General features: G+C 39.8%; 1 protein-coding gene across 2 annotated transcripts; it reads right to left on the reverse strand.

Moving 5' to 3' along the window:
- Nucleotides 1-385: 385 nt before the first annotated feature.
- REST (RE1 silencing transcription factor) lies at nt 386-28676 on the reverse strand. 2 transcript variants are annotated; one of them, XM_036764848.1, is made up of 5 exons: nt 28153-28170; nt 25749-26053; nt 25134-25658; nt 17898-17981; nt 386-3075 (listed from the first exon to the last, which is right to left on the reverse strand). In XM_036764848.1, exons 2-5 carry the CDS (start codon nt 26041-26043, stop codon nt 1220-1222), a joined length of 2760 nt encoding a protein of 919 aa, XP_036620743.1. In that variant the 5' UTR covers nt 26044-26053; nt 28153-28170; the 3' UTR covers nt 386-1219. The 2 variants fall into 2 exon arrangements, with proteins under 2 accessions (XP_036620743.1, XP_036620742.1); XM_036764847.1 differs by having other exon boundaries at nt 25134-26053; nt 28153-28676.
- Nucleotides 28677-72089: the final 43413 nt, after the last annotated feature.

Here is a 72089-nt window from a genome sequence, read left to right on the forward strand (position 1 = left end):
TACTCACAATTCATCATACATATATGCAGTATATGGCCAAATTGCATAATGATTGTGAAATCAAAACCAGGGAGTGCCAATTTACTATAGCCACTTAAAAATAAATTAACATGAAACACAGATTCTAATATGCATCAGATGTGAAAATCAAAATATAATGGATTGAATCTGCATTTGCTTCATCTGCTCACAAACTACACATTAGCACATATACACACAAATAATTCTTAATTTTAGCAAACTCAAGTGACTCCCCATGAAAAAGACAACAAACTGCAGCAAAGGAAATGAACAGAAAAACACCTGCTCTGTGGTAAGCAACAAACCTGAAAGTTTTTAAAAATGAACCAAAACAAACATGCATATATATATACATATGTATATACACACATACACTCACATACATAAAGTGTTCCTGTACAGCAAAAAAAATGCTATTTCTAAAAGATTACACTGCATAGGTAAAAAAAAGGAAAAAAAATCAAAACCACAATGTGCAACATTTTAAGCCATTAAAGCACCACCAAAAATAAAAAATAACACTCCCCTTTACTTCCCACAAAAACCACTGTTATAATATTTATGAAGACTGACACATACAAATCAGAAATTCTAATCAAAAGTCAGAAAAAAAGACTAATAAATGTGGACAAAATTCACTGTCCATTATAGGGAGAAACAAAAAACATTTTAAAAAGTATGACTGTTCATTTCTTTAACCACACTGTGGCTTTTCTTTTTTTTGTTAAAAGTGCTAATTTTCTGAAAGAGACATCAGATTCCTCAAAGAAAACCATTGAGTAATTTGCTACCAATATGCTGATTTATGCCTATCTAAACAAGGAACCAAAAAATGTATTTTAGATAAAACTAGAGACTAGAAATGGGAAAAAACACTGACTACTGCTAACTGTATGATCAACAAAACATCTTGGTTTTCAAAATCTCATTTTAAAAATAATTTATCCAAAAACAATAGTCTTTTACTACTGCTAATTTAGTAGAAAAGAGAAATCCAATTCCTTGGATTCACTAGTGTATGCAAGAGATTAACAAACTATTCTATAACGGTGGTGAAGAAAAGATATCTACTTGAGCTCATCAGACACTACTCCAAACTTAAACAAAAGAATTAAAGGGAATTGTCTACTATAATAATAATTCATAAAATGTAAAAGATCTCATAAAAGAATTGTAGGCTTGTTCATATAGAGTTTAGTTATTCTAACTCCTTAGTTGCTTCCTCAAGGTAGTAGACATTTACTAAATGTCGATTAAGGTGTTTGCTATATTCTCCTTCCTTTCTAAAAGCTCTATCACAGAAAATGCAAACAAAGTTTGCTGCTTCAACTGCTGTTGCTACTTCTTCCTGGGAAGCTTTTCTACTGGTTTCTTCCTGCACAGATCGAGCACCATTCAACCCAGAGTCATCACTGCCCTCTGACATGTTGTCACTTAGATCGCTGCCATCGTGACTGTGGATGCCCTCATCTTCATCAATTTCCTGAGACTCATTTGCAGCAGTAGGAGCTGAGGAGGGCACTGGCACCGTTTGGGAAGCTGGCTCACACTGTTCTGCTGATGGCGGAGGAGCAGGCAACTCAGGTTCTGGCAACAGTGGGGATTCTGGCTGGGAAGGGGGCTCTTCAGCTGTCAAGTCTTTGTCAGCCAGATGCTCTGCTGGGGCTGGACTAGTTTCAGTTTCCATTTCACACACTATGTCAGTTTGATGCTCTTTATTGAGAAGATCCTCCTCTGGCTCACAAGTGGATGGAAGTGACTCCTGGGTACAACCAGACTGACTCCTATTTGGCTCTTCATCTATAGCTTTCTGAAGAGCAGTTTCTTTGTCTTCTTCCTTCTGTTCAAGGAGCATTTCTTGGTCTTTCATTTCTGCATCCTCTACATTTTCAGCCGGCGATGTAGGTGCAGGTGCAGGTACTGGTACAGGTACAGGCACTGGGTCTGGCGCTGGTGCTAATGCTGGCTCTGGCGAGGGCGCTGGCGTGGACAAGGAGTCCTGAATGTTTGACCTTTCTTCGGTTATTGGGCTATTAACAGGCACTAAGGCATCTTCCACAAGGACTTCCTCTTTCTGTGGTTCTTCCCTAGGGCTGTCAGACTTTTCCTTTGGATCCTCTTGAGGAAGAGGAAGAGAGACAGGAGGAGCAGGAGGAGGAGGAGGAGGAGGAGGAGGAGGAGGAGGAGGAGGAGACTTTTCAGGGACCAGCTCATTTTGAGTTGGCTTTACCTGAATGGACTTGGTGGGTTTTTTACCATGTTTACCTTTCAAAGCTTTCTTTTTTTTGTTTTTCTTCAGGCAAGCTTTCTGTCTTTTATGCTCTTCCACTCTGACTTCATCTTTTCCAGCTTCCTGGCTCTTCCTGGATCTGCTTTCAACTTTCTTTTTCTTTTTCACCACAGGTTCTGTATCATTCACTGGGTTACTATTTGAAGAAGCTGCTTCACTTTCCATTTTTCTTTTAACTTTCTTGTTTTTACCTGATTTTTCTGAACCTTTCCCTGCTTTAACATCTACCTCCTTTGACTCTGTTGCCAACTTACGATTTCGGGTGGTCACTTGGCCTAAGGAAACCGCAGTGCACGGCTTTTTCTCTTTCGAGGCATTTTCTTTTTCTTTTTTCTCAACTTTTACATTCTTTTCATTAATCTTGTCCACCGCATCTCCCTTTGTTTTTGTTTGTTCTTTTTCCGTTTTTTCACCAGCCATACTATCAGAACCACAATTGTCTGCCTCACTCTTTTTGGATTTTTTTAGTTTCACTTTGGAAACATCCATTGCAATATCGCAACAGTCGGAATGCCTGGACTTGATATGATACTGCAGATTACACTTCTTGGAAGCAGCATAGTCACACACAGGGCAAAGGAATTGTCGTGGGTTCACATGGAGTTCAACATGCTTTTTGAAGTTACTACGATCAGCTGTTTTGTAGTCACAGTGTGGGCAGGTCAGCGGCTTCGGCCCGTTGTGAACCTGCCTCGCATGTCGAGTTACTTCATGCTGATTAGAGGCCACGTAACTGCACTGATCACATTTAAATGGTTTCTCACCTGTAAATAAGAAAAGTGGGAAGAAAATAAATTTTAAATAAAATGAATTCAAAACTAATTTGAACAAATGTAGAGGGATGGATGCGAACAGTGTCCCCAAGTTTAAGCAAATATGCACAAAGTAAAAAATTGACCCATGCATCTTTTAGTTGCCATATTTACTAGTATATTTAGTAGTATTTACTAGCTTCTCCTCTTCCCCGCCAACATTTTGACTGTAAAAGGAGAAACTATTATCCATTTTTGCTACCACTCTTAGCAACTTTAATTTGAAAATTTCATCCACCTTTAAAATGAGCCCCTATAAAGTTGCACAGCAATGTATTATAGCAGGAGGTCTTTTCTGGTATCCCTAGCTTTGACTGCTTCGTCCTCTGACATTACCTTCCCTCCACTCTCTATCTTGTAAGTACCTAGTTATTTATGCTCATGTTTGTCTCCCCCATTAGCCATGTGAGTTCCTTGAGGTCAGAAACTATTTTTGCCTTTCCTGTGTCCCTATCAATTAGCATAAAAGCGCCAAGACTTGGAGGGTGATGGAGAGGGGGGAAAGCAGAAAGATGGAAAGGGTTAAGTAGCTAGCTTACCCTCTCCATTTCCCAGCCAATGGCAAACAACTTAGTTGTTCCTTTAAGTTAATCCACTGTCTACACTGGCACAAACTGTTACCACATTCATCACTGTGAGAGTTCAAGAACCTGTTGACCTCTCTCAGAATCATAAATTTGTCATATCAAAAAGGGACCCTAGAAACTGATTTCAGCTCTTTCACTTTAAGGAAGGAGAAATTGGGGGGCTCTGATTTAAGTTATTTATCTAAAATCTCAACCATATCCCCACCCAACCCTGAAAAAGTAGATGACACAACCTCTTATTTCCCTGAAATTAAGGCCATTCCACAGACAATTCCCTCAAATTTCTCCTTTCATGACTCAGAAGTTCTCTGTTCACTTGTTTTCATTTCCTCCTTTCTACTTACACAGCCACGAAGTTTAATCTCTCTGTTTTTAAACCCATTCCCAGGACATTCTTCCAGTTTGTCTCCCACTACTCTGATTACTTCCCTTCTGTTTCTTCCTTCTTTTCTCTCTCTACACTCTCTACCTCAGTAATCTTGCTCACTTCAGTGCCTTCAATCCTTGCACAGAGAGGCCCTGGCACAGGCTCTCATTACTGAATACTCAGCCTCCTGCAGTGGCCTCCTAAGTTTTTACCTCCAGTTTCCCCATTTCAATTAATTCTTCAAACTGAAGCCATTCTAATCTCCATGATTCTCTAGTCAAACCACTCCTGTTTAGTCATCAACAATGGCTCCCTAACATCTACTGAGCAAATCACACTTCTCTGCATGGCGATCAACAATCCTTTTAAAATGCTGAACCATCCTACCTCTCTATCCTAATTCCACATGCCTAGAATATCCTCTTCTCTATCAAACCTGCCAGGTGACCAAGGTGGCGCAGTGGATAGAACGGCAGGCTTGCAGCCAGGAGGACTCTTCTTCCTGAGTTCAAATCTGACCTGAGATATTTACTAGCTGTGTGACCCCAGTAGAGTCACTTAACCCTGTATGCTTCAGTTTCCTCATATATAAAATGACCTGGAGAAGGAAAACCAATCCAGCATCCTTACCAAGCCAACCTCAAATGGGGTCACGAAGGGTTGAATATGACTGAAAAATGACTGAACAACATCAAGCCTGCTAAATTTCTACCCATACTTTAAACTCAAATAAGCACCTTTCTGAAACTTTCCTTAAATTTTTTATCCCACTACTCGTAAGTATCATCCTATCCTTTTACTCTTTGAACCTTGCAAAATATTTTGCTTTGCTTTATATAATGAACTTAATGTGCAATACTGTATATTTTAACTGTGTTTTATTCCCCTGCTAGATAATCCCCACAAGGAGGCAATGTGGTAGAGAAAAACACTGGTTCTGCAGTCAAAAGTCAAACTGGCTTCAAATCCTTCCTCTGATGTTCATTACCTATGTGACTTCAGTTTGATACTTTGTAAGATGGGACAATCTCTGAAGTCCCATATAGCTCTAAATCTATAAAGCTATGGCAGGAATTATATCAAAATTTTCCAATCTCTCTCAACACTGTATTCACCATATACTATATATTTGTTCGATATTTATTGAACTGAACCAAATCCTACTTAAAAACCTTCTGGCAGGTTCATCAAAATTTTAAAGTAGAAGATGGGAGAGTACTTGAAAGTAAGGGAATATTTCAGGGGAAAACACAAGTAAATATGGCACATAAAAGAGTAAGCTAGGAAAAAAATACAATCACAAATACACTGAAAAACAGTACCAAAAAAAAATTAAAAGGAGCAATAGAGTAACACACATTCTATCAGAGTACATACCCATCTAGATCACTCTATAGTAATATTACCAAATGGTATCCATACCCAACTGGTCCTTTGGAATGCATTGTAGAAAAACGGAAATTAACAATTGATCAAACAGAATATTCATACAGTCTCAAAAAAAATCAGTTGTTCAAAACTCTAAAAGGATTTAAAACTGATAAAGCTAAAATGGAAACTCCAAAACTAAAACATCTTGCTTATATTAAGACAAAATTCCATAATGAGTAATGGGAAAAATACTTCATTATTAAAATACTCAAACTCTACCAAATTTAAGTAATAAAAATGAATAAATAAAGCACATACATAATGGTAAATATGCCTTTAAAATATTCCCAAAAGATATTATATGGTTCGATGTTGAATATACAAAACCCCCATGAAGGCATAAGAAGCAGTTCAAGCTATTTATTTCCATAGTTAAAGAATCTGAACATATCCTACGTAGTAAATGAAGAGGATTAACATAATACAAAAGTTTGAAATCTTGAGATGCACGTAGATATAATATAGAATATTAATAATTAATAATGCCCTTTCAAAAGCCAATGAACTATAAGTAAGCATATTTTGTTCAAAACCAATAAAAGATGCTGACTGAAAATACAGAAATGCTTTTAAATAGTTTCTCAGGCCATTCCCAAAGGTTCACATCTATGCTTAATCCTAATATGAAAGTATGAGTATCCAAAATACCAGTATCTACATGAAAGGATTTGAGGAAAAATACAGTAAAAAAAAAAAAAAAAAAAAAAAAACATACACACACACTTTTTTGGGTAAGCATTAGTTAAAATCTTTTCAAAATAATGAGATAGGACATAGTAACCACAAATTCAACGAGGCCAAAATCTAGGCCTATCTAAATCCTAGCCTAATCACTGATTTATTCCTTTATGAATCAAAATTATGTGAATATCACACTATACAAAATTGCTTTCAAACTATTTATATTTAAATAAATGAAATTCAAACCATAAAATGTCTTAATATGGCTTTCCATCTAAGTCTCTATAGGGATTTGTTTATTCCCATTCCTTTTCCTGTTTTTCCTTTTACATAAAGATCTTTCCATATTTCTTTATCACCCTCATATTTATTAATATTAACAGCATTATATATTCATCTACTTCCCCCTTGATTGGGCAATAAGATTTCTTTCCAGTTTTTTTTTGCAATTACAAATAATGTTATGAAAATCTCTGGACAGTTAGATGGCACAGTGAGATAGAGCACCAGGCCTGGAGTCAGGAAGACTCATCTGTGACCCTGGGCAAGTCACTCAACCCTATTTACCTCAGTTCCTCATCTATAAAATAAGCTAGAGAAGGAAATGGCAAACCAGTCTGGTATCTCTGCCAAGAAAACCCCAAATTGGGGCCATGAAGACACAACTGAACAAACGAAAATCTTTGAACAGATACCTTTTTTGTTGTTGTTTCTACTAACACTTTCAGGAAACATTCCCAACAACTGAATTACTGAATCAGGAAATAGATCTATTTTTGTAACTTTTACTGTATATTTAAGTGTATTCAAGTATATCTACAATTCTACTAGCAATGGGGATAGTAACCTGTTTCTCTAAATCCCCACAAGAAATGAGTTTTGCAACTTTTAAATTTATTCTGCCAATTTGACAGGTGTGATGATGTGATTATATCTTCTGCCCAAGAATTAATAACAAATTTTTGTTTCTTCTTTTGATGACTGTTCATCTTTTCATCCCTTGAATGAAGTCAATAGTTTAGGCAGGAAAATTTCCAACAAGGGAAAAAAACGTAGAGTCCAGAAGCTACAGACAAGTTTGACAGCTGGCAAAACTCAAAAAACAGATTATCAAATTATCTGTAAACATTTTAAAAAAGAAAACTAATGACCAACTCAAAATGGTTTCTCTCAGAGAAAATTTCATAGCAAACTAACCTCATTTCATTTTTTTTTTAATCAACAAGTTTACTAGCATAACCCAGGAAGGTAACATCCACTAAAGTCCTACCTCTGATGACTCATCATTAGGTATTCTTGAAGACTATATTTATAGAAAAACACAATATATCTGTTATGTGAGGTCTAGCTAAGCTAGGTACAGACTCATCACTACGCTGGTTACAAGTCCATGAATTTCTTTGTTGCAGCAACTCACAAAACCTATCTGCTTCTTAGAGAGGTTCTAACACTAGCCAGTGGCAGGAATAACCATATGGATTTATTTAATCATGGAACTCTGAAGGGCTGTGAAATGCTTAACTAGTGGAAATGAGACTGTTTTAGACGGACAAGATTATATAATTACAAAGATGTAGAACTGACTACCCAAGGATTACTGGCTGGAACAATGCCAAACTTGAGGAACTTCTAGATTTCTGTTCAACTATTTTCTTGGTGAAGACATGCTTATCAGATTTAAATAGACACAAAGTCAGTCAACAAAAACATTTATTAAGTACCTACTATGTGCCAGGCACTATACAAAACTACACTTACATGGGACAAGAGAATCTAGATTAAAAAAAATCAGTAGATTGGAATAAGGTCAATCTAACAAGATAAATTTTAGTCAGGATAAACATAAAGTCCAACATTGAACAAGTTTAACTCCTATGAAGATAGAGGGGTTTAATTGATTCCAACACTTCAGTATGTTTGAGGGTGCCATGCCTGTCAATTGCTTCATTTCCAGGAGGCAGGCTGGTATAGTGGAGACAGTCATCCTTGGAGTCAGAGAGATCCCCTGCCTCTGATACATGCTGGCTGTGACCCTGGCCAAGTCACTTCACTTCTCAGAGCTCTAGGAAACTCTTTAATTAAGACTCTAAACTGCAGAACACAGGCCCGGGTCCAAATGTCCAGGACAAGAGAATGAATTAAAAGTAATCACCAGGCATTAGTCATGTCATATCTGGTTATGATGTTCAATTCTGAAGAGTATATACTAAGACAAGCTTGAACAAATCCAGGAGAGCAAAGAGGATTGGAAGATGCTTAAGCCTGAAAGGGGGAAAGAGAAGGGAATGGAAGAGAGGAGGATAGGTGAAGATGAACAGGGGCCATGGATAAGCATGGTCTTCAAATTCTTTGAAGATTAACATTCAACTTAATCCTAATAGTGTGGCTCCAGAGAATAACTAGGACTGATAAATGGAAGTTAGAGGCGTACAGATTTTGTCTGAAAATAAAATAAAGCCAAATCTATTATAAATGGATTATGACATTAAAAAATTAGAAGAAAAACAAATTATATACCTTTCTCAGATATGGAAGAAGAGGAATTCTTCACCAAACAAGGAATAGAGGCAATTACAAAAGATAAGACAGATAACTTTCATTACATGAAACTGAAAAACTTCTGCTAATAATATTAATGCACCTAGGATGAGGAAAGCAGTTGAGTGAGGGGAAAAAAGGGTTTGGTATCCAAGATATATAATCTATCAATCAATCAAGAGAGTCATATACAGTTATCCCTTCCACATATTTCAAGATATCACAGGTTGGCAAAAGCAATTAAATGGGAATTCTGGGATAGTTTTGCAGAAGCCATAGACAACATGTGAAGGCCAGCAAATATCAAAAAATTTATAAACTCAGAAATGCATAAAATATATGCATAGTATTGTATGATATCAACACAGTTTCTTTTAGTACCATAATAATTCAGACCTCTTCTCTGGCACAAAGGGAAGGCCAAAAAATTTTACACAGATATTCCAGATCAACGGGGTGCTGCACACCTAGCCCCTAACACCTCCCCCACCTGCAATATGAAAGGGATAACCATATGCCTATATGACTAACAAGCCATTCTCATACCACAAATGGTACCGAATACAATACAATAAGTAGTCAAAAGACTTGCCAAGTATTTACAACCATATAAAAGAATGCTCCAAATCACTAATAATAAGAGAAACGCAAATCAAAACAACCCTGAGTTGGTCACCTCACACTGGCAAACTGGCAAAGACAACAAAAAGATGTCAACCATCAATGCTGGAGGGTTGTGGGAAGATAGGGTGCACTGCTGGTGGAGTTGTGAACTGGTACAAAAACAGTTTGGAATTATGCAAATCAAGTGAACAAATGTCCATACCCACTGACCCAAAACTCCATTACTGAGATTATACCCCAAGAAAGTCACTGAAAAGAAAATTTCCATATGCCTTAAAATATTTATAGCCACTTTTTGTGATAGCAAAGAATTAGAAATTTAGCAGACGCTCACTGATTGAGGAATGGCTAAACAAACTGGAAAATGAACATAATGAAATATTACTCTCTGTAAGAAATGATGAATAGAGAAGCATGAAAAGATCTACACAAACCAATGCAACATAAAATAAGCTGAGCCAAGAAAATAATTTACGCAATAACTACAATGATAAAAATTCAAAGAGCAACCATAAGTCAAAAGTGAATATTATAAAATTATCAAAAACAAAAAACATGGCTTGAAAAGAGATAACACTCCTAATATACCTCCTTCCGTGGAGGTAGGAGGTCCACACATGTGAAATACTGCACGTGTTTTGACTTTTTTGTCTTTCAAAAAAAATTATTTGTTACATGGGATAGCTCTCTGTGAAGAGGATAGGAAGCAATACTTGAGACAATTATGATGTAAAAAAGAACTAGGGACTTAACTGATGCAATGTTTATGATTCCATCCATGCCTTTTCATCTTTTGCAATTCTTGCTCATGTTTTCCCATAAATAATACAGAGGACATACCCAAAGTGCTAAAAGGCCTTTGGTCTGGGGTCTTTTTATGTTTTATTTATATTTGAACCTGTCCATCTGCTTCTGTTCTCTCATACTACATGATCAGCCCATTTAATTTTTCCAATCATAAGGTATCCTCATTAGTACTCCTTATGTATAGGTCACCACATAAAACATGTTTTGGCCATTTTTTGTAGCAGCAAAGCATTGGAAATAAAGCGGGTGCCCATAAATTGGGGTATAGCTTAACAAATTGTGGTACTTGAATATAACAGTATAGTATTTCCTTGACAAGGAGTTGAAGGATATGAGTAATCATATGAAAGAAATGGATTTTTCCACAAGGACTATATGGATACCTAGAAAAAATGAAATAAAAGAATGCTGTGATAGAACCAGATTTCTCTTATTTTCCCACAAGAGGGATTAGTTTTCCTAAAATTGAACCTGAGCTGGCATTAGCCCTGACCTTAACAAATGCTCCAAATAGAGGTGTCAAACCCTGGCACCACAAACCTGCATTAAAATGTAATTATGAAAAATTTAACAAAATAAACTACAATAAAACATAGATAATGTTAATATGTAATTTCCTAAGTCAATACATGACCATAGGAGGCTTACATTATTAGTGGCCTCACTCTATCCAAGTTTGAGACCACTGCTCTAAATCATTAATATTTAGAGAAATACCAATCAAAATTACTCTGACTCTACCTCACATCCAATAAACTCTCAAAAATGACAGAAGATGGGAAAAGACAATGTTGGACACAACATGGAAAAGAAAGGCATGTTAATGCACTCACTGTTGTTGAAGGTGTGAATTGGTACAACTATTACAGAAAACAATGTGGAATTATGAGAAAAAAGAATCATTCATAAACCTTCTAACCCACACATTCCACTGGCTAGGCAAATGACCCAAGAACGTTAAAGATAAAAAGAAAGGCCCAATCAAGATGATTGCTTAAACCGAAGTAGATACATTCTATGTGCCCAGCTCCCACAAACCCACTGCAAAAAAACTTTAGATGTGTACCCAAAGACAATTAATCAAGATATTCAATGAGAAATACATGAAATGACTTCTTCCACCCCAGGACTACACAAAAACTGACAAGACAGGTCAGAGACACATGTCTATCCTGCAGAGCTCTGTGTCTAGAAGAGGCAAGAATGGAGGGCTCCACTAAGAAAATCCCAGGATGGGGACCCTGGAAGCCCCAGGGAACGGCAGTAGCCAAAAGAGACCAACTCACTGTGAAAGCAAGGCTCAGACTAGGATACTCCAAGAAGGAACCATAAGATGATGCAGCACTAACATTTTAACAGAAGAGAAGAAACAAGTGTTCCTTCAGTATCTTATGTCCTCAAAGGGTACTAAGGAAATTAAATAAGAAAAAGAGGACCTTGAGCAAAAACAGGTTCTATTCTGGTGGTTTTAAAGAGGGAAAAGTGAAGACAAGGCCACAGCAGCCTTTTTCATGTTTTTTTCTTGGGCTGGTTTTGCTATACTATTTTTTCCCCCTGTTATTCTTTATTATAGGGGGACGGGAGTTGGGAAGATGCATTGGGAAATGTTGATATTAAACAAAAGATAACAAAAATGTACTTTAAAAATAATATTTATAATAATGTCCCTGAATCACTGACAAAAGGTACATTATGCTAAATATAAATACATTTGGGTTAAGCTAGGGATTTTAGACAGATTTGAAAATCATTTTAAATGGTTCTTAAAGACCCAATTACTGGAAAATTTACTTTAACCAATATAAATCATAACACATACATATCTTGCTAAGTCAGAATGCTAAAAACTTTAATGGTCCCTACAAGATAACACATTAGAAATTGTGAGGGTGGTACGAATGAATATTAATTCTTAATTGTTACCATGGGGGCAAAGTCATATTAAGTGAAATACACCTTTTATTATGTGTTCCTTTAAATTATAAAGGCAAAAAATTTTAAGTAGCCCATAGTTCATGGTTTTTTTCCTGCAACGTACTGACAGTTTGCCAGTATCAATATTGCTCACAAAGGGAGTAATACCAAAAGGCAGAATGTCTCATGCTGCTGCATTACACAGCAAACATCAAACCTTAAAACGGCTTTGCAACATCTTCTTTAAAAAGACACATACACGAATTCTATTTACAAAATAATTTATAAAATCTAGAGCCAGGATTCTTTCTAATTGAAAAATGAAGGAGTTGAACAAGTTTTAAACATTTTTATTATTTTCAAACGGTCCTAACCTTCTACTAATTCCTTAAAAATTTTTTTAAGAACTACAGGTCATCCCCCGCCCCCCAAGTAAGACACAGCCTAAAATTTAGGGATAAAGTTATTAGCATTTAGTCTCTAACCAAAACAAGAACATGTCATGTATGAGATTAGTTATAACTTTCTACTTTCATGTGGAAACAGCTTATGATAATGAAGTTCCTTTCCTATGTTAACAGAAAGTCACTATAAAATCCTACTAAAAATAGCATGGCACTTAAAAAATAGCAGGTCAGCAAGGAGAAGATGGTGTCATAAAGAATTAGCACAGTTGGTAATCTGCAAGGACCTGGGCTGCAAAAGCTTACTAGTATCAGTAGAACTGTCTAAGAATCCTGGTGCACAAATGATTCAGGCAGATCTATCCCAAAATACGTGCGTGAGAGGACATACATGGCAGGTTATATCCCTTTCAGCTCTACATCTACATTCCCATTCACATGGTGTAAATATCCGTTTACAGCAACACCCAAGTTCTTGTTTCTGATTCTTTGCTCATCAAACAACATTCTAATCTAAATTTGGTCTCCTAAATAGACTTATTCATCAAGAGGGAGCACACCTTACAGATAACTACTACTTACTATCATGTTACCTAGTGTTCCCATTATAAATTATCGACAGGCATTCTTAACTATTAAAGTTTCATGGCTTTAGTTATAAGAAATTGGTTTGCCAGAGTCTGATGACCCCTAGTCAACAAGCTTGAGAACCTGTAAAAAAGAAACCTTTCACTGAGGACTCACCACAGCTAAGCCTCACCCCAGAGGCCAGCACTTTACCTAACTATTTCAAAGACTGTCAGGCAAGACACAGACGCACACCCTTTAAACTTGGCTAAAGTGTTAACATGATTATCTAAGATTCAAGAGTTCACAAGGGAGAAGCAAGTGACTTCAGAATTAATAACTATTAACAACTGTGAAGCTTCAACTCACTAATAAAGAGGACTACAAATCAAAACAAGGCTTCATCTCACACACATCACCACGTCAAAGACGAAAAAAGGCAAAACATTAGCACTGGAAAGAGGAGGCTGGCACACTAATATAGTTAGTAGAGCCAAGAGTGACTAAAAACGTTTGGACCCTTTGACCCAGAGATCCAACAAAGCATGTACCCCCAAGGAGGTCAAGAATAGAAAGAAAGATTCCCAAAATCTAAAGAGCAGCACTTTTTGTGGCAACAGAGAACTAAAAACGAAGTGAATGCCCACTGGGTAGGGCTTAACAACTTGGGGCACATAAATCCAATGGAATATCACTGTGTCTTAAGAAAAAATAAAGAATTCACAAAAATATGGGAAGATTTATTTGAACTGATATAAAGCAGAACCACGAAAACCAATATAAACAATGACTACAAAAATATTAAGCAAAAAATAAACTGAATAATGACCAAGCTTGGAGCACTGTACATTCTTCCTTTTTTTTTTTAAAGTAGGAGACTATGGGTATAAAGTATACCTATGATATCAGACAGGTTAACTGGTTTTTTTTTTTCTTTCTCTGTTACAAGAGAAAGATCACTGAGAAGAGGTACAGAGAAAAATATGTTGGGAAATGATATGTTTAAAAAGGCATAAGAAAAACAAGCCATGATAAATTAAATTATAAATAAAGCTCTTCAGTCTAATAATTTAACTTGCATCCCCTTTGTCTTCTACAACTACAAGTATTAACCAGCACAAATAAGTCTCTATGTTTGTTTCGCTGCTATATGCTACTTTCCATGTTTTGTCAGAATATCAGTATTGGTTTATTCCTACAAGCCCAAAATTCTGCATGTACTGTAGTCAAAAGCAATCACAAAAAAATCTCCCAAGTAGAGCACATGACAGAAGCAACATTTCTTCTTACATTCTAAGGCAAAGAATTCCTTTTTATTAGAACTATGGTCTTTTCACAGGTCTTTATAGTACTGGTTAACATTTAAACTTATCTGTAACCCCTCTGACTCGATTTTTAAAAAAGATTTCCAAGGGTGGCTGCTGGAAAGCAGGGACTTGCTTAAGCTCTCCCCCAAATCCCTCCAAACACCTGTAAAAAATGGCTCTGAACAAATTCTAGGGCTGTTGAACCCACAAAACAGCAGAGGGAAGCAGGTCTCCGGCCCAGGACGGCCTGGATGGTTGCTGGGAAGGGTCTATCCCAGCATGGGCCACGCCAGGACAGACCAGACCGGGAGTTGGCCCAGAGCAGGCCTTAGGGCCATGAATCATTGAGCTGTGGCAGTTACCAGACTTCTCAACCCACCAACACCAAAGATAATGGAGCAGGTTAGTGTGAAAACTGCAGGACGGGGTTAGAAAGCCATCTGGCTCTAGCTGTGGGGGTGGCAGAGGTGGTGTGTGGTGGTTGCAGCAGCAGGAAGCTCCTGCAGCTGCTTCGGGAGTCCCTGGATCACACGGTGGGAGGAATCAAGCGGCAGACCAGAGTGGGAGTGCAGGGCTTGATCTGCCCTGCTTGGATCTAGGTCACAATCCTGGTTGGTGGTTCTTCGGGGAGGAGAATCACTGCTGTGGCAGAATTTGCAGTGACAGTGCAGTAGAAGTAGCTCTGAAAACAGCAGCGCAGCCCCTAAAGCTTGGGACAAAGCATTACCTACAAGCAGTCATACCTTGACAAAAAGCTCAAAGGTCAAGTAGTTGGCTGGAAACATGGCCAGGCAGCGGAAAACGATGCAGACTCAGACTCTAGAATCTTTTCTTTGTGACAAAGAGCAAAACATACAGCCAGAAGAAGTCAGCAAAGTCAAAGAGCCTACATCAAAAGTCTTCAAGAAAAATATGAATTGGTCTCAGGCCTTAGAAAAGCTCAAAAAGGATTTGGAAAAGCAAGTAAGAGTAGTAGAGGAAAAACTGGGAAGAGAAATGAGAGTGATGTGAGAAAACCATGAAAAACAAGTCAACAACTTGATAAAGGAGACTCAAAAAAATACTGAAGAAAATAACACCTTAAAAAATAGACTAACACAAATGTCAAAAGCTCCAAAAAGCCAATGAAGAGAAGAATGCCTTCAATTTTCAAGGCAGAATTAGCCAAATGGAAAAGGAGGTCCAAAAGACCACTGAAGAAAATACTACCTTAAAAATCAGATTGGAGCAAGTGGAAGCCAGTGACTTTTTGAGAAATCAAGATATTATAAAACAGAACCAAAGGAATGAAAAAATGGAAGACAATGTCAAATATCTCATTGGAAAAACCACTGACCTGGAAAATAGATTCAGGAGAGATAATTTAAAAATTATTGGACTCCCTGAAAGCCATGATCAAAAAAAGAGCCTAGACATCATCTTTCAAGAAATTATCAAGGAAAACTGTTCTGATATTCTAGAATCAGAAGATAAAATAGAAATTGAAAGAATCCACCAATCACCTCCTCAAATAGATCCCCAAAAGAAAACTCCTAGGAATATTGTCGCCAAATTTCAGAGTTCCCAGGTCAAGGAGAAAATACTGCAAGCAGCCAGAAATAAGCAATTTGAGTATTGTGAAAACACAATCAGGATAACACAAGATCTAGCAGCTTCCACATTAAGGGACTGAAGGGTTTGGGATATGATATTCCGGGGGTCAAAGGAGCTACGATTAAAACCAAGAATCACCTACCCAGCAAAACTGAATATAATGCTCCAAAGCAAAATATGGATTTTCAATAAAATAGAGGACTTTCAAGCTTTCTCAGCGAAAAGACCAGAGCTGAATAGAAAATCTGACTTTCAAACACAAGAATCAAGAGAAGCATGAAAAAATAAACAAGAAAGAGAAATCATAAGGGACTTACTAAGTCGAACTGTTTTGTTTACATTCCTACATGGAAAGATGATGTGTGTAATTCATGACACCTTTCTCAGTATTAGGGTAGTTGAAGGGAATATACATATATATAGACAGAGGGCACAAGGGATGATGTCTAAAAAAATAAAATTAAATTAAGGGATGAGAGAGGAATACATTGAGAGAGAGAGAAAGGGAGAGACAGAATGGGGCAAATTATCTCACATAAAAGTGGCAAAAAAAAAAAAAAAAAGCAGTTCTGTTGGAAGGGAAGAGGGGGCAGGTGAGGGGGAATGAATGAATCCTGCTCTCATTGGATTTGACTTGAGGAGGGAAAAACATACACACTCAATTGGGTATCTTACCCCACAGGAAAGTAGGGGGAAGGGGATAAAAAAGGGGGGATGATAGAAGGGAGGGCAGATAGGAGGTAATCAAAAGCAAACACCTTTGCAAAGGGACAGGATCAAGGGAGAAAATTGAATAAAGGGGGACAGGATAGGATGGATGGAAACAGTCTTTCACAACGTGAGTATTGTATAAGTATTTTGCATAATGATACATGTGTGGTCTATGTTGAATTGCTTGCCTTCCTAGGGAGGGTGGGTGGGAAGGGAAGAGGGGAGAGAATTTGGAACTCAAAGTCTCAAAATCAGATGCTCAAAAGAAAAAGTTGCTTTTGCATGAAACTGAAATATCAGATATGTAAGGAATGGGGCATAGGAATCTATCCTGCCCTACAAGAAAATAAGGGCAAAGGGGATGGGGGGGAGTGGGGTGACAGAAGGGAGGGCTGACTGGGGAACGGGGCAATCAGAATATATGCCATCTTGGAGTGGGGAGGGGGAAGGTAGAAATGGGGAGAAAATTTGTAACTCAAAATCTTGTGGAAATCAATGTTGAAAACTAAAATATAAAATAAATAAATAAAAAGATTTCCACAAGAATGCCACTCGGTGATCCAAGTGAACCAGTAATCCATTATTTACTTTCAATGATGTCCTTTACTTAAGTCCTGTTTTGATGCTTCATTATGGCAAGGAGGGGAACCTGGGCTCTGGATGTCTATATACCATTAGAGTGCAAGCTTTGGCAGGTCCAACTAACCTGGAAACGACTCAATTACGGGGAGATTAAGTTTGTTGCCCAGTTGAGTGTAGAGAGGCTCATAATTAGGTTGCAAATATGGTGACAGACACTCAACTCTAAAAGACTCTGCTAATCTGCTAAATTAGAAGGGCTGTAATCTTCAATGGTGGAAGAACCCATTTCATTGAAATTAAAGACACTTTAAGTACTAAATCTATTTTCCTACTCACAAAAGTCTAAATCACACATCCATTGAATTAAAGGAAAAACTTCCATGTGAATGTGTCCACTAGGTGGAGACACGGATTAGTTTAATACAATACAAAAACATTATTAACAAGCTGCTGCTTCAGTAATTTGCTAGTTTATCAACTGATCACTTATCTAAACATGTCTTTTATCAGATTAGTCATTATTTTAACTCTAATTAAAATTATAAAAATAAAAACATTTCAGAATGTTTTTGTAAAAGTTGAAGTAACAGTTCTGAAACAAATCTCCCTATAAAAGTTGTTTACCAACCATGACAGAAGCCCCACCCCCTTTCTTACCAACCTGAATGAGTACGCATATGTCTAGTTAAATGTGTCTTCTGCGAGCTGGAATAAGGACACATAGCACACTGATATGGGCGTTCACCTGCAAATAAATCAATCATGTATTAGAAATGTCAATATTGGCAAAATACATAGAAAATTCATCACTTACTGACAAAATACATAGAATATTCATCACCGTCTATGCCCAGGCAAAGCACAATTGATATAATGGTGTGACTAGTATGCTGTTAGAATTATGAGTATCTTCCTTGATTCAGTTTGGCACCTGGATAAATCAGCTTTGAAATCACAATAAATTTTAAAGTTGAGCAAAATAAAAATGACCATCCTTCAAAATGTTCTCCAGCCCTCCGCATACTTTAAATACCTAATAATAACTCATCAGATAGTAAATATGAAGCAACACAAATTAAGTATGTAACTTAATTTCTATTTTTAAATATCTGAATTTGACCAGGCCTATATCTATGATAATAGCTGTGAATAACAATTATTCAGGCAGTTTCTTTTTTTTTTTTTACTACCTACCTCAGACTTATTGTGATGAAGGGGCTTTTTACAAAAGCTTAAATTAGTAAATGCAGAATTTAAGAGTCAGAATACATAGGCTCAATTTCTACTTATGGTCTGCAACCTTAGGAGACTCACATAACCCTTATGCACTTAAGTTTCCTCATAATATTCCCATCAAATGGGGACACTCAAAGGGTAACTGTGAGGATCAAACAAGAGAAAGCACAGGTTGTGCCAAAAACTTATCTTCATTATTAAAGCTTAAAGCTGCACTAAGATTTTTGAGACATGCATTTGTGAAGTGCATTGCAAAGCTTCATGGGCCATACAAATATAATCTCTTGTACAAGTACTATTTTTCTTTGCTAGCAGTTTTTACAACTTTATGAGACAGATTAGTATTAATTTTATGGATAAGACTAGTAAAAATTTTAAGTTCATGTATACAGATTCTTTCAAGATGACTTGGAAGGCAACAATGGATGAAAAACCCCAATGCCAGTTCTGCCAGTGTATGTGTGACCTTAGAACATTTAAGATCCCTAGGCCTTAATTTTATCACCTATTAAGTCAGGGATGTTCTCTAAGATGCCTTCAAACTATACTTCTGCCATTGACTAAGGAGGCCAGGGCAGGTAAGAACACAGCAAAAAGAGTATTTTGGTTTTCTATGACTTCCATTGTTGAACCTGTCTTCCCATTTGCTATAACTCCACAAGCCTGTGAGTTTAAGGGGCTCCACTCCTACCTCCATTTAGGGAAAGTTTAAAGAGAACAGCATTTGTTCAACCCTAATCTTTCTACTACCACCTTTTGCTCACCAGCCACAGCACTTCCCATTGAAATAGCTTAATGTCAGGAAGACTTGGGTTCAAATCCCACTTACTAGTTATGTGACCCTGAGCAAATCACCTAACCTCTTTATGCCTCAGTTTCTTCATCTATAAAAATGAGTGATTTGGCTTCTAAGGTCTAAAATTCATGTTCCGATAATTCTAGGGTTAAAGGCCACACCTTTCCTTCTCTCTATTTTCACCAGGAATCACCTGTCTGACATCCCTAAAAGTACAACTGTTTAATCAACAATCAAAAAACATTTGTTACACACAACTGTGCCGAGGAATACAAATACAAAAAAACGAAACTCTGTTAAAATACATCAGTATGCTAGAGTTACAATTACAGCATTAATAGAGTTAAGATTAATTAAGGATAATTAGAGTCAACAATCTGGTCATGAAGTAATATACTTTAAATGGCTGAAGAGCTGGTCTTGGAGTTTGAAAGCCAAGAGTTCATGTTCTGCCTCTGAAAACACTAAGCTGTATGACCATGACAAGTCATTTAATTTCTCAATATTCCAGGCAACTCACTTAAGACAAGTTATTTAAGAGTTATGTTTCTGTGGAGGTAGTGTCACACCAGGGAGTTTCCCTTAACTAAGGTGAAAACAATCAGAAAGTCAATCTGATATAATGGAAAGATGTATTATTCCATTAGACTTGGCCATGTTTCAATTCCTACACTTAAAAGCTATGCAACCTTAAGCAAGTTAATTAACTTCTGTAGGCCTCAAAGTTCCTCATCTGTTTAAAAAAAAAGAGATTAAGAGTGAGTATCCTTTAAGGGAAAGTACCTTGTAAACCTCAAAATCTAAATTCAAGTAATTATTTTGTCCTGAAAAAGTGGTGGAGGAGAATAACAAGCATGGGAGAGCAGAAAAAGAGAGAAGGGAGATGAACAGGAAAAAAATAATACTTATATGCTAGGAATGGATAGTTCCATTAAAAATGGTTTTGTTTATTGATAACAAAACCATAGGAACCTTGGTCTGGAGACATTTTAAGATAATGAGAGATTTCATTAGGGAAAAACACTTATAGATTAACATGAATGACAAAAGAAGCGGTTTATAGACTGAGGATGTTGATGATGCAACTGTTAACTAGACATAAGGGGCAGCAATAAACTGATTTTCAATCAAAGACATTCTCCCATAGTGGAAAATGTCACCTTAGAGAGAATTTGTCTTGTACATGGGGGTGGGGGTGGGGGTGGTATGTCCTCCAATCAGTTTACTCTTTATCATCCATTAAACTTACGCATAAACAAAAAAGCAATAAAACTGAGAGAATGGACTAAACACTGGCAGTTTGAAGGGAGATGGACAAATTGCTGGAAAGAATACAGGGAAGTATTCTTCCATTTTCCAATTCCAAGAACTGATTAATTAAATTACAGAGACTTTCTACATCAAATAACAATTTAAAAATTATCTACTAGGAGCTTAGGGGTACTTAAAAAACGTGACTTCCCAAAATATTGGAAAGGTAGATGAGGGACAGGCATTACACCTTCTTTTAGAGATAAAAATAAAAAATAAAATAATCTAAAATAAAAATCTCCAAGGATCACCATAAATACGGCAGTAGTAAAACATGAACACGATCCATGATAGAGCAACGTTTAAACTCCACCGACCTTCAGAAGAGTTCATCAGTTGATCCTCAATACTAAAAACATAAATGAGGAACAACAGTATAATCAAAAACATATAAAATAAGATTATTAATCCCAGTCATAAAAAATTTAAATGGTTTTGATAGCTGTGCCTCTAACTGTATAGCAGTCCCATTCCAAAACTACCAGTTACAACAATCTCAAAAGATCCTGGGTAACAGTGAAAAAACAACGATCTTCTAATGAGATAAAATGGAATGAAACAGATTTAAAAACAAACCAGTTGACAAAATGCTATACAAATACTATCGAGTACTTCTAAACAAACTAGGCTACTCACCAGTTCTTACCCTACAAAATATTAATCTCTACCACCAAAATCTTAGCTTCTCATGCCCAGCTTTAAAACTCCAATTGAACGCTGCCTCTTCAATGAAGCCTTCCCCAAAAGGAGAATCATTTCTGTCCTGCTGTTGACATTCACAAGAAAGAAATATCACATCCTTTCTTTTGTTTCATAGCTGCGAACTTTGCAGACTGTAAGTTCCTTGAGGGCACAGACTCTGTCTGCCTTTAAAGAGGTACCACTAAACAGGGAAAAGCAGTAGCTCTGTGAGTCAGAGGACATGAGTGTAAATGCCACCTCTGATGCAAAACAACCTATGTGGCAAGTCCCTTCACCTCCACGGCCTCAGCGTCCTCATCTGTAAAATGGGAAGGGTGAAGACTGGGGGGGTGGGGGGTCAGACTAAATGACCCTTCCAGCTCTAAACTTATGATCCTCACTTATTTATCTCTCTCTCCCACCTCTTTGCCTAGCAGAAGGAATTTAATGTTTAACGAATGAAACAAATTAGAAGCAATACGAGCTATTTAGAGACATCTTCAATTATCCTTTAAACCAATCTATTGTTTAAAATCTTTCAGTGGAATTCATTTCTTAAAGATCTGAACACTGAAAAGTAGTGGAGCACATCATGAATAGGTAGGATCTACTTCTCTAGCTATTCATCTATCAAGATTCCAAAAGTATTTCAAGGTCCTTGGCAGGCCCTTCCAATCATTCTTCCCCCTCATTTTTCTTATGATGCCTTTTTAAAGTCACATCCTGATATATCCTCCCCCATCAAATTAAGGAAAACAGTTAAGCCTATACAACATTCCACACCCAGAATAAGGAAAGATGTTTTATCCTGTTCCTTCCAATACATTTTAAATTAAAATTCGCAATTACTTCTTATATACAAAAAAAAAATAGAAAAACTTGTTAGGATGCTTTTTCTTCTTTTCCCACATTTCCCCCCATGTTCTATTCTCAGTCCCTCTCCCCAGAAGACATTTTCTAGTCAAGTTTTTCTTCTAGATTCTAAAAAAAAAGTACTAAGCTGGAAAATACAAAGCCTGGGAGATCTTATTTTAACTAAGGCCAGTTTGTGTTCAAATAAGCAGTCCACAGGTCTAAGAAAGTCCACCAACTACTGAAATTGGCAGAGGGCTGCAAATCCTGAACTGGAAAGAAAATCATTTCTACTAAGTTTGGGCTATGACCAAGTGAAAGTTTAATGAAGAGTCAATTACAGATTCAGACAATAGATGTCACTGACATCAGGTGGTCTGGAAATTTTATGATGTGGTTAAAAAAAGCCATGGGCTGATCAATTCTCCCTGTTTCCAATTTACTAGCAGCCTGAATTGATGATGATATTAACACTCCGCTGCTCTATTCAGAATCCTTTCTTAGAGAATGTATTTCAATTGAAATTGTGGTCTAGACAGTATCAATTGGGCAAACTTGATTGTGGTGAAGTAGATAGAGCACTGTATCTGTAATCAGAAAAATCTGAGTCCAAATAAGACCCCAAACACTAATGAGCTGTGGGGACCCTGGGCAAGTCACCTAACCTCTCTTTGCCTCAGTTTCCTCATCTGTAAAATGGGGATAATTATAGCACCTACCTCCCAGTATCATTGAGGATCAAATGAAATAATTGTAAAGCACTAAGCGCAGCGTCTGGCACAGACAGAGTAAGCATTATATAAATGTTAGCTATTACTATTTCATGGATGAGTAAGTTTTTGATAAATTCTTTTAAAAATATATTGTACAGACTAAAAGACAATCCAAAAAATTTTGAAATGCACTGATTCCTATTTACAAGGCTAAATTTTTCTTAGGCTATTGTTAAAATTAATTTGCTTACTAGGAAGTACATATTGGCCAGGAGATGGGAAAAGGTTGAACAGGAGTATCCTGGCTGGTGCAACTGGCTCATGATTAAACTAGCCCATAAGCCACAAAATGGATAAAATACCCACAAATCATCCATCACAAATTACAGGGCACATTCCATTCATTAGATAACTCAAGAACCAATCCAAATGGATTTTTCTATATTGAAGAGTTAGCAAAGTATAGTAAAGGCTGAATTCAACACGTCTCTAAGTGTATCACATGCAAAAAACTGTAAAAGCATAGAGAGAACATAGGAGTTAGAATCCAGAAGACTTGGGATTCAGTTTCAGTTCTGACATTTGTGCAAGTGGACAAATCAAGTCACTTTACCACTGAAAGGCTCATACTCCCCCCACCCCTTCTATCTTCTTAGGGAGGGCATATCTGACCTTATCCCATTGTTATAACTGTTAGTAAGCTAATATCAAAAGCTTAATTCCTTGAATCCAGTCTTAATCCCATTTAGAGAAGACTGAAGGCTTAGTTTTAGTGTGTCTCCCTTAACTACTGGGAGCATTTTCTGCAGAAGGGTATCCTGGAGTCCTGCTCACTCCTGTTAAAGTCTTCTTCCTCAGGTCTGTAAGCCTCTGAGCTCTCTGCTCTTGTTTACTCGGGCTGGACAGTATTAACTGCACTACCTCACAAGGCTGTTGTGAGGAAAATATTTTCACAATTTATGAAGAGCCATGAAAACGAGCACTGAGGTAATATTAGTTATCAAATACTGCTTTAAATAGGTGGCTCATCTACTATGGCTTTTAAGTCCTATATTTTACTGTAACTGAAATGTTTTACCTGCATTAAGAGACTCCATTTTAATACATCATAACTAATATCATTGACCGGGATATCCGAATGGAAATCTCTGAAAAGGCCTGCCAACACACCTCAATATTTTTGATCACCCTGCTTAGCTCTAGCACTCCTCTGGGAAAATTGGCTATTCCACAGAGGTTACCTAATGTTGATAAACAGAGCTTTCCAGCTCTTTCCACTTGTAAACTAAATAACAATATATTAGAATATTTACTGTCTCCATAATGCCCTTAACTATTAATAATTAAACTGAAAAGTAGTATTTTTACCCCATGAATAAAAATATAGGACATGTGAAAACTTCATTACAATTAAAGTGACAATCATTTCTTTATAAAGTTAAATTAATTTTAATGATAAAAAGACCTTGTACATATATGGGAAGATACTGATCTAAACCTGAATAATAATAGCAAACAGTATTGTTTTAATCATATGATGTCTTCAAACCACTGAATATTAAAAAAAGATCTTATATTCCCAAACAAATTGGGCGGGGGGGGGGGGGGAGTTAACTGCTGATATTTATGAAAAGAGAAGTGTTGCCTTTTGAGATTTCATGAGTTGTACAAAATGAGAATGTGGTATTTATTTTTCCTGAAATTTACCAACTCACTAGGCAGATTCTGTCTTTCCTAAAGTGATGTAAAATAAGGAAGGGCTTCTCCTTTTGACAGTTATACTAACTAAAGCTGAAGGTTACCTTTGTACCATCTAAAAGGGGGAGGGGAGGCAGCATACACTAAGAAAATGAATGGTCTACAAAAAAATTCTAGAGGAATGCCAAATGTTAATGGGAAAAAAAAACATTAAGCATCACAGGTAGATTTTCATATAATTAAACCTACAGTGTGCAAAAAGATTGTTAGCATTCAGTTCACATTAATGCATGTACTGCAAAGTAAAATGGAATTAATTTTTTTCTAAGTCCTTTAATACAGCTTACTTCTTGCAATTAGTCTTGACTAATAAGGTTTTATTTTACATTCTAAAGTTTATTAGTGCAAATAGCACGAACTCTAAAAGATGTCATCTATCTAGACAAGCCTCTTCTCTTCACAGATGAGCACATAAAGAAAGGATCAAGACACTTGCCCAGGTTAAAGACTGTGAATTGAGGCAAAACCAGGACTAGACAAAAGGCTCCCTGGCTCCTACAAAGGAAAGACAACACATGGAATGGGGAAAAAATTCCCCAAACACTCTTACCAGTATGTGTTCGAATATGTTGAATATAATTGTTCTTCCTGTCTGAAAAGTAGGAGCACTGGGAGCAGGTATACACTTTCTTAGGAAAATGATTCCGCAAGTGTTTCTTCCAGTGATACTCGCTCACCGTGGTGTATGTGCATAACATGCACTTATAGACTCGCTCGTTCTCTCCTGCTTTGTTGTGGTGCTTCAGGTGAGCCAAATAGTGATCATATCTGTTAGTATTATAGCCACAACGGTCGCATCGGATAGGCCCCTTGGAAAAATCCGCTTCTTCAGCAACAGAAGACTCTGACTCCTTGGTCTGTGTTTGTTGTGCTTGTTTCTCTGCATTTTCCTCTGCAAAAAATTTATTGGCGCTGTGGACTCTGATGTGATGCACAAACTCTTCTTCAGACTCTGCTTCATACTGACAGGGTTTGCAGCGAAAGGGCTTGCTCTTCAAGCTCTTGCATTTGTCCTCAGGGGTCTCTGGCTGATACGGGGTCTCCGAGGGAGGGTCTTTTTCCGAATTAAAAGTCTCTGGAACAGATGATTCATACACAGTCTGAGGGTCAACAACAATGATTTCCAAAGACCCCAATTCCATGTTTTCAGGTCTATTTGACTCACTTTCTATTCCAGGAGCCCCTTCAAGTCCCTCTCCATCACTGTCTGAGAAGTTGCTGTCTCCCACCGTGGTCAACTCTGCCATTTGTCTTTCTTCTCCAACCATGTAGTCACAGCAACCGCCATTCACTTCCCCAGTCAAGGCCACATTTGCCAACATAATCAGCTGAGGTGCTGCCAGCTCCGCTTTGGAGAGGTCATGTAAGTCGTACATGTCGTTAGGCAATGCCATGACAATGTTGGCATTCCCAGCGAAAAGCCCGTTGCCTCCAGTCTGACCCAGCACTTGAGTGGCCATAACAGCAACTCTGTAAGCAAAGACCAAAATAACTAAAATCAAACATGTGAGAAGAAACATAATTTTAAGGTCTAAAACTGAAGTAACCTACTTCTGCTTTAAAGTCATCTTGCCTTTTCCAGAAATTTCAACGAAATTAACTTCGAATATATTAACACTTTTTATCTTAATTTATGAGCCTTAAGAGTGCTAATGTTCTCTGAAAATCTTAATCCAAGGCCATCATTGAACAGTGGACATGACCTTGAGTTTTCAAAGTCTATGCTAGCAAAATGCAGCTCCATAAAACTTACAACAAGCTGAAAACTTCCTAGAGCCAGAAGATGGGCCAACCTAGATAAAATGAGATGTGCATCCTTCAAAGGACTATCTACAACATGGCTTTTTGGCTATAGCAACTCATAATCTAGTCAGAGGGCATGCTGTCTGCACCAAACCAATACAATCACTTATCTTTTGAAGTACTGAAATCAAGAGAACTAGAAATAAATTTAGAAACTGCCTAAAAATATTTTAAATCACAATTCTCTTGCTTTACTACATCCCAAATGAAATTGCTTTTTGATCATTTCTTCAAAAAATGTCAATTTCAATAATGTTACCAAGTTTAGTCTACATCAATAACTGTTTATTTGATTTATATTCCTTTGTTGACTTCACTCCACCCCTTCTGAATTGCAGGTGGAAAAAAGTTTACAAGTTACAAGTGTTTAGTTTTGCTTAGAAGATCTTATTTGTCCCATTCTTGCCAGTTTTTTAGGTATGCAGTTCCACTTCATAGAATTATCAGAACATTTCAATAACCTTGTAGAGCGCTCTCCTCCCCTTCACACCCCTCTACGTTTCATTTGTCTCATGAATCAGAAAGCTTTGAGGCCGCTGAAAGCCATGCTGTGCATTCATTATATACACACAGACAAGTCTGGAAAGTGGAAGACTGCAGTAATTGGTCAACTTAATTGAATTTCATATGAACTCAATCACTAATTCCAGATGACTAACCTATTGTGAAAAGGACCATCTAGTTTGTTTTAATTTCTAAAGCCTCCCATTGGTCCAAAAAAAAAAGTTAATGGCCCCAATTCCTATGAAAGGAGTGTGATATTGATTGGCTAAAAAACCTCATGGATGAAAAAACAACTGTGAATTTCACTCCTGGGAGGGGCAGGAGCCAACAGGACCAGGAGTAACTTTTTTTTTTTTTGCATGCTGGATTTGGCCTAGTTGCCTGGAAGCCATTACAGCACAATCACCTTCAAGAAAGCAAGTTGGCCATAGAGGGTCTAGCTAGCCTCCTACCACAAACCTAAACATGCCTTGCCTTTCTTAACTTATCTATCACCTCGATTTCGGAGAAAACAAAGGTGGAGCTGGGAAACACCGTTCAGAACCCAGCAGCCCAAGCTGGGGGCACCCAAGTAACCAATTTCCTCCGAGTGTCCAAACAAAAGCCAGTTTCGTTAAGTACTCGAAAAGTCGGAAGAGTTTTTAATCAAAATACCAACACAGAGAAAGCCCACGTCGCCCGCATTCCCGGCCTCATCGGTATGGATTCCCCCGTGGCTCCCCTAAGAGGCTACATTTTCTACTTTTTCCTCCCAACCAAACTCTGAACTTTCGGGAATGGGGGAGGGGGGCAAGGCCAGAGAGGAGCGCTGCAAGCCCAGGAGGCTGCAGACATTCCTCTGGGCTGCTGCTGCTGCTGCTGCAGCCGCTGCCTCGGTGCCCCTGCCTCCGCCGCTGCTCCGCCGCTGCATTCCTGCCTGAAATAGGCATTCGGCCATTTTCTCAAAATACCCAACACAAAGCAGCTCTTTGCAAACTCCGGGGCTCGGGCCGCCTCTCCGCCCCCCCCCCTCCCCTACATGCCGACAAACTAGAGGGCGATTTCCCCAAAGCCCGGCCCTGGGGCTTTGGGTGGACCCCCAAATCCTGCCTCGGCTCGGGCCCCGGGTCCCAGGCCAACCCCCTTCCACCCAAGACCCTTTCCCCATACTTCCTTCTCCTTCACCCGGCGCCCCCTGGGATGGGGAAGTTGGGGGAAGAGAGGAAAGCGGAGAGTCAGTTTTACCAGGACTTTTTTGGACTTGGGCTTCTGGGGTCTCCCACCTTCAGCTTCCCCAAGAATCCTCCTCCTCCTTCCCTCGAGGATTGAGGCGAAGGCCGGCGGGATTGGGGGGCGGGCGAGAGGCCCAGCTCCTGCCTTGGCGCCTCCGGGAAAAGCGTTTAATAAAGTGGGAGAGGAAGCAACCCCTCGAGGGTCGAACAAGACTCCCCCACCCACGCCGGCCAGGCCCGCCCGCCCTCCAGCCTCTCCCTCCGGAAGTTTCTGAACTTCACTCCCCCGCCCCCCGCACGGCCGGGAGTCGGGAGAGATGGGCGGCCGGGCCGGGCCCAAGGCGGCCCTGGGCTGGCTACGTGCGCCCTGCCTTGGGCCGCGCCGCGCCAAGCGGAACCTCGCGGCCGGCCGAGATGGTGCTGCCGCGGACAGCCCGGGCGCGGCGGGGGAGGGCGGGAGGGAAGGAGCGGCGACCGCCCGAGCAGCAAAAATCGCTGTCCAGCCTCATTGGCGGAGGCGCCCGGGCCCCGCGGCTGACTCAACCCGTCCGGTCCCCGAGTCAACAGCGCCTTCCGGCCAGGGGGAGCGGCTCGGGCCGGGCCGAGCCGGGCAGAAGGGGCGGGGTGGGGAGCGGGGAGGCCGCGAGCTCGGGGGGGGGGGGGGGAGGGGGCGGCGGCGCCGGGCCTAGGAGTGTGTGGGTATGCGCGAGCCAGCCAGAGCCGGGCGAGTCCTCGCGCCCCGCGCCGCCAGGGTCCCCGAGGAGGAGCGAGCGAAGAGGGGAGGACGGGCGTGCACTGGGCCGGCGGCAGGAAGTTTGCTTCAGGACTAGAGGACGGAGCAGCTCCGCTCGCCCTCGAGGTGGCAAGGTGCGCCCCGATCGCCCCGGGTTTTGGACAGTGGAAGAGGGCAGAAACCGAGTCACCTGGACAAGGGGAGTCCGGGCTGAACACCCCTCTCCGCAGCCGTCCTCGAGGACCCCCAACACCACCCCACCCCCCCCCCCAACCTCCGCGACGCCGATCCTCCTCCTCCTCCCCCGCTCCTCGAGCCTGACTCCTTTCCTCCCTCCCTCCCAGCCGCGGGGGTGTAACCCGATCCCGCTCCTCGGCCTCACCCCGCCCGGGGCCGCTGCTGTCTGAGCCGCAATATCTGCAAATCAGCCCTGGACAGCGCCTCTCTCTCCTCCTCCTTCCTCTCCCCCACGCCGCCGCCGCCGCCGCCGCCGAGCAGCCAGCCTACCTGAACCCTCACCCCCTCCCCAGCCACAGCTCCTTCCGGCTGGGGCCCGGGGCGTGGGGGGCAGGGGGGACGGACTTACCGGGACTCTCAAGAGGAGGGGGAAGGGGCGCAGCACGTGCGCGTCCTCCTTTTCCTTTTCTTTGTTGAGTGGAGTTTCAGAAATTGTTTGCAGGAGAAAAAAAAAGGCACCAACGAGTAAAGTTGGGGCTAAGGCCACGGGGGCTGGAAGAGGCCCCGGGGAGCCCCGCTGCAGGTGGTTCTCACGCTGCGAAGGCTTCTCCGGCAGCTTCTGCCTCCTCTGGGACCTACTGCGGGACCCGGAGGAGCAGCGGGGACGCCTGAGCCGGAGTCTCAGGGCGCAATGCTCAAGGCTGGTGAGCCGCGCGGCCGCCCGATCCGCACATTCCAACACAGGAGGCAACGCGGCGCAGCCCGCCCGCGCCGCCGCCGCCGCCGCCGCCACCGCCTCCAGCGCGACACGCCCCCTCCACCTCCTCGCGCGCGGCCCCGGAGCGGCGCGCCCCCGCGCCGCGCGCCCCGCCTCTCGGCACGTCCTGTGGGCGCCTCGGTAGCCGCCTAGGTCCGGCCTGGGTTCCGAGCCCAGCCAGGATCCCTTTGGGCCCCTGACCCCGTCCGCCGAGGGAAGGAGCCCTTTGGCGGCCACCTTCACTTTCCCGAGGTCGGGGAGTGGCTCTTTGAGGCTGGAGATCGGGAGGACCGGGGGGGAAATTGATCAAGCACATGGTGGCACCTGGGGGGATCGTCTCGGGGGTCTGGACCCAACTGCCCGGCTTGCTCTTATTTTTCATTTCCTGTAGGTCCAAAGAGAAGAGATTAGAACATAAACTTAGCTGGCACCAAAGGGGAGTGCCCCTCTCCCTTTTTAGGAAGTAGTTCAGACTTGGGTTTGAGTTCAGCTAATGAACGTGTGAACAAGGGCAAGCCACTCCATCTTTGGGAGCTCGTTTCCTCATTTGTAAAATGAATATAACAGCTTTCTTCTGGGGAGTTGTTGGGGGGAAATGGAAAAGCGCTACAGCAACGGACATTGTTCAGGACAGCTCTCTTCGGTTACTCTGAACTGTTTCTTAACTCGTGGTCTATCCTTACCTGTAGGTAAGCACCTAGGACAGGAACTGTCTTGTTCAGCTTGGTAGCCAATCACCTGAACAGAGAGCGTTCTTACTCGATTTGTTTGCTCGATTTGATTTAAATGTTATTGGGAAGCAAACTAATAATATATGTGAAGCCACTGTGCTACCAACTCTAAGTGCAAAAAAAATGCAAACAAAATGTCATACTGGGATATTAATTTGCGTTGGGATGAAGAGAAAATGAATCAAAAATAGTACTGAGGTTTTCAGGTTGAGTTATTGGAAAAATCATACGGTCATAGACTTGAGACTGGAAGAGACCTTGGAGGTCATTCTCTTCTAACCCATTCATTTTACAAAAGAGGATACAATGAATGAATGAATAGCATTTCTTAAGCTCTTAACTGTACTTATGCCCAGCACTTTATTAATTGTGCATACAAATAGGCAATGCTATACAGCCCCTGCTACCGTGGAGCTTCTGTTCTAATAGAGATGACACTTTAGGGATTGGTGACCAGGGAAGGAAGTTATAGTCTGAACAGTCACAAAGATGGTGAATGGAAACGGTAGGGCAGTCTGTCGACCCAACACTCAGAGGTAATGGCAGTGATGGTTTGATTGCAGTTCTCCAAGGAAGAGGAGGTGGTGTAAGGTACTTACTGCAGACAAAAAAGGGTTAAGTGTCTAATCCAAGGTCACATGTGTACTACGAGCCAGAATTCTATTGCAGGGCCTCCAACTCCAAAAGCAAAACTCTTTGCACTTTACTAATTTGCCTATTAGCAGAAATAGACTGGGAGCAGGGATAGTTTTGATGAATTCCCCTTGAGTTTAGCATCCAAGTGGAAATTTAAGTCAGTCAATAAACATTGATTAAGTGCCTGCCTGCTACATGCGAGGCACTGTACTGAGTGCTGAGGATACAAAAAAGAGGCCAGAGGCCCTGTCCTCAAAGAGCTTACAATCTAATGGAGGAGACAACGTGCAAACAAATACATACAGAGCAACCCAAATTCAGGACAATAGGAAATAATTAACAGAGGGACGGGCAGTGTAATTAAGAGGGCTTGGGAAAGTCTTCCTCTAAAAAGTAGGATTTTAGTTGGGACCTAAAGGAAGCCAGGGAGGTCAGTCGTGGAGCAGAGGAGTGCTCAGACATGAGGGACAGCTAGAGAAAATGCTTTTGGGGAGTACAGAAATGGCGTGTCTTGCTCATAGAACTAGCAGGCCAATCACTGAATGGAACACTATGAGTTTGGGCGTAAGGTGTAGGAAGCACTGGAAAGCTAAGAGGTAGGTAGGTCATGAAGGCCTTTGAATGCCAAACAGCATTTTGTATTTGATCTTGGAGGTAATAGGAAGCCACTGGAGTTTATAGAGTTGGTGGGGTGACATGGTCAGACCTGTGCTTTAGGAAAGTCATTTTAGTGGCTGAATGGGGGATGGGTTGGAATGGAGAAGAGACCTGAGGCAGGCAGACGTAACAGCAGGCTATTGCAGTAATCCAGACATGAGATGATAAGGGGCCTGAACAAACAAGCTATATAAAAAATAGTGTGTGTACATACATAAGTACATAAACCCATACACTCAGATACATATACATACATACATATTCCCTGTTTCTTTCCTCTCTCACCCCAATATTGCTCAAAGCACCCCTTTCAACCTGTTACTATATTGCACCCAAACTGTTCTAAACTGCTAGTAGAACCAGCTGGCAGCCAATCTGACCCAATGTCTTCCTTTACCTCTCTACCACAACTGCCATCACTATCCTGGCCCCTCAGGTGAAATATGTACACAGCAGGATCCCCCTTTTTCCCATAATTCACTAATCTAGGAGGAGGCATTGTGAAGTTATGGAAATTAAACTGGACTTAGAATCAAGAGACTTGAATTTATATTTATTCAGTATTCTGTCCCCCTTTAAATGCAAGTTCCTTGAGACTGGAAATTGTTTCATTCTTCATAGTTGTATCCCCAATACCTGGCACATAATAGGTATTTATTAAATGCTTGTTAATTAATTAATAGCCATTTCAAATTCAAGATGTCCTAAACAGACCTAAAATCCTGCCTTAAACCTTTACTAGCTATGTGACCTCAGACAAATCACTTAATTTCTTGGTTTCTTCATCTGTAAAATATAATGAGTGGGCTGAGATGGCCTTGCAGCTCTAGACCTATGGTCCTAAAATTCCACTATCTTTTCCCACCAAATCCACCGTGTTCCCTATATCTCTTAAAGGAAATCATCCTGCTAGGCACCCAATTTTACAACCTCTGTCATCCTCCACTCTTCATTCTCCTTCATTCTTCAGCAATGCTAAGTCAATTGCCAAGTCTTTTCTTACCTATTACTTTCTATTTATTTATGTACATTTTTTATTTACTTGACCAGTTCAGGCCTTAATTACCTCAAATTTGTATTTTCACCATGGTCTCCTAATTGATCTCTCTGCCTCCAGCGTCTCCCTTATCCATTCATCCATCCATCCATCCATCCAACCATCCCTCCCTCCATCCATCCATCCATCCATCCGTATGTCTATCCGTCCATCTGTCCATCCTTTACACACAGCTGCTGAAGTGATATTCCTAAAGGTCTGATTCCTGCTCAAGGGGCTCACCATTCCTATCAAAACACAAAGTCCACAGCTTGTCACTTAATGCCGTTCTCAATGTGACTCCAGATTTACCATTCAAGACCAATTTTATGTTTCCTCTTCATTCCAACCAAACTCTTAGATTTGATCTCCCACTTTTGTGCCCCAGCACAGACTCCATCCATCCTCATCTCTGTTTCTTGGAACTGACTTTTAAGGGAATTAAAACAAGCCATAATAAAGGTCTAAGGCTCCACATGTTCCTGGTTTGTCCGTATTTGTAAAAATTCCCCTCATTATTCAAGAAAACCTGGGAAGATTCAGTTCTTTCAGAAAGAGAGAGGGTTTGTTGTTTTTTGACATGGCTAATGTGGAAATTTGTTTTACTTGACTATATATAGTTGTAAATAAAGGTTTTGGTTTTCCTTTCTCAACTGAGGGGCCAGAGACACCTTTGGAAAGGAGAGGAAGCAAATTTTTGCTTGTTGAAAAACAATATTTGATTTTAAAAATGTATCCCTGGGGTTGAATTTTACATGCTTCAATTTAGCCTAGTGCCTTAGCCTGGGAAGATCTTTTCAAATTTTGATGTCATCTGATGTGTTAGCACTGTCCCTTCTAGTTTTGTTCCATCTGCAAATGTGATAAATATGTCATCCATACCTTTTTCCAAGTCCTTGATACAAATATTTAACAGAAAAGTGACATCCACAGGTAGGAGCTTTATTTAATACTTTTCTAAGTCGTCTCTTTGACTACTCTTTGGGAATGGCCGTTAATCCAAATCTGAATCTACATAATTGTAACCTAATTGTAATTCATCTCATTCATGAGAATAACATGAAAACATTGTTCAATGCTTTGCTTAAAAAAAACCAAAACACCCAACTATGTAAACCCTGTCTAAAGCAGAGATTCTTAATCTTATCATGGTCCACCACCACCTATGAACCCTGATTCAGAATGATTGTTGCCTATGTTCATAATTGAAGAAAATGTTATATTTCACTTAAAGGTGGGTAAAAATAAAAATTTTCTTCTCCCATCCCCCATTTAGGGAGGGGGTAATTCCCAAGGTCTTAATCTCGGGTTAGACCTAGAGTATTTCCCTGATTTTATAGTCTAGTAAACCAGTCAAAAAAGAAACTATGTTAGTCCAACATGACCTGTTTTTTTACAAATCCATATTGCTTTTTTGTTGTCATAGACTACTTTTCTAAATTTTCACTGTTGTTCAGTTGGATCTGACTCTTCCTGACCTGTGGACCATATCACACCAGTACTGTCCATGGAGTTTTCTTGGCAAGGATACTGAAGTGGTTTATCATTTCCTTCTCCAGAGATAAAGAGGTTAACTGAGTTGTCCAGGGTCACAGAGCTAGTAAACGTCTGAGGCCAGATTTGAACTCAGGTTTTACTGACTCCGGGCCCAGCGTTCTACCCACTCTGCTACCCAGCTGCCTCTTTTCAAATTTTCTTCCCTTAAAGTAATATAGTCTAAAATCTTGCCAGGAATTCTTTCCAAGAAGTTAGGTCATTGATCCTTAGTTTGCAGATTCCATTATTTTCCCTCTTTAAAAAAAATTGGTTCAACACATAAACACTCCTTCGAACCTGGGGCACCTATCCCATTCTCTGTAACCTGGCACAGATCACTGCCAGTGGCTCAGCAAAGATACCCGCTAGTTCTTTCAGTACTCTAGATTGTAATTCATCTGGGCCAGGTGCCTTGATCAAGGTCAGTTAGTTACTGTCCTATTATCTCCTTTCTTATCTTGAGTATTCAATAAAAAGAAAATTTTTTAGTTAAAGATGTTCCCAATTCATTTCTAAATGAAATCCAGAACATTGTTCTTGGAATCACATAGGAGCTGGATTCAAGTCTTGATTCTAGTAAACATAAGCAAAGTCACTAAAACCACTCTCTGTCTCAGTTTCTACATCCATAAAATTTGGGCATTAGAGTAAATGCTAAGGTTCCTTCCACCTCTAAATTTAGGCTCTTATGATTTTATGATTTACACATTATGCTAAATGTCTAGAACAAAAATCATTGGGATTGTTACTTTTTCTCATTCCCTAATTCACCTATCCTAAGATTTAAGCATGTTGTTATCAGACCTGGCTCTAACTGATTTCTTTCTTGAAACAATGTAACTCTCTTTTACATAGCACCTTATGGCATACAAAGCACTTTGCTCATGTCAGCCCCTGAGGTAAAAATGCAAGGATGGTTTTCTCTACATTAGATGAGGAAACTGAGGCTCTGAGCAGCTAGCTGACTCACCCATTGTCACACAATTAGTAAGTGTGTGAGAAGAGATTGGAATCTATGTCCCCTGATGCCAGAGATCTGAGGAATGAGCAGTCCTGGTACGTGGCGGATAGAATACGTTGGGAGTTGGTTTGCTTCATACTCTCTTACACAGTATTCCCTTCTTCAGTGCTCCTGTTGCTTGGAATGAGTAAAGAAAGCATTTAAGTACTTAGTAAGTACGCAGCACTGTGCTAAGTCCTGACTATACAAACAGGAAAATGAGACAGTCTCAGTTCTCAAAGCGCTCACATTCTAATGGGGGACATTGCAATAGTGAAGTTTCAGCTACATGGGATCTAAAGGTCCCATGCACTTGAGGGTGCAGCAGAACAGGAGATAGTAATGCATTTTCTTTAATGTCAACTCCACTGACAGAGTCAGATGAATTTATTTTAAACATTTAACAACGCACCAAGGACCTTTACAAATATTAAATATGTGTAGTTTTGCATATAGTAAAGGAATTCTTTTTGAAAAGTCAGGCTACAAACTCATTAGGAACAAGTGGCCTATGGAATGCAGTTTTACATCTTCAGTGAAGTTGTTCACAATTTCTCTGATAATTCTATATTTTCTGAAAACTTTCCAACCCTAGTATGATCCTGCCCACTTCGTCTTAATGACCGCTTCTTCCTTGAGTGTGTTAATTCCCAAAATGCCACAACTACGGGGTGTTTGCTTATATCTACACTGATATCCTTTCATTATTGTCAAAATCTGTGTGGTGGGGGCAGGGGTTATTTTGCTTATAGCAATTTGAAAAACAATTAAATGCAAACCCTTCAAAAGTGATTTATCAGCTAATAATCACCTTGAGAAAAAAAATACAAAACCCTTGGAACAAATAAGCATAGTCAAGGAAAAACAAATTTTCGTATTGTCCACGGACAAAAATGTTTCCAATTCTGTTTTCTTAAAATGTCAAGTAATTGTTGAAGACTACATGTTTTACCTAAAGGAATAATTCTAATTCTAATTAGTTTCATGACTACAGTTCCTTTATGGAGATGCAGTTTTTGCCAAGAGATGTACTTTTTAGGTGAACTGTCAAGTTTTGCTTTATTTCTATTGTTACATACTGGCCATTCTCAAGTATTTAGTTAATTTATTTTTTCATGTAGAAGCAAAGAGTGTTTCCTTTGTTTTTTTAATCAAAAAATGAGCCCTATATTTCATTGGTACTTATGTTAAGCAGAAGAATAGACACAGAATAAACTATCTACTATGAAATAATTAAAATAGCTGCATGATGCCAATAGAAAAAATATTTTTAATCTTCCACTGCCTATGATTGGTGACATTTTGTTAACAGAGGTGAGGGGGGGACAGAGAGCAAAATAAGCAACCGCGCCCATCCAGGTACATGAGTGACCACCCTTCCAAAGTGGGACCCAAGAAATGATTCGAGTTGAGGACTTTTCACACTATATACATTGAGTAGGATCAAGGAAAGGATTTTTTGAAGATAGAAGGTATTGTGTATGTCGAAAAACCAATTCTAAGGAAAATGAAAATAAGCAGCAAAAGAAGAGGAAAAGACTGAAGACCCTAAGAAAAGGTAATCCAGGAACCAAAGTCCTTGCGTAGGACACAACCATATTTTATGAACTGAAATCAAGTCTGATAGAGGATAGATATCCTTTTTTAAAAAGCCTGATTAAAAGTACACTTTCTTTTCTCCAAATCTGCATGATAAAGCAGTGACACTTTTTTTTTGATGGGGGGGGGGCGGGAAGGCAGGGCAATTGGGGTTAAGTGACTGGCCCAAAGTCACACAGCTAGTACATGTGTCAAGTGTCTGAGGCCGGACTTGAACTCAAGTCCTCCTGACTCTAGGACCAGTGCTGTATTCACTGGGCCACATAGCTGCCCTGCAGTGACACTTTTGATGCTGTTTCAGAGTCTACAGGTGTGGTTTGTTACTGTACAAGGGAGAGAGATAAGTGTCTCGCTGGGCCCCACTCATGAATAATTGCTAGGCATGGTATCCTTGGGCTAAGGACAAACTGTCAGAGATAGTGTTTTGAGGTTAGGGAGAAATACGGTCTTGGAATTGGGGTCTGAGCACAGGTACCCAAGCATCCCATCACTTTCACCTTAAAACCCAGCTGCTCTGTTCTTGCACCTACAACATGCTACCTTTCAGGATAGGTCTTTTTAAAAGAGGGTATATAGAATTTATGACCCTTGTGACTTAATAACACTGTCATAAAAGTCATCTGAAATAAAAGCAATAGTGGTAGTACTTATAGTAGTGGTGGCAGTAATAATAATAAAGCCAACATTGATATAGCATCTAATATGTACAAGGCCCTGTGCTAACCACTTTACAAATATTATCTCATTTGATCCTCACAATAACTTTGGGAGGTGGGTGGCATTATGATCCTCACTTTACAGATGAGGCAACTGAGTCAGAGGCTAAGTGACTTGACAGGGGTTACACAGCTAGTATCTGAGGCCTGATTTGAATGGTCTTTTTGACTTCAGGCCTAGGAACTGTCCACGCTACACTACCTAGTGCCCCTGAAATTACTGCTATGCAGTAAACCTTTTATTTCTATAGAATGATCAATTACTTGTTGAATATCTACTATATGTTCAGTATTTGATGCTGTGGAATGGAGGGAATTAAAGTCTTCCTCAATCGATAAATGGTCAAAGGAGATAAACAATCATTTTTCTAAGGAAGAAATCCAAGCTATCAATAAGCATGTGAAAAAATTCTCCAAATCACTAACCGAGCAAAGCAAATTAAACCTCATACCCATCAAATTGGCAAAACTGACCAAAAGAAGAAAAGAAAATGACCACTGATGGAGGGCCTACAGGAACACAAGCACATTGATACACGGCTGGGGAGTTCAGAGCATTCTGGAGAGCAGTTTGAAACTGTGCCCTCAAAGTATACCCCGACCCAGGCCTGTCCTCCAAAGAGAAGCAAGAATGAAAAGGACTCATGCACAAAGTATTTATAGTAGTAGCTCTTTTTGTAGTGGCAAGGAACTTGAAACTAAAGGAATGCCAACAAGTTGGGGAATGGCTGAAAAAATGATGGGACATGAATGTAATAGAATGCTATTGTGCCATAAAAATGATGACAGGGATGGTTTTCAAAAAATCTAAGACATGTATTAGCTGAAAAAAAAGTGAAATGAGCAGAACCAGGAGAACAATTTATATATGCTGACAGTAACACTGTAAAATCAAACAAGTGTGAAAGCCGTTAAGGGCTCTGGTCAATGCTATGGCCATGATTCCAAAGGACCTGCCTCCTAACAGAAGTGATGGGATATGGTGTACAGTGAAACATGTATTTTCTTTTGACATGGTCAAAATGGGTTTATTTTCATTGACTATGCATATTTGTCCCAAGGGTTTTGTTTTTCTTCTTTCTCTGCACTGCCCCTTCCCCCCGCCCCCGCCCAGTGGTGGGAGGGGTAGTGTAAAAAGAAGAAAAATAGATGTTTGTTAATTAAGGAATTTCTTCTTTTCTTTTTAAAAAATTGTACTCATTTGTATATTTTAACGATCAATTTTTTTAAATTTTGAGCTCCAAATTCTCTCCCTTCCTCCAGAAGGCAAACAATATATTATACATGTAAAGTCATATAAGACATTTCCCTATTAGCCATGTTGCAAAAAAAAGATTACCATATATTTTCCTCCTTCCTATTTTCTTCTTTTTCTCTGCCACACACACACACACACACACACACACACACACACACACATTTACCCTGTCCTGCCACACACACACACACACACACACATACACACACACATTTACCCTGTCCTGCCACACACACACACACACACACACACATTTACCCTGTCCTGTCACACACACACACACACACACACACACACACACACACACACACACATATTTACCCTGTCCTTCCTCAAAAGTCAGTTTTGCTTCTGACTGCTGCTTCCCTTAATCCTCCCTCCCTCTTGTTGCCCTACTTCCGCTTTCTCTTATCCCCTTCCCCTCTTGCTTTACTCTTGGGTAGGATAGATATCTATGAATTTTTTATTTGAAAAGAAAACAAGTCAAGATAGTCCTTATTTGTAACATCTTCAGAATGCTGGCATTGGACTAGATGATATCTAAAGCCCTATCCAGTTCTAAAAAATTTTGTGAGTCTATGACATGGTTCCTGACCTCAGAGCCACTGCTGTGTATTTAAGATGGGAAAACTAACAATTACCAAATGATAAGAGATCCTTTTCTCTCATTTCCATGATTGAAACTTAAGGAATGGCAATTTAATCCATAGAAATATGTATTATCTCAAAATATGTAATTGATTAAATAGATGTGCAACAATGTTCGAACTAAAGGTCTGGCAAATGGGCAGAGTGCCTGGAATGGTGTCTCTTCATGTAGAGAGACTAGGAGACTACTTCTGGCAGAGTCAGGATGATTTATAAGAAGTGTATTGGAGAGACTGTGGAGTATGTGTAGACATTCTCTAACTAGTACTGAGCTGTTCTGCAGAGGCATTCTTCATTCTCCACTTCATTCCCTTATTCTGTCAATCAGTGTCCTACGAGAGGCCATGCTGCAAGAGGCAAGGCCATGTGGCCCTAATAAACAGGCCTCAGTCCTTGGCCTCTGCATTTTTTCTTTTCCATTCTAAGTTAAGAAAGTGGAACCTCAATGACCTTGTGAATTTCAAAGGGAGGTAAGAAGCGCTCAGCATGCCGGATTTCTCGAGTCTGATTTTGCAACATCAATGCCCTAAGGAGCAAAAAGAACAACCCTTAGGAGTAACCTTCTGGACTCAGGAGAGCAGCAGGTAAGACAAGGATTCATCTGCCGATCATGCCAAATCTAGACATGAACTCAATGAGGCTACCGTTCCTCCACAGAGGAACTGAGCTGGTCATCTGGCATCTACTTGAATGCTTCCAACTGAGGTCCTTTCCACCTTGGAGCTTCTGTGATTCTGTAATGGGCACTAAATAAATATTTGTTGAGTAATTGTGGAAGGTAGGAAGGAAAGCAAGAAGGAAGGAAGGAAAGAATTGTTGCTTCCCCACATAATGTCTTTGTGACCTTGGGCAGGGCCTCAGTTTCCCCATCTATAAAATGAGAGGGTTGAACTAAGTGACCTCTGAGGTTCCTTCCAGCTCTAAGCTCAGGAGGGAGCTTGCCCAATTTCTGCACAGCTCTCACTATTACAAAGCTCTTTCCTGTCCTGAGTTAAACTCTCCCTTCCTTAGAGCCTCTACCCTTCAGTCCTAGTCCTAGTCCCTGGTGTTACATGTGATCCTTCTTCCATGTTATAACCCTTCATGTATTTGAAGGCAGCTCTTATGTCCTCAAGCTCCTCAATTGATTTCTTATCCAGACTACATTATCAATTCCTTTAACTATCCTGGTTTCCTGCTTCTGGAGTTGCTCTAATGTGTCACTGTCCCTCTTAAAATATGGTACCCAGAACTGAACATAGTAATACAGATTTTTTTTTTTTTTTGCTTTTTGGCAGGGCAATTTGGGTTAAGTGACTTGCCCAAGGTCACACAGCTAGTACATGTGTCAAGTGTCTGAGGCTGGATTTGAACTCAGGTCCTCCTGACCCCAGGGCCAGTGCTCTACTCACTGCACCACCTAGCTGCCCTAGTAATACAGATTTTGGCAAGCACAAAGCACAATAGATCTATTTATTATCTCCCTTGTCCTGAACGCTGTACTTAAAGCAGCCTAAAACTTTAAGGAACAGAAATTAGATGGGATGGTGGCTTACTTATTCATAACTTAATTTCGTGGTTAATTTGATTTTTATTAGGGTTGTTTCATTTCCATGATGACTTTAAAATATTTCATCCTAATATGTTCCTGAAAAATATAAGTAAACAATTATAAACATAAGTAGAAATTACAAAAATTTCTGTACAGAAAATAAAGGTGGTTTGTGGTTTGGGTTTTTTTTTTTTGCTTTGTTTTGTTGTACAGAACAAAAAAGTAATGCATTTAGAATAAAAGGAAAGAAACAAGTAAGGGGGAAATTTTGACATCCAAAATCTGTAAGAAATTGATGCAAATTTATATGACTAAATTTTCCAATATCTATTCTTATATATAGTCAAAAGATAGAGGATCAAAAGATATTAATAGGCAGTTATAGAAAGTAATGAAAATTATTAATAACCACCTGAAAATGGTTTATACTCTACAAAATCTGAAAAATGCAAATTAAGACATTGTTAAAAAGCAGTGCTTACCCTTTAACCCAGTGACCCTACTATTATGATTATACTCTAATGATGTTATTGATTTTTTAAAAAAGTATTCATACAAAACCATTACCAGCAGTTTTATTTATAATAGTAAAAATTGAGAATAATCCACATCTCCAATGACTGGGTGATGACTAAACAAATGGTGGCATATGAACTTAAACCATTATTTGGAAAATTTAAGTTAATGGAAGCAAAGATAAATAAGCATAGAAAATAATTATGTATTAAATATCTATTACATATAGAAAGAATTAATAATGGAATGTTATTTACTACATGAAATGACAAATATGAAGAATAAAAAGAAAAAAATGGAAAATCTTATTAAAGTGATTCAGGGAAGAAAACAATCATAACAAAATATGCATACTAATTAAAATTATTTAAAGAACAATAAGCAGGAAAAAAATTCAGAAAATACACAGAGGAGAAGGAATTGAGGAGACATAGAAGTAAAACAAGACTTTTTATTTCTATCTTGTTTAATACACTTTTAAAACCCTAAAAATATCATACTTTCAGTTTCAAGTAAAATACTTTTTTCATTCCTGTTTGTGTATTTGGGGGATTTTGTTAAGAATAAGTATTTAAAAGGGACAGATAGAAATAGGTAGTTTTAAAAAGTGTTAGGACTAATACGGAAATATGTTTTGCATGATTTCACATGTATAATCAATATCATATTGTTTGCCTTCTCAAAGGATGGGGGAAGGGGAGAGAGGGAAAGAATTTGGAAATCAAAATTTTGAAAAATGAATTTTAAAAAATTTACATGTAATTGGGAAATATTTAACAAAATAAATTTCATATATATATTTATATATGTATAAGATTCTGCTGTGATTAGAAAGAGATATGAGAGGACTTCTCCAAACCACCCCTACCTGGAGGTAGAAGGTCCTCATGTGTTACATATTACTCATGTTTTCAGACATTTTCAATGTATTGATCAGTTGTGCTAATGTTTCCCCTTTTTCTTTTCTTTTTTTTTTGTCTTTAAAAATGTTATTTATCATTTGGGATAATAAATCCCAAATCCCCCTTAGGGAACAGGGGGAGGGATGCAATGGAAAACTATGAAGATAAAAAACAAAAAAGACATCAATAAAGTATTTTAGAAACAATACTTTTTTAAAAATAAAATTTAAAATGTTGGTATTATCTTTTGTTTTTATGTCAGTTATTTCCCCTTAACCACTTCCCCATTGAACTATGCCTTATGTTGTACTCTTTTTGGTGGGACTACTCCCAACAACTGAAACTCAAGGGTTGAGACCCAGTGTCAGGGCTGAGTGGAGGATAACTACCCCAGATTCAAAGTACTTTATCCATTCGTTTTTAAAACTGAGCCCCCATAGATACGCTTACCTTTAATAGTTAACCAATTGATGCAGTTAGCTCAAAGCAAAGGCATTTACCGAGACTGCATCATTAAAACACTTGTTAACAAAACATTCCCTCCCATAAACCTGGAGCTCACTTGCTTTCCTGAAACTATACAAAACATTAGTGGGAAGAGTGGGCACACACACTTAGAGTACACTACGACAGAGGCACAATCATAGGGAACACATGTGAACAAAGGCACTCACACCTCCAACGCTGCAGAGCCCTGATGTCTTTTCCCTTCTCATCTATTGTGGATCAGCTGTTTTGCTTCCAGGTTTTTGCTCCCCGGCAAAGCACCACTAGTCTGCCAATTAGACATGCCAAACAGACATCCTGTAGGCTTCTCAAAATCAATATGGTCAAAGCAGAACTCATCATCTTTATTTCCCAAGCCACCCCTCTTAGGAATTTCCTTCTGATTCTTGAAGACACTACTATCCTTACAGCCACCCAGGTTTGAAACCTCAGTATCATCTTTGACTCTATGCAGTATCAGCTTCCAAATCATGTAATTTCTATCTCCACAACATCCTCACATGTGTTCCCTTCTCTCTACCCATACAACAAGCGCCCTGGTTCAGATACTCATCACTTTTGGCCTAGACTATCACAATAGCCTCCTAGTTTTTCTCCCTCAAGTCTCTACCAATTCCAATCCATTATCCATACAGCTGCCAAAGCAATTTTCTTAAAGTGAACATCTGCCCATGTTATCCTTACTCAATAAACTTCATTGGCTTCCTATTACCCCTGGTATCAAATATAAAGTCCCCCTGTTTGGCATTTAAAGCTTTTCACAACCTGATTCCACCCTACCCTTCAAACCTTTACTCTCTTCCATGCACTCTACAATCCAGCTAAACTGTCCTTGCGGCTCCACGCATATGACATTGATCTCCCATTTTTGTACTGGTTGTCCACCAAGCCTGGAAAGATTCTCTGTCCTCAAATCTGCCTTCTGGAATTCCCGGTTTATTCAAGACTCAGCTCAGGAGCCATCTTCTACATGAGGCAGTTCCTTCCCAACCCTATCCTAGCCCACAACCTCTGCTAGTACCTTCCCTTCCGTGGTTACCTTAGATCTCTTTTGCGTGTGCTTTGCATGTACCTCTATGTGGGCATTCTGCCTCCTGGATTAGAATAGAAACACCTTGAGAGCAGAGAGTCATTTCTTTGTATCCCTAGTGCCTAAAAGGATGCCAGGGACAAAGTAGGCACTTGATAAATATTTGCTGATTGATTTCTATGAATATTTTGGTATATATGTGGCTTTCTCATCTCCTTGGGAAAAAGGTATCAACACTGACTTTTTTTCTTAAAATTCCAAATTGTTTCCCAGAATGGTTGTACCAATTCATAGATCTTCCAACAGTGTGTCAGTGTGCTTGTCTTCCCATAACCCCTCCAACAGTTTCTATTTTTTAAATCATCCTTTCTTTTCTTCTTTAGAGGAGTGCAATGTCTCTCTCTAGAGCCTGACTTTAAAAAATTCCCTGGGGAAATCTTCCATTTCTTACTCTTGGAGCATAATATAGATACTTTAATTGGGAATTCATTCCCATTTACTGTGATGCAAATATATAAGGGCAAATGAATAGTTGCATTTGCTTAAAATTAGTAGAGGTCCTTTTTTTTTCACAAAGGTTGGTATATCTGATGACCCAAATTATAATGACGTCAGTGTCATAGATCAAATCCACTGCCATGTGCATCTTAGACATTGAATTCCAAATTGTTTATGAAGAGTCAGAATTTAATTTGTCATGCATGAAGAATACCAAGAAGACTATCCCCAAGATAAAGACAATAACATTTTTACATTTTGTTAAGTGTTTAAGTAGGTTCTTTCTTAATGTGCCAAAGGCACGCTACAACAGGAAATTTTTGGCTTAACTTTTGTAGAGTTAAATATAATAAAAATGACAATTCTGCCTAAATTAATTTACTCATTCAGTGCCATACCAATCAAACTACCAAAAATATTTTATAGAGCTAGAAAAAATAATAACAGAATTCATCTGGAAGAACAAAAGGTCCAGAATATCATGGGAATTAATGAAAAGAAATGCAAGGGAAGGTGGCCTAGCCATACCTGATCTTAAATTGTATTATAAAGTAACAATCATCAAAACTACTTGGTACTGGCTAAGAAATAGAGTTGTAGATGAGTGGAATAGGTTAGATACACAAGACACAGTAGTCAATAACTATAGTAATCTACTGTTTGATAAACACAAAGACTCCAGTCACTATTTAACAAAAACTGGGAAAACTGGAAAATAGTATGGCAGAAACTAGGCATAGACCAACATCTTACACTGTACACCAAAATAAAATCAAAATGGGTACACGATTTAAATATAAAGGCTGATATTATAAGTGAATTAGGAGAGCAAGAAATACTTTACCTGTCAGATTTATGGAGAAGGGAAGAATTTATGACCAAACATGAGATAGAGAACATTATGAAATGCAAAATAGATAATTTCGATTACATTACATTGAAAAGGTCTTGCACAAACAAAGCCAATACAACTAAGATTAGAAGGGAAACAGAAGACTGGGAAACAATTTTTACAGCCAGTGTCTCTGACAAAGACCTCATTTCTAAAATATATGGAGAACTGAGTCAAATTTATAAGAATACAAGTCATTCCCCAATTGATAAATGGTCAAAGGACATGAACAGGAAGTTTTCAGAGGAAGAAATGAAAGCTATATATAGTCATACGAAAAAATGCTCTAAATCACTATTGATTAGAGAAATGCAAATCAAAACATCTCTTAGGTACCACATCTCTCCTGTCAGAATGGCTAACCTGACAAAACAGGAAAATGATAAAGAAAGATGTGGGAAAATTGGAACACTAATGCATTGTTGGTGGAATTGTGAACTGATCCAACCATTCTGCAGAGCAATTTAGGACTATGTCCAAAGGTCTATAAAATGTGCATACCCTTTGATCCAGCAATACCACTTCTAAGTCTGTATCCCAAAGAGATCATAAAAATGGGAAAAGGACCCACATGTACAAAAAATATTTATAGCAGCTCTTTTTGTGTTGGCCAAGAATTGGAAGTTGAGGGGATGCCCATCAATTGGGGAATGACTGAACAAGTTGTGGTATATGAATGTGATAGAATACTATTGATCCACAAGAAATGATGAGCAGGTGGACTTCAGAGAAACCTGGAAAGACTTACATGAACTGATGCTGAATGAAATGAGCAGAACCAGAACACTGTACACAATAACAGCGCCATTGTGCGACGACTAATTTTGATAAACTTAGCTCTTCTCTGCAATGCAAGAATCTAAGACAACTCCAAAAGACTCATGATGTGAAATGCTATCCATATCCAGAAAAAGAACTATGGACTCTGAATGCAGATCTAAGAATACTATTTGCTCTCTTTTTTTTGTCATTGTTTCTTCTTTCTTGTGGTTTCTCCCATTGGTTCTAATTCTTCTTTACAATATGACTAATGTGAAAATAGGTTTAATATTAATGTATATGTAGAGTCTTTAACAGATTGCACGCAGTCTTGGGGAGGGGAGGGAAGGAAAGAAAATTTAGAACTCAAAATTTTATGGAAATGAATGTTGAAAATTAAAAATAAATAAATTTTTTAAAAATTAAAAAAAACTTTATAGAATTATCTTGACCTAGATTCTCTGCCACTAATTTTGTGACTTTGGAGACTTTGTCACATTTAAGTCTTCTGGGACTGTTTCCTGGCCTATAAAACGATTACTTCTGGATGTAGCAATCACGCAAACATTTTTGGAAGAGAGAGAATTTGGACTAGGGTATTTCTAACAATGTAACCAACGTTTTTTAAGCACCTACTTAATTCATGCCTCCATAGGAGCATGTCCTGAGCCACTGTAACAATGCCAGCAGCCCTCCATTGACACCCAGAACCCAAGAAAGTGAGTGTGTCACTAATAGTACTAAGCTTTCTGCTTACCCCCAAACCCCGAACCCTTCCTTGGATTTTCCATCCTGCAGAAGAATCTAAAGCATGTTTCGGAGGCTACCCTTCGTTTCTACATTCACCACAGCCACAACTGATCTAATGTCATTGGCTTTGCCCCAACTCCCCCACCCCCAAACTCCACCAAGGGGGACTCTCCACCTATACCTCTATTTTTTTCATCACTGGTCTTGGGAGATAGAGGCTCTTACTCCAAACCCTTCAAGGATGGGACTTGAAAGTTTTTTCAAAGGGAGGCAATGTGTAATCTTTCCTGGAGTTAATTTAACATAGTACCTTTTCATTACCTCAGACTCCCTGGGATTGAATTTTAAAGACTCCTCACTCTAGAACCTACTTTAAAGTGTGGTATGGCAGGGCCATCTCCAGTCATCCTGATCTATAACTTGCCGCTGGACCCAGATGGCTCTGGAGGAGAAAGCGAGGCTGGTGACTTTGCAAAGCCCTCCCTCACTTAAATCCAATTCACTTGCAAGTCATGGCACCACCTTTCTGATATCATGATCCTCTTCAAGAAAAAAGAACAACCATCACAATTTTAAAGTGTAGAATCAATCCTTACTTCACCAACTTCACTAAACTATCTGAAAAAAAGCAACATCTCAGCCCTCCATAACTATTAAGTGCCCAGACACTAGGAAAATGGAAAATTCCCTCACTCACTGATTCACAGAATCACTGAATTTGAGAACTGGGAGGGATCCCCACTATGATACACTCAACAAGTGCTCATCCAACTTTTGCTTGAAGACCTCCAAGGAAAAGGGGCCCACAACCTCCCAATGCAGCCCATTCCACTTTTGATCAGCTCCAGTTGTTAGCAAGTTTTTCCTGCTATCTAGTCCAAATTCTATCCTTTGCAACTTTCTTCCAACTTTCCACTTAGCTGTCAAAATGATCTTCCTAACGTGCAGATCTGTACACATCACCTCCCTGCTCAATAAACTATCTAGCTCCCTATCATTTCCAAGATCAAAAATAAAATCCTCTGTTTAGCTTTCGGAGTCCTTCATAACCTTCCCCCTCCTGATATTTCCTGTCATCTTACACTTTACTTCTTATACCTCTTACACTTTCCCACTCCCACACCTGCTATATCCTCTACAATCCAGTGACACTGGCCTCCTTGATGTTCCTCAAACAAGATAGAGCATCCCTTGACTCAAGGCAGTTTCACTGGCTGTCTCCCATACTGGAATGTTCTCCCTCATCACCACTGCCTCCTGGTTTCCCTGGCATCCTTCAAGTCTCAGCTAAAATCCCAGGAAACCTTTCAACAGTGCCCCCCCACCCCACCCCAGGCAGCTTGGTGGCGTAGTGAATAGAGCATGACCCTGGAGTCAGAAGGAACTGAGTTCAAATGTGGCCTCGGATACTTGACACTTACAAGCTACGTGACCTTGGGCAAGTCACTTAACCCCAATTGCCTCGCCTTCCCCCCTCCAAAAAATAAACACTCCCCCCCCCCAACCTTAATTCTAGTGCCTTCCCTCTGTTGATTATTTCCATTTGTCCTGTATATAATGTTCTTGTACATTGTTGGCATGACTCCTCTATTAGACTATGAGTTCCCTAAAAACAAGTACTGTCTTTTGTTGTATCCCTAGCACTTAATACAGTTCCTGACACCTAGTAGGTGCCTAATAAATGTTTATTGACTGACTGCTCCGGGTTCAGCCCTCTGTGGCCAAAGAGAACAAGTCTAATGCCACTCCATGTGATAGTCCTTTAAATACTTGAAGATAGGGATCATATCCCGCTGACTGTTTCTTTTCCATGCTAAATATCTAGTACAAGAATTAACCAAGCAGGTACTATGTACCAGTCACTGTAATTGGTGCTGAGGAGATAAAAACAAAACTCTAACCTGAGAGGGTTTTGTTTTTTTTTGGTAGGGCTAGAAGGAAACATTGAGTTTTTTGATAAGTATATCTATTTCCTTTCAATTTAATATTTTTATTTAATATGTATATATATATATACATATACAAACACACACACACACACACACACACACACACGCGTGCGCGTGTGTGTGTATTGTCATGATTGACAAATGCTTGTAGGTAAAGAGCCCTGAGAGATAACAGAGAGGTGGAGTACTGAGTGATAGTCACCTGGCCCAGGGTCCTATGTAATCATCCCGAATCTCTCTCATGAATTCCCAGATTGCCAACTGGGCACTAGATATCTCTACTTGGATGTGCAGTAGGCATCTAAAATTAAATGTTTTGTTTTTAGAGGCAATCGGGGTTAAATGACTTGCCCAAGGTCACACAGCTAGCAGGTGTCTGAGACCAGATTTGAACTCAGGTCCTCTTGACTCCAGGGCTGGTGCTGTATCCACTGTGCCACCTCACTGATCCTCAGATTAAATGTTAAAGCCATTATCTATCCCCATACCCTTTCAAACTTCCCTCTTCTCCCAAATTGCGTATTTATGTTAGAGCCACTGCATCTTTCTAGTCACCAAGATCAAAAGCATATGATTCTCAGATCTATACATATGGCCCTCGTCCTTTTGAGCTCCAGCTGTATCACCAACTGACCAGTGGACATTTTAAATTGAATTTCCCATAGACATCTCAAACTCAGCACGTCCAAAATTGAGCCTATTACCCAAACCCACCCTTCTCCCTAACTTCCCTACACAGTCAAGAGGACTACCATCATTCTAGGCACCGAGGCTTGCAATTTCAGAATTCTATCTCCACAACTCCCTTGCTTTCCCCCTTCTCTCCACTGGAGCAACACCCGCATAGACCAGGCTCTCCTCCTATCTCCCCTGACTATGGAACTAGTCTCTTCATTGGTCTCTTTGCTTCCATTCTTCCCCCCACTCCAATCCACCCTCCAAAGAGCTGCCAAAGTAAGCTTCTTAAAGCACAGGCTTGACAATATTATTCTATGGCTCAAAATCTTCAATGGCTCTCTATTTCCTTTAGGACAAAATTAAAAACTCCCCATTCTGACATTTAAAGTCCTTCACAATCTGGCTTCAGTCTACATTTCCACATTTACTTCAAATTACTCCCCTTCATGAACGTGATTTCAGCTCAATTTATCTATTTGTTGGTCCCCAAATTGAGCATTCCTTCCTCCTTCCTCCTTGCTTTTGTGTCCTGTAGCTGTAATGCACTCCTTCCTCAATTCTTAGTTTTCTTAAAGGCTCACCTGAGTTGCCAGCTCCTATGGGAAGCCTTTCCTAGTATATCTACTTGTTAGTGTCTCCTACCATTCTCCAATTAACTTTTTTTGGAGGGGAAGGGGGCATCAATATTTATTTGAATTAATCCTGGAGGAAAGCAGGTTTAAGAGCACTGTAGTCTGCTACAGAATAAAGCAACTATGCAAAGAGGTATAAAATAATGGAAGTAAGTAGATATCAAAGAGTTTAAATATGATGCTATTGAGGGTTAAGGGAGATGAGGTCTGGGAACCCCAAGACTGGAGTTCCCAGACAGGATAGTTGAGGGGGAGTGCCCCTCAATGACTCGAGTACTGGAGAGGGTCAGGACCATCTGGAATGAATTCACGATCTCAAGCATTCTTGGAGTCCAGGTGGCAAAGATTTATTATACTTTTCAGTGGATAAGAGTTCTTAGGGAACCTGCAATCTTACAGGGTACAGTAAAGTTTTATAGGAGATTTTGGGGTGAAACATGTCAATTAGGTGTTTTGGCGTGAGCTTAGAGAGTGGTTAAGGGGTGGTCAGTTCTTAAAGGAACACATACTTTTTGTATCTACTGCTCAGGTATCTTACCCCGAGTTCACTGGGAAATAGCCCAAGGAGTGGTTTTGACTGTGAAATGTCACTAAGTCAACTAAGTCAGCTAACAGTCAGGACTGACTGGAAATACCCAGGCTGCTTCCATCAAATATTTTGTTAGACAAGATGAATGTAAGGGAGTATACACTTGTCTGACTCTAGCATGCATATGATGGGCCAATGAGTAGTGAATATCTTTATGACCCAGTACATGGCCAGTTCAGCACGTACACAGGGAGTCAGACCAATAAATTCTATAGGTGCAGCTGTCTACTGTTTCAGGAGGAGAGATATGTGTTTTGTTGGGTCATGCTGTCCTGTTTTGCCAGAGAGAAACTGCTAGGGATAGTGTTTTGAGGCTAGGGAGAGATGTGATTTTGGAACTGGGGTCCAGGCACAGGCACCCAAGCAGAGGCTACAGGAGAAATGTTAGAATTAGGGTCCAAGCACAGGCACCCAAGCACCCCATCAATGCTTTTTCTTTATATTTCTTTTTTTGCAGGGAGGGGAGGAAGGAAGGAGCATGAATGTGGAGAATCTCTGAACTGGTTCATAGCAGAGACATACTAAGAGAGTGTCTTAAGAGAAGGTAGTTTTATGTGAAATGGGGTGAAGTAAAAGTTACAAAATGGCAACAGGTAGGAACACGAGCAGCACCAATGTAGATTCTATGCATCAAACAATCATATCCAATAATTGGCTATCACAGGCTTAACATTTGGACAAAAATAAAATAAACTATTGGCAAGCAGACTGACTATGTCAGAGAAGCTACTGACCAGCATTTGTAGGAATTTCTTTACCAGAGAGTTCCCTATATCAGTAAAAACACAGTTCCAGGCCCTGTCCTCATTCTATTGGCGAAACTACACTTTCGGTTAACTTTGGGGCAGATCTATACGACACATTAAGATAGTATGGACCTTTCTAAGAACTCGTATTGGTGATTAAGATGGGCTCTTAGCACTTATTCAACCAAGTGCCCTTGAAGAGTTTGGCCTTTGTTTCCTTGATTAAATTAGAAGTCTTTGATGACTTCCTTGACTCAAGGGAAAACCTAGTTTACATGGGTTTGGGTGACATGTTTGTGACATCAGAGGCTTTTAGACCACGTGGGTTTAAGTCACATTTTTGTGACGATTTTAGGTCACGTGGGTGAGTTGCATGTGTGACTCACCTTTGACCCTGAACAAGATATATAAAACCAGAGGTTGGCTTTCTTTTTTCGGAGCTCTGAGCCACAGCAGGGGTGGTGCGTGACTCTAGGCCAGCCGTTGTTATTAGCTCCCCCGCTTTGAAGAAAATCTAGATGTTGATACTTCTCTGGTAACTGTATATTGTGATTTTGTCAGACAGAAATCTGTTGATTCATGTTTATTTGCTCTGTTTGTATTTGCTCTGAAGTTCAGGGTTCTGGCTTTTCCTCCTGAGCTGAGTGAATGATATTTGTATGCTGGATTATAAATTGCTTTCCTCAGTAAAGCAGTTCAAAAGAACTTGGGCTTGCAGTGTTCTGTGTGCTGGTTGTTGTTGGTTTTACACCCCCACAGCAGCTGCTAGCTGAATTGTTGAAACAGAACTGCAGGGCTGGAAAGGGTTACCTAGTCAAACTGCCTCCAGAGGTACTAGAAGATAAATGCTTAAGGGTGTACCTAAAGTTATTAAGTGTCATAAAGCTTTAGGTTTAGATAGATGGTCCCAAGTTTAGATAGTTGCACCAGCGATACTTTAAAACCTCTGAGACTTGTAAACATGGTGCCAATGTGATAATGGTCCTTTGGCACACAGATGATGAATCCCCACTGAAGTACAAGGTAATGATTCAAACCCCACCAAAAAATGCCATTGTTCTCTCAATACTAGCAGCAAAGGAGCAAACTAAGAGCTACTTGAGGATTGGTTGGTATCTTGTACTGTTAGTGGAAGTTCAATAAATATTTTATCAACTTCAAAAAGAAACCACTTGCAAATTATGAAACACATCATTATGGAGAATCCCTGAGAAAAGACAAATAAGGGAACATGAGTTACTTAATGTTAGGAAAAATTGCTATTTTCCCCTCTCTCCCAGGATGCTCATAATGCACGTTTTCTAAAGGCTTTGGGGGCTATTAATTTCCCAACATCTTGCAGAACAGCTGTGCAAAAGGATTCTTCTGAACTGTTTGTTTAACGAAGTATGAGCCAGAGGAAAAGATTCAAGCTAAGGGGCACTTTTGCTAAAGTCTTTAGTTTCGGGGGACCATCTCTATATTAGATGTAACATCGTGTTAATACCTAAGCACCTGAGTTCTGTGAGCTGGTGTTGTTTCATCGAGGGTAGCTCGAAAGATCCTAAATGACTACAAAAGCAACAATTTGTTGCCCCACTCCCTCCACTCTTGTTTAGGTGGGGCTATTTTAAGCGTGTGAATGGATGTTTACAGTACTAAAGCCCTAGAGAAAGCCACCTAGAACTGTGCAGTGCAGTTTTAAACTCTTTTCTTTAAGAATTTTCTTCTGCACTCAAGATCACCTAGAAAGCAGGGTAGCATTTTACTCCTTACCATCCAAAATGCACAGAAAAGCTGTACTCATTAAATGAGTTTGTTAGGATGAATTAAGAGGTAAAAATACCAAGTCTTTGAGATTTCAGTCTGTGTGAAGCTAAATTCTCTAGTCTGCAGAAAGGCTGAAGTATTATCCTGAACTGAATTGAATTCTGATAGAGACCAGAAAGCTAATAATAAACAACTCAGGTACACTTGCCTCATTTTAGGACCATGCCCCATCTCCCTCTGTGCTGATTAAGATTTGTATCTGTTTGGATGCATTTATTTCTACAAAGTAGTAACTTTAAGTCTTGACACAAGAATAAAATTGCAGCATGGTTAAAACTTCACACTCTCTGGGAGGGCAACTGAACAGCAAACCTAAGAAAACTAGCTTCTTTCTTTTCTTTTTTTTTTTTTTCCAAACCATAGAGGAGGTAGTTTTAATGGATTTCTGGATGGCTGTCACACACAAAAGCCCACAGTATTCCAGGAGGTCTTCCCTGTTCTCCTGGAAGTAGGCCTGGAGGAGTGACATCTTCCCCAGGGCTTCTTTGTCTACTAACAGTCCTGCAGCTTCTGTGTAGGCCAATGGCATATAGTTTTTTTGGCCTTAAAGTCTTTCTTCCTCTTCCGTCCTTGCTGTTCAGTCTCAGCCACGGCTTCTTTTGCCTGCTTCAGTCTCTGGTTATTTCATTTGAAGACTTCACAAACCTCCACTCAAGCTTCTGCCTCCAGCAGCTGCTGGCTACCCTGGGACTGGCCGGCAATGACAGGTCTGAGAATACAGGGCCTCAATTGCTCACAAAGGCTCTTGAACCATTCAGCAAGGCTCTTCATCTTCCCCATAGGAAAGCTGACCAGTCTGCCACTGTCTAGTCCGTGTGACCCTCCAATTAACTTCTATTCCCTTATCTGTCTACATCATGTATCAACCAATGGAATGTAAGGTCCTTGAGGACAGAGGTTTTTTTTTTTCTTTTGTCTTTGTATCTTAGCACTCTGCACATTGTGTTTGTTTAATTAAATGTGATTGAAGAAAATATTATGACAAGGCATTGGGGTTTATACCATTCTTGTAATCTCATTCTCTTTACTTGATTACAGGTGTTTTCTGAGCTAAGGCTTTCAGAAGTGGACCCACCCAACCCTTAAGTTCTAAACAATAAAACTGACCTTTCGGCAACCTTCTTTTAACATCTGAACAATTTAGATGAGAGATTACTACTTGCCCAGGTCATCAGGATTTGCAGGGGTCTATTACAATTGCTATTATGGTAAAATGAGACATGTTCTAAGGCCCTTTCTGCCAGAGGCTGTATTAATGCCGTCAGCACCCTGTACAGGTTCTATGTTGGAATGAGAGGAGGCGCTCACAAGTGACTGAACAGTAAACAAGAGGAAGTTTACTTTTCTCTAATGAAGCATACGGCAGCAAGGACATAGCAGCACCTCATCTCTAGGTGTGTGTGGTCAGCAGGGCAAGGCAATATGGTGACTTGTGTGGTCTTCAGAAATCTACCAAAGTGGAGGGTCCTGTGGGGGGCAGTTTGTTATGCCCTCAGGTGACCAGCAAGCTGCCAAGGGAAATGGGCCAGTAAAGTCCCAGGGTAACCTTTGTTGCCTTTTAGAAAGTGGAAAGGGGAATCCTAGCCATTCGTGATTGGTCCTGTCACTCCTTCTGAACTCAGAATCCTATGATTCCTTAAAGCTGAAAGGGACCTCAGTGGTCATCCAGTCCAACCCCTTCATTATGAGGATCTGGGTCCCAGTGAAGTTAAGTGACTCACCTGAGGTCACATAGGTAATTGGCAGAGCTAGTGCACAAACCCACGTTTCCACTTTAAAGTAGAAACATCATTATCAGTTTAAATTGAAAAACACCCCTATTTTTTCCCTTCCTCTTACCTTCTAAGCCCTTCCTGGGAGAGCATCCAAAGGAAGGCAAACAGGCTGGTAAAGGCACTCCTGGAGCTAGAGCTAGAGCTATGCAGGTGCAATAAAGTAATTAGGTTTCCTCTACATTACTCCATTATTTTGTTGTCATGAAGGAAGGGAGGATCCTGGATTAACCATTATGATTCCTTTACACTTTTCCCGGAAATCCCAGATAGTATTTAAAGTGGTAACAACTGCTGAGTTTGATGGGAGAAATTTATAACTGATAAAGTTCTTAATTGCTGCTCTTATCAATGCGTGATTGTTAATGCAGAATGCTCAAGCCCTTAAGTCTGTATAGAAAACAGAGCACTTTGCCAAGTTTGCAAAAAATACAAAAGAAATAGAAGGCTTGCGAGAATGCCAATCATTTTTGTGCATGTTGGTACTTAACAAATGGATCTGATCCAAACAGATGCGATTCTTAATCAGCATGGAGAGAGTTAGATATAAGGCACAGCCATAAAAAGTGTACGGAGCTTATCATAGCCCTTGGGTCTCTTTATCTACTCTATCCAACTCTGTTCAGTTCTAGAGTTGAGCCCTCTGCTAGCAAGCACTGCTAGGGATGCCTAAGTACAAAACACAGTCTTTGCTGTTGTGGAGCTTACCATCTCAACAAGGAAACAAAATATGCACGTGAACTAGATAACGACATAAGGGAGACAAGATTTTGCTGTGGCAGTAGGAATGCTGATGGACTTAGTGTCTGCCTGCATCTCATGGGCTTGGTAACGGCCTTTATTTGTCCATTCGTTTTTCTCCTTTGTGGATTGTTAGCCTGATCTCCTTTGAGAGGCCATGGATATTTCTGGGAGTCTCTGTTGGGATCCTGGGCCCTTTATAAGCCACGATGACAGTGAATATGACAGAATTCAGGAGGAATTCAGGTGGAACACTGAATTGTATCTGGGAAACCGTGAGATGCTCTCGATGCTCCCAGGTTGCTTACTAACACCAATACCTACGATTTTAACACCAGTATTCTCCTAATGATGTTATATGGCTACTCATCTTGATAAATACTGCAGTCTTGGAAAAAATGGCAATTGTGGATGACCTAAAGGGTGATGTAGACATAGGGTTGGCTTAGGTACATTGAAGCAGCATGTTGCCATACTCTTATAAACTGGAAATTGGGTAAAATACGTCATCCAGAAGATATGTGATCAGCAAAGATGAGCCGACATCCCACCTTTGTATGCTCTGCTTATGCGGTCGGGGGAAAGGAACCGCCTGACGACAATGCCATCCTTTGAGTATGTCAAGGAGAATTCCCATGAGATGCTTAAAGAACAGCAAGAGTTTCAAAGGCAAGAAGCTGGTAAAGCAAGTACTCTTAAGAGCCAGAAACAGCTCAGGCCTGAAGTGGTATGCCATCAGTATGGATTATCCTTAGGTTGAGGATGGCAGCAGAAATCTGATGATATGGGGGGCGTATATCGGGGCTAAAATAAGATCCAAGCAGTCCCCCCTTTTCCCTAAGAAACAAGGAAGTTAGTCATGGTCAGAATCTGATACCAAATCAGCCCCTTCAAAGCAGGGGAGAGGGCACCACTGGGTGGTGGTAAAGGAGACAGGTATAAGGCTCAAGTCCTGATAAGCTAATTAGGTAACCATAAGGTGTGAGGAAAGGACAGGGAAAGAGCAAAGCTGGTATGACTGCCATATAGGGCACCACAGAATTGGTAGGCCAAAGGTCACTAGAGTTGGCAATGTATCAAGAACAATTAATATAGATGGACAGCCCTGGTGCTGTGCTGCCAGTCACAAAATGGTGATTACAAACCTAGAAGAGCTCTACCGCATTGAATAGATCCTCTCTGAAGAATGTATGGCAGGCTCTGGACAAAAATTACACAGAAGGAGAATATGTAGATGGATTGTGATCTTTATTATTAGAGGGTCTGACTCCAGCATTCTGTTAGTTCTGATTTGTTTGTGGAACAAAGTGAGGCACTCATTAGTCCTTAAATAGTTAACAAAAAGAAGTTTATTTAGCTTGAACATAGCAAGGATATATAGTAGTACTCAGCTTGAGTAGACACAAACCCCTTCATATCCATATGGAAACTTATCTTGTCAGGAGAGCAAGGTGTAGTTACTTTGGGTATCCATCAAGTCTGAAGGGCACTGACCGTGTGTGATTGAAACCTTTTATGCCAGAGGTCACGAGGGAGCTGCATCAAGAGAGTACAATTTGAGCCTCATCCCCACTCCTGGACCAATCAAGTCCTGGCTTTGTCTCTTATTGAGAAAAATCTAGCCTGACACATATGTGTATGAGGGGAGGGAAGCCTGGTAGATATTGGTACTGTCACAGAAGGGAGTACCCACATGAATTAAATAACCAATCCAATGAAAAATTATAGCCCATATTTACATGGACTATATTTTTCAAACCAAAAATTAGAGCATATGGTTTGACAGCTCAGTTTACTTACCTGTCAAACAAGGGCCTTTCTAGACCTAGATCTATAATCCTATGATATTCTTCTTGCAAAGGCTAAATAAAAGCACATACTTAATTTTCTTAAGATTGGAAAACATAGGACTTAAGGTCAACTTATTTATATTAAAGTAGAATCATAATTTTCTTTCTGGCCCAGTTTTCTCTTCACCAAAAAAAAAAAGTATTTGGAGAAGTCCTACCAAATAATTGTATATATTCTAGGAACTGAATTTCTGAAAACCATTATCTTATTGCCTAGGCAATTTGATAATTTTTTTTTTTTACTTAATGTATTGATCTTTATTTGGAACCTAGAAGATACCAAATGAAAAGAGCATTTCCAGAGACATGGGGTTTTTTTAAAAAAAAAAAAAAGGATTGTCTATGAAAATGTAAATTTCTATTATATATTGCTTGTTCTTTTGAAATACATAATAAATGCAATATGTAACTAGTAAAGTTGTCTAACTTGTCTATGATTCTTTCTGGCCTTCCTTCTATTCTTATCTGTGCATTATTTTATTTTGTTGTGAGGCAATCACATGCCCAGAGTCACACAGCTATTAAGTGTCAAGTGTATGAGGCTGGATTTGAACTCAGGTTCCTCTTGACTCCAGGACTGATGCTATATTCACTGCATCACCTTGTGCATTATTTTAAAAGGTACTTCAATGATCTTTTTTTCTTTCTTTTCTTTTTCTGTCCTTTTTGGGAGGATTATCTCTAACCTCTTTTCCCATCCATGCTGCTCTTGAGAAAAAAAAAATCCCTTGTAACAGATTATGCATAGTCAAGCAAAACAAATTCTCACTTTGTATCCAAAAAAGTATGCCTTATTTTGCACTTGAGTCCATTGCCTCCCTGTCAGAATTAATCATCATCCTCTTGCCCAGACAATTGAAACTAGTTCTATCAAAAGAGATCACTGACTAAAATGTTCTTTAGGTCAGTAGCTTTAAGATTATAAATTATAAGTTAAAACAGATTCTCCTAGGTATAAGTGAAAGGAGAAGTTAGAAAGAAGAGGTAATACAGGGTTATCATTGAGTTCATCAACATAAGGATTTACTTGCTAAAGTAAAGCAGCATAGTCAAGGAGCCCTGGATTTGGGGTGGGGGACCAGGGCCCATATCCTGCTTCTGTTGCGTGGGCTATGTATAATCTTGGTACTGTACCACTAATCTGGCATCTGAGGTTTCTTGAGTTGAATCGGATACTGTCCTCTCAGTGTCAGAGAGTACATTCAGATTTCTGTAATAACAATGTTACTAGCAGCTGCTGTGGGGGTGTAAGACCAACAACATCAGTGCACAGGAGGGTTACTAACACAGGTTCTTGGATCTGCTTTTCTAAGGAAAATAACTTTAATTAAACATACATATATCATTCACTTTAGTTCAGGGGAAAATGTTAGCACCCTGAACTTCAGAGAAAACACAAATAGAAATTACAAACAGAAATTATATAAACAGAGCAAAATAACACAAATCAGCAGACAGGCTTCTAGCTGTCTGACCAAGACATTGCATACATAGTTACCAGAGAGAGAAGCACCAACATCTGGGTTTTTCAAAGCTGGGGGCTCCTGCTCCCTAGAGTATCATCTGGTCAAATCACATGACACTCTTCAGTGAGTGAGCCCCCAAAGCAAAACCTCTCCTCCCACAGTTCTGAGACTTTTCAATTCTCTATTCTAAGTTCAATGACTATCCTCTAAGTATATGTAGCCTTTTTTCAGAGCTGGGCTTCACACCTCTTGTGACCTAATTAGCAAAAGGGTGTGGGCCTTCCCACAAACAAAGGCAAGACTCAACCAAAAGCACTTGATTGCCTTAGTGCTGAGAAGCACTCCAAAATAAAAAAACAGTAAAAAGTCCCACTTTGCTTGCCCTTACATTCTCATATGATCTTGAACCAAGATAAGCATTAATAAGGATGGGATGAGAGTAAAGGGAATGAATGAGGTGGGAGGGTAGAGGACTGGACTATAGATATGCGTAGGCTTCTCCCTCACCCCAAGTGGCAAGTTCTCTTTACACTTTCCTTCATTCCAAGATCTGGAATCAGACATATTGCATCTCAAATAGATCCTCAAAAACATAGTAAAGTCTGACATAACATTCCAGCCTTCCTCACCCCTATTATGAAACTGTAGATTGTAGTTCTTTTCTTCCCCTTACAGTCTAGACTTTCCTAGGGCTTTTTTTCTCCTTGCATAGAAATCCCCATTTCCTAGCTCCTTTCCTTTCTACATCCTTGTCATAAAAGACCAGTAAAAGCTGGACATAATTCTCACCTTGTAGAGTTCAAACTAGCTCCGAGGAAATCAGCAGAAGCATTTTCAGTTATACCGCCAAGGCAGCCAGGTGGCAAAGTACCTGGCTCAGGTCAAGAAGATGCAAGTTCAAATCTGACCTCAGATACTGACTAGCTGTATGACTCTGGGCAAGTCATTTCATCCTGTTTGCCTCAGTTTCCTCATCTGTAAAATGAGCTGGAGAAGGAAATGGCAAACCACTCCGACATCTTTGCCAAGAAAGCCCCAAATGGAGCCACAAAGAGTTGGACATGACTGAAATGACTGAACAACAACAAAGGCAGGTGCCCCCTACCTCTGGGCAATCCTCAGATTTCCATTTGCCGTCTCACTCTGGTGTCCCCAAAAACTAAAGTGGACGGGTGGGGGTGGGAAACTGGGCCAATTAATTGGTTCTATGAAAACTCACACTGTTTAACCCTAATTGAGCCGTCCTGGCTGGTAATCCATCATTTATTCTTCTCTAAATGACTTGCCCAGCATCACACAGCTAGTAAGTGTCAAGTATCTGAACAGAATCAGGAAAACATTTACATAGGAACCATATATAGATCATATAATAACAGCAGTGTGGTGAAGACAACTTTGAAAGCTTCAGAAACTCTGATGAGAGTAATGACCATGGGCTCCAGAGGACTACGAGGGAAACGTGGATCACAGAGTACATTGGAGGGGAGGGTAAGAAGACTGGAAAGGTTAAGAGAGGTGGGGCAGGCTATGAAGGGTTTCGTACAGTAAATAGAGGATTTTATACTTGATCCTGGAGGTGTAAGAAGCCCCTGGAATTTTTTAGGAGGGGAAGGGGTGATGTGGTCAGACCTGGATTTGAGGGAGGGGGGCAGATCCACCAGAAGGCTATTGCAACAGTTCAAGTGTGAAGTGATAAGGGCCCTCACCAGAGTGGTGACAGTATCAAAGGAACGAAGAGGACGTATTTGAGAAATGCTGCCAAGGTGAGATCTACAGGCGCTGGCATCAGATTGGATGTGGGGAGTTCAAGTGAGGAGTCAAAGATGACACCTAGATGGTGAGCCTGAGTGACAGGGAGTCTGGTGGCACTCTCAGAAGTAATAGGGTAGTTAGAAAGAATAGAGGTTTTGAGGAGGAAAATGAGTTTACTGTTGGGCATGTTGATTTTAAGATGTCTATCGTAATATATCCAGTCTAGTGGATAGCTGGATGGGCAGGGAGGTTAGGGCTGAATAAGTAGATTTCAGAATCATCAGCATAGAGATCCTAATTAAATCCAGGGGAAGTGATAAGATCACCAAGTAAAATATAAGAAGGCCCAGGACAGAGTCCTATTGAGCAGGTGTGTCCTGGATGAAGGTCCAGCAAAGGAGACCAAGATGGGGCTGGTCAGACAGGTAGGAAGAACCTACAGGAAAGAAGAGCATTATGACAATCATAGTGCTTAACTAAACATTACTGGACTGAAAAAATGCCCTTATCAGCGTCTGAACATATAATGCTAATAGATTCTCCAATATAAATTGGCAAGATTGTGTTTCTGAAAGAAAAGTTTGAAAATTTCAGGGTTACATATAAGGAGCACGCAAGATAATATATGCAAGCACTTTGTAAATCTTAAGGGCTTTGTAAATGCTAGCTATTATTACTATATAAAAATCATAGTATTGGGGTAGCTAGGTGGTGCTGTGAGTAGAACACCGGCCCTGGAGTCAGGAGGATCTGAGTTCAAATGTGACCTCAGGCACTTGATACACTTACTAGCTGTGTGACCTTGGGCAAGTCACTTAACCCCAGTTACCCTGCCTTCCCCCTGCAAAAAAAAAAAATGTAAAAAAAATCATATTATTGATTTTGCTATCTTTTATACACAAACAAAAAATCTATATACTCATAGAAATAATGAATTGCTAGGCTTTACTCAGTATTCTGTCGTCTATCCATCTATCCATCTATATGTAATGCATATTTTTACATGATACATCTTATTTTGGAATACAAAAGATTTTCAAAGCTCAAGAATTCTGCTTTTCCCAGTACTCCTTCCTAGTCTAGTTTAATTCTATTGTTTCTTTTAAGAAATTATTTTAAAAATGTTGTTGACACCCTTTGTTTTGACACTACTTAAATTTTTCATTATGTTCCTCACCCTTACTCTCTTATAGAAACCTACCTGGAAACAAATAAGAAAAAAGAGGGGAAAAAACATTTCCACCGTACTTTTATGCAATCCTCTGTACCCATACCATTGTTTCTCAGAGTCTAAGTCTGACCACATCACCGCCAGATCAAGAATCCTCAGTGGTTCCCTATTGCTTGAAGAATAAAATGCAAATTCTTCAGCTTGGCACTCGAAGCCTTTCACAACATGGCTCCAGCTACCTTATGAGGCCTACCTTTCCAGCTTATTGCACAGAATTAACCTTCTTTTACAAATCCTACACTGGAGCTAAATTGATCCACTTACCGATCCTGGAAGTCCATATTCTATCTCTATCTCTATGTCTTCACCATAGGTTGTCTCCTATGCCTGGCAGAATGATGATGACGACGATGATGATGATTGTAATAATATTTTTATAGTGCTTTCAAGGTTTCAAAATTTTTTGCAAATATTATCTGACTCCTACTATTACTACCTCCATTTTTAAATGAGGAAGTTGAAGCTGAAAGAGGATTGAACTCCTGGTCAATCTTCAAGAGAACCTCTTAGAATCAGTCCCTAGCAATAGAAGGACAAGGTATTAGTTGATGCAAAAAATTTATTTTGAAATAAAAATATTCATCTTTTTATCTCTATTTTCTTTAATTTATGGATTTAAAAAATACACTCCTTCAATTGACTCAGCTTAGTCCAAAATTTAAGCTTTTTTTTCTTTCGAGGTTAAGTGACTTGCTCAGGGTCACACAGCTAGCAAGTGTCTGAGGTCAAATTTGAACTCAGGTCCTCCTGACTCCAGGGCTAGGTCTCTATCCACTAGCTACCCTCTAAAAAGGTACTCTTCAATTACAGTGCTTCTAGTGCTTGCTTTCCTCAAGGCTCAACTCACCCACCCTTAAGGGAAGCAAACCTAGCTTAATCCCCAAGTTGTTAACAAATTCTCTTTCTCCGTCATTTATATATGGAGCTGTTTACAAGTTATACCCTTAAAAATGCTATCCACATCCAGAGAACGAACTGACAGACTCTGAATGCAAATCAAAGCGTACTATTGTTACTTCCTTTATTTTTTTTTTGTAGTTTTTTCCTTTTGTTCTGTTTCTTCTTTCACAACATGACTAATACTGAAATATGTTTTACAAGACTGCACAAACATAACCTATATCAAACTGTCTACTGTCTTAGGGAGTGGGGAGAGGAGGGAAAGAGGGAGAAAATTTGGAACTCAAAATTTTATTTTAGAAAGGATGTTAAATATTGTCTTTACATGTAATTGGAAAAAAATAAAATACTATTTAAAAGGAAAAAAAAAAACTAAGTCATATCCTTATCCCACCTCACTCCCAAGTGGAATGTAAACTCCTAGAGGGCAATGACAGTTTTTTGGTATGGTTTGGTCCTTGGATCCCAGCCCTAGCATAATCCGGTGCACATAGTAGGCTTGTTAAACTGGAAGATCTGTTCTACTAATATTTAGCCAGCATCACCTTTACCCACACTACATCTGAGCCTATGCTAGAGGCAAGATTTCAGTTTGTGGAATGTGCTTTTCTTGTCCTTAGCCTATGGAAGGGATATTATTTCAGATCCATCTAGACAATTTCTAACTTCATCCAATCTGACAGAATTCAAAGACCAATGAGATAAGATTCAGCACAATATTTTTCGTGGCAGTCCAGTCCATTCTCACAGACATCTCTCTAGTCCAGACCTGTATTAACTCCCTCATGGACTGTTACAATAGCCTCCTCACCTCTGCTCTCCCTCTTTCAATTCCTCCTTCACAGTAAACCAATTTAATTCTACTTCTTCTTGGTCAGTCATGTCTTACTCTCTGTGATCCCTTTTGGGGTTTCCTTGGCAAAGATACTGGATTTGCCATTTCCTTCTCCAGCTCATTTTACAGATGAGGAAACTGAGGCAAACAGGGTTAAGTGACTTGCTCAGGGTCGTACAGATAGTAAGTGTCTGAGGCCAGATTCGAACTCAGGTTTTGTTGACCCCAGGCCAGGAGTTCCACCCACTGTGCCACCCAGCTGCCGCAAATGTAATCATACAGATCTAATTGTCAGTGCTCTCAGCTCAAAGCCCTTCAAACCTTCAGGGGCTCCTTTTGCTTTGCAAAGGGTCAGTTAACAAGTATTTATCAAGTTCTTGCATGCACCATGCTGGGAATACAAAGATAAAACAGCCCCCTATCCTCAAGGAGCTTCTAATGGAGGCAACAGCACAGAGACAACCGTGGACAAACAAGATATATGGCGCTCTGAAATAGGAAAGCATTAGGACCTGGGGAGATCTGGGAAAACCCTCTTGTAGAAGGCAGGATTGGAGCTGAGTCTTGAAGGAAGCCAGGGAAACCAAAAGGCAAGGGGGCAGAGTATTCCAGCAAAGAGAGCCTGGGTAGGGGCAGAGATGACGACGATTATGATGATGATGATATCTACAAAGAGATTTACATGTTATCTTACTTGATCGTCATAACCAGCCTGCCAGGTAGATGCTATAATTATCCCTGTTTTACAGATGAAGAAACTAAGGCAGAGAGAGGTTGTGACTTTCCCAGGGTCATAGTTAGTAAGTGTCTGAGGCAGAATTTGAACTCACCTCTTCCTGATCCTCTATCCATCACCACCTAGCTGCTTCAGTCTGTAAAAGAGAGTATCATTTTCAAGGAACTGGAAGCAAGCCAGACTCTTTAGCCCAATATTCAAGGCACCCACCCACATACACACATGCACACACAATTTTACAACCTTATTTAATATTGTTCTAAATCCCCTTCCCCAAACACACAGTACAGTATGGATGAGTTATATTCCCTGGAAATGCCCTCCTCTTTCCTGTCTACCTGTCAAAATCCTGTCTATATTTCAATTCTCAGTTCAGATGTCAACTCCTACAACCAAGGAAACTCCTTTGTTCCTCCTTGTTTGAAAATTATTTTTCCTAAGAGCTTATCTTTTGTACATCTCTCAGGCATATATTATGTTCTATTTAGTATAATATGTATTTATTGTGGCCTTTTGTTTTTGGATCCCCAGAACTCTCCATAGTTCCTGTACACAGTAAGGGCTTAACACCAGTTGTGTGTTTGTTGATTCTGTCTTGACTAGACAGTCAAGGTACAGAATAGCCCTTATCTTTGAATTTTCCACAGAGCTTGGCACATAATAGCTGCTTAATGTACCTCTGTTGACTTGAACCAATGAGGTAACCTGGCTTTTTTTTCTTGGTCCCTTAACCGTGTCTCCCTCTGAAGTCAAGACAGCAGCAGGGTGAGTGGGCAGTAGAAGCTGGCAAGGATGGCAAGGGAGGAAGCGACTTCTTCCTGGAAAACACAATAGCGACTGCCACCCAGGACAGGCCCTCGTCCTGACCCCGCTCTGTCCTGCACACCAGGAACTCCCCAGTAGGGCCTGGCATTATTAAAAATCTCCGGGCCAATGCTGAGAGGTCGTCTGAGAGGCCTGCTGAGATCTAAGACAGAACCGGAGCCTAAAACGGTATGACCGTAGGCTCTCAAAGTAGAAAATAAAATCAGATTTTCAGTGTGTGAGCAAATCATTAGTTGGAAGTTATTGATGCTGTGAAGCAATCAGCAGGGCCCATAGCCTTTGGCACCAGGGACCAGGAGCAGTGGCTGTAACTTAAGCAATAGCCTCCATTGTGGTGGACAAGCCCTGGGGATAATTGACTGTGACAGGGGTTATGCAAGGGAGAAAGGCCATAGAATGGACATCAAAGGCAATTATAACACAACCAAGCTTGTCATGAAAGGAGGCAGTCATTCAGAATGCAGTTTTAAAAATCATTTCCTTACACAGATTTTTGAATTTGACCATCCTAGAGCTGATAGAAGGCCACAGAGCTCTCGATGAAAATGGCATTACACCAAAGAGCACCCTAGGAGTCTGCTCCCAGACCTTGGCTGTTTCTTGATATGCAGATTTGTGGTCTCCAAAGACCTAACATGTGGAGAAGTTATATTTTCAAAGTGTTCACATCTGCTTTCCATTGAGCAGTGAAATCTATCTGATACTGAATCCTCACAACATAAAAAATAATTCTGGTTAACCAACTCCTTAATATAAAAATGTGACAATTGGCAATAGGGCATATTAATGCAAACCACAAAAGTCCTGTTGGCTTTATCACAATCTCAATCAAAAAAGAAACAGTATTAGCAATAAAAATGAATATTTCCTGCAGATAGATTTATTTTGATATGTTGGTTCGTTTTGCTGAACTTTTTTTTTTTAATTTAACTCTGATACTTTGGGAAGGTCCCTCTGGAAGGAATACATTGGGAAATGTAGGTGATATTAAACCAAATGCTATCAATAAAAATTGATTTAATAAAAAATAAATCACCATAAGAAGAAAATAAGATACATTTTAAGCCTAGCATCTCTGGTACTTTAATGTTTGCAAAGCATTTCACATATTATCTCACTAAAACCTTTCAACAACCTTGGAGGAAGATACTACATTAATTTTCTCACCACCTCTCCCAGACCATTTTACAGATAAGCAAACTAAGACTCGAGAGAGTTTTAAGTTTCTGTTATCACCCCTCAGATGGATTACAGAAATAGCCCCTAAATTGGACCCCCAGCTTCCAGCCTCCTTCCTCTCCATCCTCCATGTAAATGCCAAAATAATCGTTAGAGGAACACCTCTAAAGTTATTATTCCTCTACTTGACAATGTTCCTTATGAAGTCTAGAGTAAAAGACGATCTCCTCAGTTTGTCACTGAAAGCCCTTTACCATATGACTCCAGCGTACCTTTCCAGGTGCATTGTCCCCTTCTCACACTCTACACCTCTGCCATCCTGCCTAGAATTCCATCTCTTACATTCAGGCCTTACCCATGCCTGGAATCCAAATCCAAACACCTCTTCTGGTTACCTTTCAGCTCCAGCTTGCTGCTACCTCATATGGGAAAGCAGTTCTCAGGTCCTGCTGGTTTTTAAGAGCTCTTTCTCCCCCTCCTCAAATTGTCATGCAAATACTTACCTCTTTTAGCTGAAGTATCTTCTCAGTAGAATCCTAGAAAACGCGGCAGTTTTTGTGGTTGGGGTTTATTTTGGTCGCTGTTGTTTTGGGTTTTTTGCATACCCAGAGGCTAGCACCTCTGCCAGGCACATAAGTACCAGTACTTAATGGATAACAATTGAGTTGGATTGCAAGTAACTAATGGAAACCAGGTTTTCCTGATGCCCAGTCCTTCAGTATTAACTTTGGGGCCATTAAAAAACAGTCCATGGTCTGTTACCCATAAAATTCGAAGTGACTTTTAGAATCACATTTAGTTGGAGTTATTTCTAATAGTTGCTATCTGTATCAGTGCCTGAATAGCTATGCCCATTTCTTCTTCTTTCACTGTTATTACGTGTATAATTCTTATTATGTTGTTGATGGAATTATAGATAGAAACTCATATAGGGACTGGCCTTGTGATTCCATTGGTGCTGGGAACTCCAGGAAGAGGACACTTTAGCTTACCATTACAGGCAAGCACCTTCTCTGCAGCTTATAGTTTTAAAGTTACCTTGAGCAAAGGAGTCAAACATCAGGTTAAGTCCATAAGGCCTGAGAGCTGCAAGTGGCCCACAACACTTCCAAGTATGGCCAGAACCAGATTAAAATGTCATTGGGAAATATTAAAACAAAATAAACAGAACACATTTTAAAACTAAGTCAATATGCAGTCCACAGGGATCCCTATGTACCTATTAGTGGCCCTCATTTCTCTTTGAGTTTGACAGCACTGGCCTAGAGCAGAGAGAAGATAAATGGCCTTCTCAGAACAGGCAGGATGTGTCAGAAGTCAGAGCTTCCTGGCTCTGAGGCCAGGTCTCTATCCGCAACATGCGATCTCTTATGCATATATATTACTAGTACTAAATATCTGATCCATATTTCATTGCAATTATTAATAATGTCTTATGTTGGCATAGGCATCTTAACAATTTACCCATGTTATCAGAACCCTGAAAGGCTGTTTTATAAATGAAAAAACCACACCAGGGACCAAGTAAATAGCCCCGTATTTTATGGAGGTAGCTAGTGGCTCAATGGATAGAGCTCCGGGCCTCCAGTCAGAAAGACCTCAGTTCAAGTCTGGCCTCAGACACTAGCCATGTGATCCTAGGCAAGTCACTTAACCTCTGTTTGCCTTAATCCCCTGGAAAGGAAATGGCAAACCAGTCCAGCATCTTTGCCAAGAAAACCCCGTGGACAGCATTGGTGTGCTATGGTCCACAGGGTCATGAAGAATTGGACCCAGCTGAACAACAATGTATGTTATGTTCTACATGTGTCCTCACAACAACCCTGGGAGGTAGATGTTATTACTATCCCCGTTTTATAGACAAGACATTGAAACAGAAGGAGGTTGTGATATACCCAGGATCATGCAGTGAGTATCTGGGGTGGAATTTGAACTCAAGTTTTTGTGACTTCAAATCTAGAGCACTTCCCCACCACCATCTAGCTGCCATTAAATGATACCCCAAGGTCAAGTGGCTAATAAATCCTCATCTAGAATCCAGGTCTTCTGACACCTAGTTCAATTATACTATTCTGCCCAAAATCTGGTTTTATGCTAGTAATGCAATTAACATCATTACCATTTAAAAAATTTTGAATATCAGGCAATATTTATTAAAATAAGTTGAGACGCATTATCTTGCTTTTCTTGACTTTTATTCTAGTCTGTAACAAAAGATACGCTTTCAAGAACATAGAAACAACTTGACCCAAATACGACAATTTCTTTAAAAAATGAAAAATGTTTTTTATTAACATTATTTGTTGATTCATATTCAAAAAAATTAAGGCTAGATAGGTCAAGCACCAGACCAGGACAGAGAGAACAGTGAATTTGGAGTCAGGGTCTGGGTTCAAATTTTGACTGTCACTTAATTGAGTAGCTTTGGGGAAGTCACTTAATGTCTCTTGGCTTTAATTTCCCCATCTGTAAAATGCAGGGGGCAAACTAGGTTACCTTTAGGTTCCCTTTCAGCTCTAACTCTATGATACTTAAAAAAACCAAAAACAAGCCAAACTGTCCCAGAGTTATTGAGAATAATATCACATCTTGAACAATCCTCTACTATTGACATGAACAGAACGGAGGACACCTGCATAGACGCCGGAAGAATTTCTGACGCTCATTAAAGTCCTTTTTGCCAAATAACCATTAGATATTCACTGACCCCTATTGCAAGACTGTGAGAACATGCCCTTCTTTGTATATTGTTCCCAGCCCTTCTCTGAGTACAGACATTGTTGAGAAAATGGGTCCTCCAACCTCCAAGCGGCACAGAGCTGCAGTTGGTGCTTCTTAAGAATGAGTTTATAGATTTCTCTAGGCTAGAAACACAGAGAACTACACTCTTCCTTTGTCCCTCAAGTGGCACCGATAATGTGCAAAGTGTCATGCAAAGATCACAGGGAAGATGGAGCCCAATAGTCAAGAATTCCAGAGTATCCTGCGTGTTTTCTTTGATGTTCTTAAAAGCTGTTTGCCTTGTTTTAGCCAGCGAGCTAGATATGATCTTAAAGAGACTGAAAGAGACTGAGAAAAGGGGAGAAGGACGAGCCCCCTGATGCTGCTGTATTTTATCATTATTATCACCGTCACCATTCCTTCAAAAAGCTTTACAACATGACATGGGCTATCCTGGTTTAGAGGCAGTGTTATTTGATAGTGGATCCAAATATCTAGCTGGGCTTGGAGTCAAGAACCTAAGTCTAGGTTCAAATAAAGTCTCTGACATTTATTAGCTTATGTGACCCTATGCAAGTCATTTAACCTCTAGATGTCTCAGGCAACTCTACAGGGCTTTATCTTCTAAGTCACAGTCTAAAGGCTGTGATATTGACGTTCATTAGTGGATGGAGTGAGTTTCTTACCCTAAATAATTATTAAGTGGCTACTATCTAGATATCCTTCCTGTATACTGTTTGCAGTGCCTGGCATTTACTAAACTAACCTAATGAATGCTTTATTTATGTATCTAATCCTCTGTCTGTCTATCAACTGGTATAACAAGGCTGTGTCAAATAATTCCTTGGTCAGTCAATTTCCAGTGCTCACTAGTGTTTTATCATCTAGTTATGAAAATTCTCCCTATCTTATGAGTGGCTGTGCCTATATTAGAACCCTAACCTTAGTTATAATCTTATCTTTTACTGATAATCAGGGGTACCCTTAGCTATGAGGCAGTATGGTCTAGTGGACCAGGGTTCAAATGCTGGTTAATGTTTAAGGGGAAAATAATTTAACTTTGATGAGCCTCAGTTTTCTCACCTGTAAAATAAGAGGGTCGGGCTAGATGATCTCTAAAGGTCCTTTCACCTCTAAATCATGAGATTTCCTTATTCTGTTTGGCAATCTCTTCCTCCCTGAGTCCCCACCATCTTGACTGGGGCCTGAGGAAGGATAGACTTACCTCTGTTTCTCTAGCTGGGCTCAGACCCCAAAACAGTCCCTTGGCTTCACATTTATATCCCATCCAGCAATCTTCTCAGACCATGTTGCCCTATGCTTTCCGAAGGTAGTAATATCTTTTCTCTTCTCCATCCACCCTTCCACAACTCTTTGGGCACAGTAAACTAATCAGTAGCAGCATTACTTCAGGAAAGGACATATCGATTTACCATCCCATAGATCGGTTTCTCATCTTTATGACTACCAGATCTGCACAACTTGGCAGCAGGTAGGGGCCAAAATTAAAATAGGCTAAACTTCTTTGGGCTGCAGATAGGTTTTTAGCAGCTCACTTTCCAAGTAAAAGTATAATCAGTGGCTAAACTATTTTGCAAATAAACCCTGTTTTAAAAAAGGGAAATTTCAACTACTATCAATTACACTTTTTATGTAAGAATTTTTTTTTTTTAATCATGAAATTACTCCTCTCAGACTACAGACTGATGATGGTTGGCTGTCTCGGGTCATGTGACAGTCTGGAGTGAACATCTGCCAAGTTACCTGATCGAGGCACAACAGTGACTAGTAGAAGGCAGATTAAGTGGGACGTGGACAAAGTATTAGCTACATCTTTACTTTCTTTTACATCCTCTACATTTTTCTCCGGCCACCCAAAATCCTTTGGCGGCCTGCACTGTATGTTGTGCAGGCCTGGCCTAGACAGTCCCTTCCTTCCCTGGCTTTTCCCCCTATTAGGATTATAAAGCTCCTTTTTATGGTGGCTAAGGTTTGGAAATTGAGGGGATCCCCATCAATTGGGGAATGGTTAAACCAGCTGTGGTAGGTGATTGTAATAGAATATTATTGTGCTATAAGGAATGACAAGCAGGATCATTTCAGAAAAACTGGACTTACATGAACTGATGCATAGTGAAGTGAGCAGAACTATGAGAACCTTGTACACAGTAACAGCAATATAATATAGTTCTATGAAGAATTGTAAATGACTTAGCTGTTTTCATCAATACAATGGTCCAAGACAATCCCAAAGGACCAGTGATGAAGCATTACTATCTGCCTCCAGAGAAAGCACTGATATTGTTTGAATAAAGACTGAAGCATGCTATTTTGCACTTTCTTTCATTTTTTTCTTTTATTCAAGTCTTTTTGTACAAAATTACTAATATGGAAATGTTTTACACAATTGCACATGGATAACCTATATTAGATTGCTTACCCTTTCAGGGAGGAGGGAGGGCAGAGAGAGAGGGAGGGATAGAATTTGGAAATCAAGATTTTAAATAAAAATGTTTAAAAAATTATAAAGCAACTTGAGAGCAGGGACTGGCTCATTTTTTTTTTTGTATTTGAATCCCAGTACTTTGAATAGTGCCTGTCATTGAGTAAGAGCTTAATAAATGCTTTTTCATCCATTCATTCTGTATCACAAAACCAGGGAAATATCCAAGAGAATGGACTCTCTTAGTATTTGCAAAGCTAAGAAG

This window comes from Trichosurus vulpecula, chromosome 6 (genome assembly GCF_011100635.1).
Source record: "Trichosurus vulpecula isolate mTriVul1 chromosome 6, mTriVul1.pri, whole genome shotgun sequence".
Classification (NCBI taxonomy): Eukaryota; Metazoa; Chordata; class Mammalia; order Diprotodontia; family Phalangeridae; genus Trichosurus; species Trichosurus vulpecula.

Excerpts from the sequence above, each read along its gene's own strand:
- REST (XM_036764847.1), bottom strand. The coding sequence starts at position 26,043 with ATGGCCACTCAAGTGCTGGGTCAGACTGGAGGCAACGGGCTTTTCGCT. Across the intron at positions 17,982-25,133 it reads ACATATTCGAACACATACTG|GTGAACGCCCATATCAGTGT; the intron begins GTAAGAGTGTTT and ends ATTTATTTGCAG. Across the intron at positions 3,076-17,897 it reads ACATATGCGTACTCATTCAG|GTGAGAAACCATTTAAATGT; the intron begins GTTGGTAAGAAA and ends TCTTATTTACAG.